This window comes from Mytilus edulis, chromosome 7 (genome assembly GCF_963676685.1).
Source record: "Mytilus edulis chromosome 7, xbMytEdul2.2, whole genome shotgun sequence".
Lineage (NCBI taxonomy): Eukaryota > Metazoa > Mollusca > Bivalvia > Mytilida > Mytilidae > Mytilus > Mytilus edulis.
This window is the reverse complement of record NC_092350.1, coordinates 34,535,279-34,607,367: the sequence shown is the minus strand read 5'-3', so window position 1 is coordinate 34,607,367 and position 72,089 is coordinate 34,535,279. Positions and strand designations below refer to the sequence as shown.

Genomic DNA, 72,089 nt, shown 5'->3' with positions numbered 1-72,089 from the left:
GATTAATCATTAATCAATCGAATTTCCAAAAAAATACCCATGTGTGTTCTGCTCCAGCCTTTAGGACATGGTTTTTAGCATCATGATGCGTCCACTGTGAAATCTTAAAACCTACTGTACTAGGACAGTGGGTGAAAAGCTTTAGATATTTCGACGCTGGTTCGTAAATCACATCTTTAGAGAAGTAAAACTTAACTCATCGCTTAACCGAATTCGGAAATAATCTCTTTTAATTTATTATACCAAAGAACACTTATTGTCTGTACATCTATACCTTGGTAAAATTAGATCCAACAGATAGTTCTTTCTGTCGAATCGTGCGTTGTCGAAGCCTGTTACGGCCTACTTGGACGACGATTCTATGTAAACCTGCTGAGATACCAGCGACAGAGGTTGTATCAGATACTGTTTAATTACGGACATGTAACCACTCAGATATACTGATCTTAGGCTAGAATATTGATTTATGTACCACTTCTAGGCATGAGGGTGTGCCCCAGTGAAATTTAAAATGTCGGGCTACTTCCTTTTGAGAATGTACTGATTAATAAGGCCTATGAAGTTTATACAAAAATGTTCATACATAGATGGCATATGACCCTGTCACGTGATGCAAGATCATTTTGTTTTTGCATGGCGGCTTTTCACAGTAGCAATGATAATGTTAAGGACCAATTACAATCATGTATTATTCAACCAACTATTTGTTCTTAAAAAAACAACCTTTTTTTCTTAAATAAATGTCTTGTACAAGTCAGGAAAATGGCAATTGTTATCGTATAGTTTGTTTCTCTGTGTGTTGCATTGTCGTTTGATTTTGTTCACATCAGTGTTTCTGTAGTTTCGTTGTCGCAATTTACTATATTGTATTGTTTATTTGCAGTGCCCTCTGTCCTGGATGTTCTTGTATTTATTTGTTCTGTATTCTTGTCATGTAATGGTGTCATTTTAGTGTTAATATATTTGACATTGCCATACAAGTGCGATGTTGGGCTAGCCACAAAACCAGATTCAACTTACCATTTTTTAATGTCCTGTACCAAGTTTTGAAAATGGCCACTGCTATATTATAGTTCGTATCTGTTGTTATGATATTGTAATTATTGTATTTATTTATGTTGGCCTAATTTGTGTTGTATGGCCTGATAGTTGTTTACAGAATAATCTTAGAACTGTGCAGTTTAGAAATCACTGGAACAATTACAGAATGATTGGAACTTTCCAGAATGATCCTAATAAAAGATGCGTTATATAGACTTCTACATTTTACTAGAAACTTCCATTGTAACTTTCTAGGATGTTCTAGTATAGATTGTTCTAGAATTTTCCTTGACAATTATATATATGCAGACACTAAAGTTAAACGCTCACTCTTGGATTTGGACTTAGACATCGATAGACATTAATATTCATAGCCTTTGGATTGACACTTTTATTCTACAAACAACATCATACTGGATTGTGACCGTAATATTCAGATTGGATTCCGAAAGATATCCGGATACAGATAAAGATAAAAGCTTGGACTCATATTTTGACAGTTAAGTTGACAGTAATATTTGTGTAATACTTCTTGTAAACTTTTGTATAATAGATATTGTTAAATTTTATTATTGATTTGTGTCTTTTGTTGGCTACAATTTAAAGGCGATTTCTGGCCGTAACAGAAATTGGGGGCTCGTCCGGGATTACGAAAATATCTTATTCAAAATTTATTCAGTATTTTAATTATAACTAGCCAACAAAATTCTACAAAATGGCATTTGATGCCGGTAAATTTTTGAAAACGCCAGACCTGGAGGGTTTTGATAATTTAAAGAAAGAGGAATTAGTGTTGCTTGCTAAACATCTGAAATTAGATTTTAAAGTATCTATGAGAAAACAAATTATAAAAAATTTGGTTATAGACTCTTGAACTTAAGGTCGAAAATGTTGACGCCTTTAAATTAAAACAGCTTGAATTAGAACATGAACTTAAATTAAAAGAACTGGAAATGAAGGAGATGGAGAAAATAAAAGTAAAAGAACTTGAAATGAAGGAAAGATTGGAAATGGATAAAAAGGAAAAAGAAGATGAATTTAAATTAAAAGAACTGGAAATGAAGGAGAGGGGGAAAATAAAAGAACTTGAAATGAGAGAAAGACTAGAGATGGAGAAAATGAAAATTGAAATGGTCAAGGAAGAAAGCAACACTAAAGTCCAGCCGAAATCAGAATATTTTGATGCAGCGAAAAATATACGTTTGGTTCCCAGATTTTGTGAAAAAACAGTCGATAAATATTTTCCACAGTTTGAGAAAATTGCTCATAATTTGAATTGGCCAAAGCCATATTGGACTACAATGCTACAAAGTGTATTTGAGGGTAAGGCTGCTGAAATATACTCCGCACTTCCATCAGAAAAAAGTTCCGATTATGACACGGTAAAACAGGAAGTTTTGAAAGCTTATGAGCTAGTACCAGAAGCATATAGACAGAAATTTAGATCATATAAAAAGTTTGATTCACAAACCTATGTTGAATTTGCTCGGGAAAAAGAAGATCTATTTGATAAATGGCTTACTTCAAAGAAAACAGATAACAATTTTAATAACCTAAGACAATTGATGTTATTAGAAGAGTTCAAACAATGTGTTCATTTAGACTTAAAAACTCATTTAGACGACAAAACTGTTGGGACAATACATGATGCAGCTGTAATTTCAGATAATTATACCCTTTCACATAAAAGAAGTTTCAAGGGTCAAAATGTTAATACTTCAAGTGGAAATTACAAAAATCAAAGCACTGAGCGTACTGATAGTAAGCCTGTTGCACAGAATAAGAGTCAGTCCAGTTATAATATGTCTAGTCCAAAATTTGATACTTTTGAGAAGAAGTCACTGGTTTGTGTTTATTGTAAGAAAAATGGTCACCTGATGGCTGATTGTTTTAGACTCCAGAAGAAGAATGAACGAGATAATAAGCCGAAGTCCAGTGCTTGTACGACACCTTATATTACCAGTACGTTGGAATGTCCTGCGAGTCAGGCTTTTAAGTCCAGTTTTTGTGATTACATGGAGGAATATAAACCCTTTATGTCTGATGGGTTTATTTCTATTGTTGATGATACCACTCTTCAGCCTATTAAGATTTTACGGGACACTGGAGCTTCTCAGTCTTTATTGTTAGAAGGTGTGTTGCCTTTGTCCGAGAAGACTTCTGTTGGTGCCTCCGTTTTGTTACAAGGTGTAGAGTCAGGTTGTATAGATGTTCCTCTCCATCGTATTTATCTGAAGTCAGATTTGATAACTGGACCAGTTATTGTGGGTGTTCGTCCTAACCTCCCTGTTGAGGGTGTTACATTATTGCTAGGAAATGATCTAGCTAGGAACAAAGTGGTTGCAGAACCAATTGTTACCAATGAACCGGTGGTGGATGTTAAATCATCTGAAGATGATGCTGAATTCTATCCAGCTTGTGTTGTCACTAGAGCGATGGCTAGAAAACAAGATGAGAATTTGCAAGAAAAACAGTTTGATTACATGGACCTTTCTGACACTTTCCTAGCCGACATTGAAGGTCCTGGTAGCTCAGAAAAGGCCATAATAAGACCACCTAGTGTTAACAAGAATGTTATTATGCCATGGCCAAACGTAAACAGCCATTCATTAGACCGAAAGAATTTATTCGAAGAACAACATAAAGACCCTGAGGTTCTTCAGCTCAACCAGTGGGCTCAACCACAGCAGGAAGCAGACAAAGTGGCCGAATGCTATTACCATCAGGACGGCATTTTAATGAGGAAGTGGAGGCCTCCTGATGCTACCCCAGAGGAGGAATGGAGAGTGGTATACCAAGTGGTGGTGCCTAAAGTTTATAGGCAAGAAATTATTGGTCTTGCCCATGACACCCCCTTGGCTGGACACTTAGGTATAAGGAAGACTTGCCTTAAGATCTTGCAGCATTTCTACTGGCCCAGACTTCGAAATGATGTCGCAGAATACTGCAAATCATGCCATATATGCCAGGTTGTTGGTAAGCCTAACCAGAAAATACCACCAGCACCACTTCTGCCTATTCCAGCCTTTGACGAACCTTTCAGCAGAGTTCTCATTGACTGCGTTGGACCTTTACCAAAGACCAAAACTGGAAATGCGTATTTATTGACAATCATGTGTACATCCACACGACTTCCTGAGGCTATTCCGCTAAGAAATATCAAGACACCTACTATTGTCAAAGCTCTTATCAAATTTTTCACGTTAGTAGGACTTCCTAAGTCTATACAGTCCGACCAGGGATCAAATTTCATGTCAGGTCTATTTCAGCAAGCTGTGTACCAGTTAGGGATTGCTCAATATAGATCAAGTGCGTACCATCCGGAATCTCAAGGTGCCTTAGAACGTTTTCATCAAACATTGAAGAACATGATTAGAACTTTTTGTCTTCAATTTGACAGAGACTGGGATGATGGAGTTCACTTTCTACTTTTTGCAGTTCGAGAGGCTGTTCAAGAATCCCTTGGATTTAGTCCCTTTGAATTGGTATTTGGCCATACTGTAAGGGGACCGTTAAAACGGAAAAATGGCTAACTGAACATACTGACCTGAATCTTTTAGACTATGTATCTACATTTAAAGAAAAATTGTATTCTGCTTGTCAAATTGCTCAGAAAAACTTAAAAAATGTACAGAACAAGATGAAAATATGGTATGATAAAGATGCCAGGAACAGAGTTTTTGAGCCTGGTGATAGGGTACTTGTATTTTTGCCAGTTCCTGGACATCCATTACAGGCTAAATATTGTGGTCCTTATACAATAGAGAGTAAAATCAATGATTTGAATTATATTGTAAAAACTCCAGGTCGGCGCAAACAAAATAGAGTGTGTCATATTAATATGTTAAAACCATACTTTGAGCGTACTAATGAATGTGAGAGTAAACCAGTTGCCACTTTAGGCATGGTTAAATTTGAGAACAATCATGACAAACCAGATGCAATTGAACTACCTTTTAGTTCTAAAACTATGGAAGAGACGGTTAGATTGAAAAATTCAGAAATTCTGTCAAATTTAGACTCAAAACTTGCACATCTGTCTTTTGATCGTAGAGAAGAAATACAAACTTTGGTATTTTCTTTTAAAAATCTTTTTCCAGATGTGCCAAACAAAACCACTGCTGTTTGTCATGATGTTGATGTAGGAGATGCTTCTCCAATTAAGCAACATCCTTATCGGCTTAATCCACTCAAAATTGAAGCTATGAGAAAAGAAATTAAATATATGCTTGACAATGATATTATTGAGCCGAGTAACAGTGAATGGAGCTCTCCTTGTCTCCTTGTGCCAAAACCAGATAAAACCTTTCGTTTCGTGACTGATTTCAGAAAAGTAAATTCAGTCTCAAAATCCGATTCCTATCCGATTCCAAGGATAGACGATTGTGTTGACAACATTGGTCAAGCAAAATTTGTGAGCAAATTTGATTTGTTGAAAGGTTATTGGCAAGTTCCACTGACACAGAGAGCTCGTGAAATATCAGCTTTTGTTACACCAGATGGCTTATTTCAATATACTGTAATGCCGTTTGGGATGAAAAGTGCACCAGCTACATTTCAAAGAATGATCAACAATGTTATAAAAGATTTAAACTGTTGTTATGCTTATATCGATGATCTAATTGTATGTAGTGATAGCTGGGAACAGCATTTAACACATTTGTATGATACTTTTGATAGATTGTCACAATCAAATTTGACTGTTAATCTTGGTAAAAGTGAATTTTGTCAGGCCACTGTTGATTATTTAGGGCATACAGTTGGCCAAGGTCAAGTGAAACCTATTATGGCTAAAGTGGAAGCTATTTCCAAATTTCCTCCTCCTACAAATAGAAAACAACTTATGAGATATTTAGGCATGATTGGATTTTACAGAAAATTTTGTTCAAATTTTGCTACTGTGGTTCAACCACTGACTCATCTTTTACGAAAAGATTCTAAATTTATCTGGAGTGAAAATTGTCAAAACGCTTTTGAAAATAGCAAATCACTTTTAATTAATAGTCCGGTTCTGATTACTCCAGACTTTGAAAAACAATTTAAACTTGCTGTTGATGCAAGCGATGTAGGAATTGGAGCTGTTTTATATCAAGAGACAGATGATAATGTTGAGAAACCTATATCATATTTTTCTAAGAAATTAGATAAACATCAGAAAAATTATTCAACTATTGAAAAAGAGTGTTTTGCAATGTTGTCAGCACTTTAACATTTTGATGTATATTTGAATCCCACTGTATATCCTATTCTTGTTTGTACTGATCATAATCCTCTTACCTTCATACATAAAATGAGAAACAAGAATCAGAGGTTGACTAGGTGGAGTTTATTGTTACAGGAATATGATGTAATTGTAAAACACATTAAGGGTAAAGATAATGTAATAGCAGATGCTTTATCTAGAGCTTATTAAAACACTTTGTATATACTATGTATTTTTATTCATATTATTCATGATAAGTTTTTGTTACACTAAAACTTCTTTTAAGGGGGGAGGTGTTATGATATTGTAATTATTGTATTTATTTATGTTGGCCTAATTTGTGTTGTATGGCCTGATAGTTGTTTACAGAATAATCTTAGAACTGTGCAGTTTAGAAATCACTGGAACAATTACAGAATGATTGGAACTTTCCAGAATGATCCTAATAAAAGATGCGTTATATAGACTTCTACATTTTACTGGAAACTTCCATTGTAACTTTCTAGGATGTTCTAGTATAGATTGTTTATTCTTTAGTTTTCTATGTTGTGTCATGTGTACTATTGTTTTTCTGTTTGTCTTTTTCATTTTTAGCCATGGCGTTGTCAGTTTGTTTTAGATTTATGAGTTTGACTGTCCCTTTGGTATCTTTCGTCCCTCTTTTGTTCTAGAATTTTCCTTGACAATTATATATATGCAGACACTAAAGTTAAACGCTCACTCTTGGATTTGGACTTAGACATCGATAGACATTAATATTCATAGCCTTTGGATTGACACTTTTATTCTACAAACAACATCATACTGGATTGTGACCGTAATATTCAGATTGGATTCCGAAAGATATCCGGATACAGATAAAGATAAAAGATTGGACTCATATTTTGACAGTTAAGTTGACAGTAATATTTGTGTAATACTTCTTGTAAACTTTTGTATAATAAATATTGTTAAATTTTATTATTGATTTGTGTCTTTTGTTGGCTACAATTTAAAGGCGATTTCTGGCCGTAACACTGTGTGTGGTCATCATAAAGGAATGGTGCTAGTACTACTTCTATTGCATCTTTGAATTAAAATAAAGATTGATTGGGCTCGATGTAGCATTTATACAGTGTATTTGAAAGCAAAATGGCAATTGACTTGTGTTCTATGGAAATACAATTAACATTTTGATCTTTTCTCCTTTGCCAATTTTCTGGCATATTCTGCAATGCAATCCATATCAATTTAAAAATTAAAATTCAAGTTCATGCTTTATAACTTTATATACATGTATTAATTCTTTTATACATGTAGATTCTCACGCTAAATTGGTATCCTGAAATATCATGTGATCATCATTGCACAATAACTATGATAACGTCTGAATAATAGTTCCCGATCATTTATACAAAGGCGTTGGACCAATACAAAAAATAATTTAAAAAAGAATTAAAATATATTTACGCATACAATGGAAGGAAAAATATTTATTTTGCAATAAAGAAAGGCAACTCTTAATGTTTTATCATTTAATTTAAAATGCAATTATGCATTCTGTATTTAACATTGTTTAAGGCGAAGTTTTTCTGAAAGTCCCTTAGTTATACAGATGATATAATAAAAGACAAAAGGTGTTGGACCCTATCATTTGTAACTCCTATTATTTGTCTTGTTAAAACTAATATATGCAATTTTACAGAAGCAAAGCTTTGTTACGTGTAACGCTAGATACTTTTTGTTACTTACAATGATATTTTCGATGGTAATTTTTTCACATTGGATCGAAAAGTTTTATCTAGCCAGTAATATAACAAGGCATTAACTGTATTATTTATGAGATACAAACGATATATCATTGCTATTACTGCTCGAGTTCGTGTGTTTGTTACAGTCTCATCCTTTGAAATTTTAGAAATTAAAGTCATCGCAAGTGACGGCAAATAACAAAACACAAAACAAAGAGTTATAGAAAATGCAATCTTTGTTAACTTTTACGACCCTTGTTTATAACACGAGTTTTTTTTATATTTAGTAGTTGAATTGTTTGTATTCATTGTCAGAACTTTATTTACTTCTCCCGTACTGTTTTCTATTAATTCTATTAATTTTGTTGATGTTACAGAAACGGCTGATCTTGTCAACCGATAGACTGAGTTGCGTTTGCATTATCCCTCTTTCGAAGTATTTGTCCAATAATGATGTTAATGGTTATCAAAGCACATATATATATACTAAAACCCTTAAAAAAACTGCGCTGTGTATAGTGGCGTTTTTTTTGCCCTATGTTCTTAAAGCAAAACTACAATCATAGCCAGTGACATGGGTGTTTAGCTATACACGATGTTACAAGTTATGGTTTTACTTCACAACAAATTGTTCACAACTTATCGATTACATCCTTTTACATAAAGACTAGTAGATTATGATGTGCGAGTAAAGTGAACAATTAATAACGTAAATGATTACTTTCAGTTTCCCAATCTATCGAAGCATTATAGACAAGTGTACGATAGAAATTTAAAAAAAACCCAAATATTTGACTTTTTTGACATTTGACATTCTGACACATACCATTTTTAGACATGGTATAATTTCTCAACGTAAGGAATATGAGTGACCAACACGACGGTTGTCATAATGCAGCGGAAGCACTTATCTCTCCGAGCTTGTGAAGTCACCTGACTTATGTATGTTATGATACAAACAAACAATTTTTAGACATGAAATAATTTCTTCACCTGAGGATTATAAATATGTTATGAATGAGCAACACAACGGTTCCACTAGTGCAGTAGACGCACTTATCCTTCCGAGCTTTGGGTTAGTAGGGTTTTTAATTCTTGAATTTTTCATGTAGTTATATGTGAACTCGTTTGTTTATTCGACGTTTTTCGTCTATTTTGTAATAGCATTGTCAGTTTCTCTTATCTAGGTACATGTAGTTTTGAATATCCCATGGAATTTTTTTGCTAATTTTTTTATCGTTATACACGGTACATGCTTATTAATAGAATCGGATGCTTGTCTGTAGAGACACATGACAATTGAACATGAAGAAATAATGCTAGTACTCATTCTTCAGCATCTTTAAATTTGAATAAGGATTGATTGAGATCGATCTAACGTTTTAGGTAGTAAAATGACAACTGACTTGTCTTCTATAGACAATTCTCTGTTCAGATACAATTAACAGTTTTGTGTTTTCTTCTTTGTCAATATTCTGGCACATTCTGCAGTACAATCCATAATGATTTTAGAATTATAATTCCAGTTCAAGTTTTTCATTAATTCTTAAATAGATTCTCAGGTTAAAATAGGCTCCTCAAAATATCCTATGACTGTTGGACAATTTTAACCATTATAACGTATGAATGATAGTCCCCGATCATTTATACGAAAGTGTTTGATCATTATGAAAAAGAACTAAAATAATAATTAAAATATATTTACACATACAAATATGTATTTTGCAAAAAAGAAAGGCAACTCTTAATGTTTTATCATTTGATTTAAAATGCAGTTATACATTCTGTATATTTAACATTGTTTAAGACAATGTTTTTTTTGAAAGTTTTCGAAACACTGAAGGAACGGCTTGTGTCAGCACCTATACTTGGATATGCCATTAGCAGTCTTCAATACGAGCTACATACAGATGCTACGCCTGCAGAAGTTTTTCAAAGTCTGAGAAAAGATATCCACCACACAATTTGGCATTCCTCGCTTTGAAGTTAGCTGTTTGTGAGAAGTTCAGGGATTACCTCTTAGGAAGCAACTTTACAGTCATGACATACAACAACTCTGTGACATATGTGTTGACCACAGCTAAACTCGATGCCACCGGTCAAAAATGGTTGAGCAGCCTTGCAGACTTTCACTTTCACATCTTGTTTCGACCTGGGAAGAAAAATGGAGACGCAGATGGACTCAGCCGAATCCAGATGCACAAAGTACAGATTCCGATAGTGAAGAAATCATATCGATATCGCACAGGCTGCTAACCCAGATGTAGTGCAATCTGATGACGATGATAAAGAATACAAAGATGAAGATATCATCGATTAGAAACAAGCACAAGTCATGGATTCACAGATAACGCCGTTTGTAAGATATGTTAGAGATGGAAGGAAATTTACAATAGCAGATGTCGGATATCATTTCTTGAGCAACAGTTTAAACACTTTATTCTCAAAGATGGCTTATTATACCAAGACGTAATGATTAGTAATGACAGGAAATCACAGCTTGTAATACCATCTGCACATACATGTATAAAGATCGTCCTGGAGGCACTGCGTGATGATATGGGCCATCCAGGCAAGGATAGAACACTATCACTACTGCGTGACAGGTTCTACTGGCCACTATTGGACAAGGCAGTTGATGATTGGATAGGACAGTGCGGTAGATGTGTGAAAAGGAGGAGAACACCAGTTAGTAGTCACGTTGCACCCTTGTTCAGCATTACTACCCGATTTCCACTAGAGCTAGTTTGCATTGATTTCCAAAAGCTTGAGCGTTGGATACGAAGATGTACTTATCGTCATGGAACACTTCACTAAATACGTCCAGGCTATACCAACGCGGAATCAAACAGTCAAAACTACTGCCCAAGCACTCTTTGACAATTACATCGTTCACTATGGAAATTCCGAAACGTTTCCACTCTGACAGAGGAGCGAATTTTGAAAGCAAAGCGATCAAAGAGTTATATACATTGACTGGGACGAAGAAATTCAGAACAACCCCGTACAATCCTATGGGAAATGGTATGACAGAGAGGTGTAATCGCACCTTGATGGGGATGCTTGGTACACTAGATCGATAGAAGAAGTCTTACTTGATATCTTACGTTGCACTCATGATTCAGGCCTACAAATGCACTCGTCACGAGTAAACAGGAGTTGCACTGTACTTCCCCATGTTTTGACGACAGCCACGTCTACCGATTGACTTAGCTTTTGGACTTCACCAAGATTCCAGCCATAAATTACATCAAAGGTCTTCGTAGTAGACTTGGTTGTGCCTACCAATTGGCAACAGAATCATCCAAGAAAGCACAAGTAACTCAGAAGGAAGCATACGAATGTAGAAAATGATGGATTGTACCTGGTTTTACAGCGCAAAACCTCTCACTTGTACGACAGTCTCGTCAAATTAAAGTTTTCGAAAATATCTATGAGGTAGGTTGTGTTATGTTGAAGCTATGTGCGTTTTGCTCATTGAATTGTCGGACTAGAAGGTACTTTCTGCTTTGTTCACACGTATGTTCTAGCTTTGTATGTATATGTTATTTTTAAATGAGCTTATTCAAAATTCGTTCATTACATTACTGTTATAATATGTTACTAATGCACCGACTTAGCATTATGATTAGATTTGGTATTTAGATGTATTCATGAGACAAAACAATTAAAGATCTCCATTTCCGATTTAATGAAATTATATAGTATTCTTTTATTATTTAAATGGTTATAAAAGTAAATAGTTATTTTGTTCATACATTGTTAACATAATGTTTTAAAGCTTTTATACGGTTACTTAATTTTATTGCATCCATTAATATAATGTATTGTTATTGGAGGGTATTCATCTTGGATTACGATATTTAACTTCGAAATAAAGAATCCGTAACCCTTAAATTGTTTCTTGTGTATTTACTGCCCGAAACAAAACTACAAATGTGAAATCAACGTAACACATACATATTACGTTGCTTTGGTATAGTTATGTTTCTTTAAACCTCTGCTTTGACAAAAGGATTAAAGCGTATGTTTTATTGTCAGGAACCTATGGTAAATTTTGAATTTTTTTCTGTAAATAATAATGCACAAGTTATGAAAATAATCACGTGAGAAATTAGTATATAGCTATATCCAAAAGTCAGAAAACATTACAAGCTAACATCTACCTAAAGTTTGTATATGTAATCATGTCAATTTTTTAACATGCATAATTAAGAAATTTAAAATCCAAATATTTATTTTTTATTTTAGTTACAATTCTTTAACAGTATCACAGGATTTCCCACAAATGCACAATTGGCTCTTGAAAGTCACTGAAGTGCACATACTATAATTAAATGTAAAAATAAAATGTCTATAGATATGTCAACTCTTCATCTGAAATAAACAAATTACAGCTATGAAATTTAATACAATTTCCATTATTGAAGCAAAATAGATAAGACATCTTCTATATTTAATTCGTATTTATACATTCTATAGCTGACCATAGTTGAACATGTATATTTTTGTATCTACTTTTCCACGCGTCCTAAAGTCACGACCGACTTAATAAAGTTTAATTGCGAAACAAATGTGCGTAAGCACTGATATTAGTATCAAAAGTGTTGAAATATATTATAGCTGTTAAAGTTGAATTCATGTATTATTTACAAATATATCAGTGGAGTCAGTGCTTATCATCCACCATGTTACTTGTAAGCAAGTAAGTAAGTAAAATTATTTATTTATTATAGTGACATGTGTAAATTATGTACAGATTATAAACATATAATATATGATAAATATTAATACACCCGGCCCAATGGACCTATAAGTCACCTCAAATGAAATAGAATAATTATAAAACAATTATACAATTATATGACTGTATGTCTAGACTGACAGGTTGAAAATGCTACATTTTTTAAATAAAAGTACAGTTTATAAATATATAGCTGTAAAAACATTCAGATTAAGTTGACCTCTATAAGGTCAAGTTGACCTGAAGAAATTTCGGTTGGTCTACTTATGCCCTTTTTTATATTGATGCTTTTAAAACATTTATGTATTTTTCTTTAATTTTAATTGCTGATTTACTTCAGAATTCAATGTTCAAATACTCCAGAACTTCAATTTGAAACTCCAGTACGGTAATTTTAATATGATGTTGGTTGTAAGACATCGGTTTGCGGTAAGGAAATTATGCATATACTGCCTCAACATTTCAATTTATATACACTAATTTAATAAGTGACTTGCGCACTGGAAGGGATCCAAAAATAGTCGTTCCAAATTTGAAAAACAAACAGATTACAAAGGAATTATACAGAAATTATCTATATCTTTGTAATGAGAATATGATATAGAATTACGGAAAATAAAGAGGTACATGTTTATTATTTGATTCAAGCAAATATGATCACCAACACTTGGATAACGTATTATACATATTACTGAATACTGATAAATACAATACCTGGAAAACTTGACAAACTATCAACATCAGAGATCGCATTATATTTTACTGTCAAACTCAGATCAGTTAATCGCATTTCTTCGTTAATCTTATTATTTGGAATCACATGGTTTCTGTGAAAAGAAAAAAAGTAGATGAAAATATATTTTATTGAACCCATATAATTATAAATTTGTTGCTTTATGTTATGGTATAGCAGGGCTTTTAACTAAAATTCTCTATTATTGATTATGTCCTATTTATCAATTAATTCATATGCAACTTTTAACTGTTAAAATGTGTTCACCACATGTATGTATCAAAAATGCATTGTATTTATATATTTTATGTACACTATATCAGTTTCAAAGAAAAGTATGCGATGAAGGTGACTTTTTTTAAGAAAAAAATTTATTTGCATAGCAATGACACAATTAAGTTAAACCACCTCGGTATTCTCACGATATCTGCTCACTACAGGTGCGGAACACGTGCCAGGTTTTCCTGTGGACTATTACATTGTGGACAAGAGCTGAAAGTCCGGTCAAGTGTGTTTTTTTTCTGTTTAAAGCTAGGGTCACAACCAATCATAGTCACTAAAATGTTCTCGTCCTAAATATGTATTTGATTTGACACTGGACGTTGAACAGTTATTTTTAAATCACTTAAAAGCCATAATCATTAATCACTAGTCAAATATTAAAAGCCAAATATTCATTTATGAGGTACTTTTACAACTGTGTAAAATTTTTCCATGTTTTTGTGCGGATATTTTTTTCATGTCTCATGCCATACCTGCCGTTAGTATTCCCAATACATTTTTGTATTTTATTGCACTCTGGTGGACCAAGGTAAACACCTCCGAATTCCTCTTGTTCGTCGTAAGATGATTGTCTCATATTTGGCATTCGGATATTCTGACCTTTTCTGTGAAATATACATGATTATCATGATTTATATCAAATAAGATACGACATTTCTCAAAGAAAAATACAATCTTATTTGGATATATCTCACATATGTAAAAAAAATAATTATTTGGATAATGTCAAATGAACGGATTACATTTAACATAAAACTTAACAGATATAGTAAATAATTTGAAAACAAAAAAGGGGTAAATATTGCAATTATTAGGCATAACATGCTTTATTTTTTGAAAAGACAGGCGCCAAAGGATAGATATTCAAACGAACCGATGCCATTGCAAAAAACGTCAAAATGACAACAAAATGCAATCTACTAAAAACAATATATAAAAAAACGAAGCAATATGAACGTGTCAGAACTCAGACTACAAACAGAAGTTGATCTCTGGTACTCCGGTAGGTAAACAGATCCTGCTCCACATTTGGCGACAACTGTTGTCCAACTCATTTGTGTACACACGTGGTGATCAAAATGCAAGTACACACCTAGTGATCAAACCTTATTTGGTAGACCACAAAAAGAAACGCAATTGTGGTTACTACAACTGGAATAAAGTATATTACCCTTCTTTATTATTATTAATTTAATAAGTAATTGTATTGATCTCGGAGTAAGGAGATGAGTTACAGAAGGACATGCAAGACATGCATCTCTATGAATCAATTCCCAATGCCAACCACGTTTATCAGTGTGTGAGCTGAGATGTTAAAAAACGAAATCAATGTGCCGTAACTTAAAATCAAATGACAACACATGATTTCCAGACTAATCCAGGAACAAGATGAACAAAGCATAACATAAGGCTAATCACAATGAAACCAGAAACCACCAGAATGACTCTCATGTCTTTTTATAGCTTGCTACGTGGTGAGGTTTTGTTAATTGTTGAAGGTTTCACGGATACCTATAGTTGCTAACATCTTCAAGGATAGTTGTCCAAAAGCTAGGCAAATTATAACATATCTCTTTTTTACAATGATGATTACTTAGAAGGACGATACTAGTCTAATTAATATCAAGTTTGCACACAATTCAATTCTACCCTTTAATTCAATTACAATTCCTGATAGAGGTTAACATTTAATACATAATATCATTTCGGATGCATCATATGTATACAGTGTTGTTTTAAATTTCCTATGAACATGTATTTATAATTTCGATATATGGGTATTTTAAAAAAATGTCAAATTTGTAATGTGCTAAATTTATTTCATTTTTTTAAACCCCTTGTCATAAGCAAATCAAAACAGAAAGTACTTATAGAACAACATATAAAAAGATGCAATCTTGATGATATCATACATATAACAATATACATTGGTGTATATATAAGAATATATTGAAACATTTTTCGATAGGTGGTGCAATATTTTGTCTTTCCTGTTACCATTTTCAAATAAAATTTCGAGTTATTTAGAAAAGGTTTATATATAAAATTTTAAGCTTGTTTTTCGTAGACAATGCGATCGTTTTCAAAAGCTAAAACTTCAATACATATTTATTCTGTGAAAAAAAGATTATTTGCCATTTTTTTTATGTTGTATTGAAAAATGCCATTAAAAATTATTTTTCGAAGGTTATAACAATAACCACCAGTAATGCAAGTCACAGATAGCAATTCATAATGTTTTTCCTCTTTCAAATAACCCAAAGTAAATCTGTCGCATTTGAGTTTAGTTTTGTTTATTGGTACCAGGAACGTACATTAATGATATATCACTATCATATTAAGTTCTACCCTGTAACCTTTTTGTCTATCATGTTACCGATAGCAGTGTTGCGTCTGCAAACGCCAAATTGTTAAGACGTTACGACCTTTAGGTGAGTTCAAACAACAATACATGTCATTATGTGTGCAACTATATGTTATTATAAACCCTTTAAAGAAGTTTTTCTCTACTATTGTCTATCATGTTACTGTAACCGTAGCAGCCATAGTAATTGGATAGACATATTTCTTCAATTTTGTATGCTGTTATGAAATAACTACTCCTTTAGATAAAGTGATAATGTTTTTCTGTTGGGATTTTGGTTTCCAACATGTTATTGGTGTAATTAATCAATATTTTGTTAACATCAAAGACATGACAAAAAATACCCTCTATTTTTTTTCAGTGAATGTCTTGAAATTTCTTTTCTCTACAAAAGAAACGAGCTGTTGTAAATGTCTAGGTTACTTTGGGCTTTTGAAATGTACACTGACAGGTTCAATATTCAACGAGTGGGGGGGGGGGGGGGGCATATAATAATACATAAGTTCCAACTGTTTATTAGAGTTATTATTAACGTTTTAAAAAAGTCCCTTTTGCAAATATCTAAGCGATCAAAAAATACTTATTAGGAAAAAAATAATTTTAAATGTGTTACTCTGACACTGTACGCACATAAAATACGCAAACATCGGACTTACATATATTTTAATCTTATTAGAATATATTATGTTTTGACTCATAAATCCCACAAACTTTCTGTTAAACTCTTACAACTGTATTTTCCATTAGACATTTAAAAAAAATCATTGGTGTACTAAAAATTCGACATATTTTTTCAATGACCCTTACCTTAAATCTGTAAGTTCTATGCTGTCCGTATTTGTTGTTTCGGAACTTGTAACAGACTTTGTTGACATTAGCAACAGTCTTTTGCGTACTTGAGATGTATCAACTGACCACGTGTTAGTGTATTCTGAACACATTGACAAATCTTCTCCCTCCATTGTTGAAGAGACTAAAAAATTAAATATTCTTTCACAGAGCTTGATTGACACTGGTTTTAAATCTGACTTTACAATAGTATTCAACGACTTGAAAAGATGCCTTGACACAAACCTAGTGATTCAGTGGTTGTCGTTTGATGATATTTATCATATTCGTTCATTGTTGTTTTTCCCACCAATCATGCCGTTCTCTAGTTTGAATTGTTTTCCGTTTGTCATTTCGGTGTCTTGTTTCTGATTTCTCGGTATGGGATCTGCTCATTTATGAAGCCTGCATACGGCGACCTACATTTGTTAACTTCTCTATCATTTGAACTTTGGTGGATAATTGTCTCATTGTCAGTTGAACCATCTCTCATAATAACTTTCTATCATTCCCGAACTGAACAAAGAAATAACACGACGGGTGCCGTATACGGTGCAGGAGATGCTTACCATTCAGGAGCTCCTGATTTCACTCCCGGTTTTTAGTGGAGTTCGTGTTGTTTCTTATTTATTATTTATAACTGCTGATGTAAATATCCTTTGGTTTTTTTAGTCTTTGTTTACTCCTTGGTTTTGATTGTTTTTGTCTTTCAAAGACATTATTCTTGTTGAATTTCTATATGATACTCTTCTGTTTAACAAGATTATCTAAAAACATAAATGTTTACCTCTAGAAACTTTAGTTGGTGAATCAGAAATTCTCAATCCAACAACTGTTTTTCGTGGTGTCTCACCCAGTGTATATTTTCCTTTGTAAACGAAGGAGTCGGGATCTTCTCCAAGTTGCTCAAGTAGATTTCTGATTTCTGCACGTTTCTATCAACAAATTGAAATAAAGTTAATAAAGTTGGTTATGCTCCATTTCTAAATTAACTTAGAAATTATTACTACCAGCAATATGACAAAAATATACCTTTCTGCTTAACGTGCAGTTGCAAACATTCATATGTATTCAGAACAAGACCTTTAAAGAAAGGCCAGTCTACAAGCTGCGGACTGGACCCATAAATAGTAAATTAAATGTACACCAGTTTAATTTTAATTTATGAATTAGTGCCTCCGAAGAGACTTTCTAGATTTACCTTCCTGAAACAAGAATTGAAAAAAATAACGCCAGGGATGTATAAATACTTGAGAGTTGTCTCATTGGCACTCATACCACATCTTCCTATATTTATTGAAAAGGACTTACATGATTAAAAAGAAACTAAGAAAAAGGCCAAATAGTTACCCAAAGGTACCAGGCTTAGAATTTGTTACGACGTATAGCTTTTTCGTCTTTATATGACTCATCAGTGACGCTCAGATAAAATAAAATTAGAAAGCCAAACAAAAATAAAGTTGAAGAGCATTGAAGCCCAAAAATTCCCAAAAAGTTGTGCCAAATACGGTTAAGGTAAAATATGCCTGTGATAAGAAAATTCAAAGAATTTCGAATAATGTACACTTAAAATTTGCAAACAGTAAATTTATAAATGACCATATAACTGATATTTATGTCAACACCGAAGTGCTGACTATTAGACTAGTGATACACTCGATGACGTAACGTCCACAAGCAGTGGCATCGACACAGTGGTGTAAATTGCTTTTAAAATAATTCGTTACGCCAGACGCGCGTGTTTTCACACAAGACTCATTAGTGATCGAAAATGATCCAAAGTCAATTTTCCTTGATTGAGTATCATCTTTTGGCTTAGTTTTCTAGCGGGACTACTTACAATCTTAAAGCCGCGAATTAAGAAAAAAAACAAACACATATATTAAATGGATTTATAAACAGTTTTAATACAAAACAAAAGGGACACAGATATACTAAACATTCGTGTTGTTTTTTGTACTAAGTGTGTTTGAACTAGAAGGAAAACAAGAGATGTTTAAATCGCAAAATTGTTTTAGCAACACATTTTAGATTAATTTTTAAAATAGTATATGTGTATGGGCTATTCGTTTGAAATCCTATTGGATGGAATTGTACCTCTTAAATAGTAGACACGTGTTTAATTAAAGTGGTTTTTTTTCGCACAGTTAAAAATCAAACTCCAAAAAAAAAACGTCCATCTAATAAAAAATCTAATAACACTTTCTTTTGCCTAGATAGTAATTTTCCGTTAAATTATCAAGAATCATCTATTTATAATACATCTACGATTTATACAAGGAAACGGACATTACAGTATTCTAATATGAACATGTGTTTTCTTTTTATTATTTTAATTGTTCAGTTTCAAAACTTATGACAAAAGAGGCAATTGCTAGTTCAACATTATTACTTTCCTTTCTTCGACGGTGATCTTCATTGGCCATGTTCTCGTTTACAGGTGTCTGTAGTGACGTTTCAAATTTCAATAAACAGTTTCTTTGTATAGCTGAAAACTATTAAGTCATTGATTTTGTTACTCCTAGGGCATATCAAAGCCTTCTAAATTATAATTTGCTGAGGACCAAACGGTTAACTGTTACATAGTTATAAAAACGACGATGTTTACATGGACTTACGTGTACATTTGTCGTATTAGCAATGATAGCACATCTCCATATTTGTATATATTATACCTGTTTAATAATTTCTTTGTAGTGTTTGTTTAGTTCTTCGACATCTTTAATATCTTTTCTAAACAATGGACCATTTTCTTCTTTTTTCTTTCCATTCCTTTTAAGCGTAGCTCGTATTCTTCTGTCGTCGCCTCTTGGATCAATTTTTAATTCAACTATCTACAAAATAATACACGAATCATGTGTACGAGCGCCATATGATATTCAGTTCTATTGTCACGTCCAGTTTGTAGAAATCTCCAGCAGTTATAATATTATAATTTAATTATATAACATTACATTCTTTCTCTACTGTCGTCAAACTCCTTTTATTCGTACCTGTTAACAATATTTCAAGCTCTAAATTGTCTATATGCCTTTTTGTCTTTCCTTGTTATACAATTTTTGTATTTATAGCGATTAAGATTATTACACAATATTGACTGTTGTATCCATATTCTGACATTTTTACTTCTTATATCTGTTTGTTTTATTCACACATCATTGTCAGTATAATGCAATTTTATGCGACTGTCATACAAGTGAGAAGTTAAGCTAGCTTTCAAGTTAGGTTTAATACCTCATTTTCTACATACGAAATGACACGTACAAAGTCAGGCAAAATTTGTGAGAAAATACAAAGACTTTGTCATCATGTTTAGATTTGCAGTTTGCAAAATGAGATAAAAAAAACTTTTTTAATGTTAACATATATTAAGTAGTTCTTATTCTAACAAAATTAAATTAACCTTCAACTATACCTTTGGTACAAAAACAAGACACAAAGTTATGGTTGTACAGAATATGATCAGCAGACTTATGATGATAAATTCTGGATTAGGTTTGTCATTTATCACAAACGAAATAGCTGCTCCTGACAAGCACATCATGACAACATTGTAGACACTCATTCCAATGTATTTCGAATCATTTAGTGCTGATATGGTAACATGTCTTGTATCCCATGCGAGAAAACAACCAAATACCTGGAAATTTAAGCAAACATAAAACTGAACGATACAAGTTTGACATTTTATAAGAATGTTTCATATTCTCTTTTTATCGATAACAACAATCCGGTTTCGCTTATTACATATCCAGATGTCTGAGTTCAATTTTTCCACAACATTAAAAAGACTATGATAATTTATTGTTGTATAATAATGCTGATTTTTAAAGGCCGTATTGTGACTTATTGATGTTCGTTTTCGAGATAGCTTATATGTTTATGTTTCATAGACTGAAGTGGTATTTACATTTGTACATCTTTGTTTATAGATAATATCATAAGCTTAGTAATTAAAATATTTTTTAATGCTACAATAAAAAGGTAAAACTGAATCAACTCTTCTACATGTGTAGTAATAATATCAACTGAACTAAATTTTACTGGACAAGTTATGCATTTAGACCCACCAATGTCTCTTCAGTGAACATTCAAATCCTAAATATTTAGCTCTCCAGCATTTATGAAACGACGGTTGTTGTCAGAATATGCAGTTTTTGTCATCATCATTGGTTAATAAAGTTTAAGTAAAAAAAAAAAAAAAAAAAAAAAAAAAAAAAAAAAAAAAAAAAAAAAAAACAGTACCTATATTCTGTGTATGCAGTGTAGACACTGTCCCTCGGAATACTTTAATACATAGTGTTTGGTATATGTAGAAAAAAACAAGTTTTCGTAGATCACATTTATCTCTATTCAAAATGGTATATTATGCACAATGTATCTTTTTATACAGAGAAAACAATCGTTAGAGTAAAAGTTTTCAATCAAAATTAAGAGACGCACGAAGTCATTACATCGAAATATCCTTTCTATTTCTATTTCTAACTTATTCATTGATACATGTATACTATAGTCAAATAGTTATATAATCAAAACTGTACAAATAATAATCAATCTTACATGTAATATATAATAGCCTTCAATACTCACCAACAAAAGTCCTTTGTAGGCATATATGATTCCCATCCATATTGGTATATAACTGCTAGTGCAGTATTCCATTATTGGTATAACCTCATAATCACCCATGATCTAATTGGTAAAACAATATCGCTCAAGTGTTAAAAAAGTAAACTTATCATAGAACCTAATATAATAAATCTTCAGAATAATGATAAATATATGCGGTAATACAAAAGAAATCAAGTTTCAACATAACAGGAATTACACTGCACACTTACTTGAGAAATAGTTTTGTTTTCAAATACATGTATACTTTACTTTATTATTAACATCTATTTTATCAGCAATCAAAGACGGGCTTCAAAGTTATTGTGAAACTGCCTATTCTAGAGGTGGCGTGAATCAGATGTGGATACTTAAAAATTCCAAAGATCTTTTAGAGTACATACAATCTAACTCTCTTTCATCTTGTAACAGTATTAAAATATTTGACTTTTCTACTCTTTACACAAGTATTCAACATTCCAAACTAAAAGACAAATTGAAAGAGTTGGTATTAATTTGCTTCATAAAAAAGAATGGCCAACGTAGATACAAGTATCTTGTCTTAGGGAGGGATAAATCATACTTTGTAAAGAATCACTCTGATTCAAACAAAAAATTCTCTGAAACCGATATTATCAAGATGTTTGATTTCTTGATTGACAACATATTTGTAACGTTCGGAGGACGTGTTTTTCAACAGACTGTCGGCATCCCAATGGGAATAAATTGTGCCCCTCTACTTGCCGACTTGTTTCTTTATTATTATGAGGCTGACTTCATGCAGGAACTTCTTAGGAAGAAAGATAAGAAGTAAGCAATATCCTTTAACTTTACTTTCCGCTATATAGATGACATTCTTTCACTAAACAATTCAAAATTTGGTGACTATGTGGAACGCATCTATCCCATCGAATTGGAGATAAAGGATACTATATATACAGTTAAGTCGGCTTCATATCTTGACTTACATCTAAAAATTGACAATGAGGGTCGGTTGAAAACAAAACTTTACGACAAAAGAGATGATTTTAGCTTTCCAATTGTGAACTTTCCATTTCTAAGTAGCAACATTCGAGCAGCATCTGCATACGGGGTATATATCTCCCAATTGATACGATATTCCCGTGCTTGCATTTCCTATCATGATTTTCTTGATAGAGGGTTACTGCTCACAAGGATGCTATTAAACCAAGAGTTCCAAATGGTGAAGTTGAAATCATCCCTTCGTAAATTTTACGGATGCCATCACGAGTTGGTTGACCGTTATGGAATAACCGTTTCACAAATGATATCGGATATGTTCCTTACGTCGTAACTACAATCCCCTTCCATTTCATGAATGTGACCTACCGAATTAGACTATTTACCGGATTTGTAATCACATAAGCAACACGACGGGTGCCACATGTGGAGCAAGATCTGCTTACCCTTCCGGAGCACCTGAGATCACCCCTAGTTTTTGGTGGGGTTCGTGTTGTTTATTCTTTAGTTTTCTATGTTGTGTCATGTGTACTATTGTTTTTCTGTTTGTCTTTTTCATTTTTAGCCATGGCGTTGTCAGTTTGTTTTAGATTTATGAGTTTGACTGTCCCTTTGGTATCTTTCGTCCCTCTTTTACTTCATTCATGGTATAAAATGATAATTATAATACGGCAACGGAACAAATTAGGAATGATTGTACCATACATTAATGTGAAAAGACATTTCAGTTATTACCCAAACATTCGTTATAAAAAGACCAACTTCAAATGTTACCGTACGTCAATATACTGAATGGGTCAAACGGTAAAAGACACATGCTTCAAAAGATACAACTGTGAAGTCGAAACGAAACGAAACTCTATCTTACGAAAACAAAATCAAATTAATAAACTTAATACAAACGTCTAAAAAGAAGTAAACATTGCACATGTACCGACAATCTGGCGAATCATAGAATCAAACGATGATATCAACTATAGTTTGGGTAAGATTTAAAAAATAGTGTCTAATATCTAAAAATCCACACGATTTTAAATTGGCATGTGCCATTCATCTGTAAGACCTCATATCCAATGCAAGATTTAGATACTGTAGAAAATATGTACATGTATATGTGTTGAAAATAGTGTTGTAACCTCTCCATCAAAGTCGACCCTAGACGATTTCGGATAACGAAAATAATGTCATTTTGCTACTAAGTTATAACATGAGATCACCCCCAGCTTTTGGAAGGGATCATGTTGCTCCGTCTTTAGTTTTCTGTGTTGTGTTTTGTGTACTATAGTTTGTCAGTTTTATTCATTTTTAGTCATGTCAGTGTCAGTTTATTTTCAACTTATGCGTTTGAATGTCCGTCTGGTATATTTTGCCTTTTATTAACCACGAGCCCGACAAATGCAACAATATCCTTATAAAATTAACCAACTACTGTAAGCTTTTTAAACGAAAATATCAAATTGACGTTTACACATCAAAATACACTGTGTGATAGTAGCTCTTTTATATACTCTTACATATGAACTGAGATTCCTGGTATCTTTATACAACGGATCCATGATCTGCCACGTGGTCAGTATAATGGCATCTAGCAATACCAGTGTGAATACCATACAAAATAGTTTGTAATCATGAATAATCTGAAAGACAAAATTAAAGAATGTGGTAAGAGCTTATTTGAAAATATTTAACAGATTTCTGAAATCATAAAACAATAGTTACGATGTGGTTCCATATTCAAAGCATTTTAAAAAATATTTTATTGATAACTTTTAATAGTAAAACTGTCCACCCGTCTGTTAAACTATTTTCTACTTGAAGTTCTCTTCCTTGCGTATCATGCTCACTCAAATAGTTTAAGGTTTTGAAATTCGAAAACAAAAGGTGCAAGTTGGCACAAAATAGGAAATGACTCCGAATTATACACAAGAAACTAAAATTAAAAACCATACAAGACTAAACAAAGGCCAATATCAGGGGTTCAAAATTATGTTTCATTTAAACATATAAAAAAAGAGAGATGTGGTATGATTATCAATGAAACAACTGTCCATCAGAGTTTATATGGTGAAGATAAAGACAATTGAAATGTCACAGTACGGTCACTAAATCTGAGGAAACTCGATATCGTAAATTAAACAATTAAGCAATCCGACAAACAACACGTTTAAATTCAAACGAGATTATGGACGGCCTAACTCACACCAAATTTGTATTTTTTGATAAAAAAAAATTGTCCAAACATCATAGTAGCAGATATATATGACAATCTTATTACAAGAAAAATAAAATAGAAATATCCTCTTACCTTTTTGTTTAATTTAATGTTGGTAAAAATTGCGTGAACACGCCATGTTTTGGTAAACATAGCCCCAAATGATAACGAAAAGCCAACTGCCAAGAACCATGAACGAATCTACAATGAAGAAATTCTGTGTAATTATATCAAGGATATATCATTCGTGAAAATACATGGGACAAGTATTATACTGTTTATAGACTTTAAAATTCAAAACTGCAAGTGACTTTGAAAAAAAAAGTTTGAAAATGAACTTGTCATTTTTTAATAATACAAAAACAACTTCACAATGCAGATTTGTCTTTCTAGTGTATGTGAAGTAATTGATATAGTATAACTGTTTTATTTATTACAGACATATTGTCTCATCATTTCTTACTTTATACCAGTTCTAAACATTTGTTTCAAATTCTATTTCCGTTCAGAATTTTCTTTGCAATATTTGTCTTGACAAATATTGATTCCCCCAAAAGATGTCAGTATATGTTTAGTTTAGAATATCATTTGAAAAGTGTGATACTTTTTTGGTCAATTTAGTTAAGCCGATTTGAATTTGCTTACTACACATAATGAAGACGAGTGAATCCTTTTTATAGAATCTCCCTCTGATCCAAGAAGATAAACACTCGCATAAGACACCATGCATCCAATTATTATTATATTGTTCATATTTGGACTTGACATCTTTATGTACCTGTTAAATAAAAAGAATATCATAAGTTAAGATTAAATCGAAGACTGTCATTATAGGTTAAGATTAAATCGACGAATTGCATTATAAGTTAAGATTAAATCTAAGAATGTCATTATCAGTTAAGATTAAATCGCAAAAAAAAGAATTAAAAAAAAATTAAAAAATTGTAAAAAAAAAAAAAAAAGAAGATTAAATCGCCATCTAACTTCTAATAAATCTTACAACTTATATTTTCTTTGACAGAATCTTGCATACAAGGACTCGCGTTACGTGACAACCATGAACTTGTTCCGTGTTAAACAGACACTTCTGGGAGTTATGCCGTTTCCTTCAGAAACGGTAAACTTGTAATTTAGTCTCATAAGGAACATCAATATTATATAATAGTTGTTTTAAATTACTTATAATGTACATTGTATGTATAAATATATTTATCAAAATCACTTATACAAATTTATTTCACGTCTTAATGTACCTGTGGTGTCGGAATATAATGTTGATTACCAGAAACACGACTGCGATAATAATTCCAATGCTAGCTAAGACACTTATCCCAGAGTATATCACTGGTGACACTCTTAACATTTCTGTCCGTACTAGATTTCTGTCCATTGGGGGCCCGTTTCCTGAAAATTTAATTTTTTAAAGTAATTCAAAATAATACACATAATGTTTTTATTTTGAAATCTTGCTTGTAGCTTTATTATGAATGTTTTCTGTTAAATTTTAATTCATTTAATAAAGAAAAGGAATGTGCTAAAATACAGTAGAATACTTTTTACTACATTCCTACAGCTTCTGTTGAAGATGCAAATATTGTAACTCAAATTCTGACTTTATATTTTCTTTCTAGGAGAAGTAGTGAATCATTGATAAATTGTGATGTTTGCAATTATCTATAATAATAGTTACAACTCCTTATATATATGTTAAAAACGTGCTAATTTGAATAAAGCTTTGATTGATTCATTGAGTCTATATGCACGTTACTTAAAGTTCATGCATATGTAAATAAAGAGGTGGAATGAAACAAATAGTAAAAGAAATGTTCTACTAAAACGCCAGTGCAACAAGGTTGTTGCATAAGGAAGTTGTTGCAATACTTATCATTTGCTCGGTAAATCTTTCTGTCTTCCAAAATTACGCAGCTTCCATATTTTTTCCCTCCAAATTATGCAAATACATTAGAAACACTATCGTGAATGAAAAACAAACGTTTGTATTGTTTATAGAAAATATCATATGATTTTTGCAGTATCACATCTGTATCAACAAAAGACACATATATTATCACAAGAGCTCTGCTTGAGAGATTACATTAGTTGAGGATTGATACGGTATTTGATTTTGAAAAAAGCCATATAATTTACACTTTGTTATAAACCTCACGTAAAAGTTTTTTATTTGACATGACGGCAGATTAGGGGTTTGATAAAGCCCTTTTCTCTAATTCTATTGAAATATACCCCTTTCCAAACCAATTGTATAAAAAAAAAATTAATCAACGTGTGGTTGCCGGTAATCTCAGAAGATGATTGGCTGAGTCAAAGAGTCATAACCTTTCTTAACTCCTTGAACTGATCAAAATGTTCTAACAGGTGTTAATGAAATTGATAACTGCGTGGAAAGTAGAAGGTTTTGGTTTAGAAAAGACGAACAATTTATATTTTAATCAATAGAGAAACAGATTATCTAATACATAGTAACGCGTGGATTATCGGATTTATCCAATCTCGATAGTTAAATTATAAATTTTTCTATCTCGATTGAATAAATCCGATAATCCACTTGTATCAATGTAATAATCTATATGTAACCGTGACTGATATTATCACGCATAGTTGATACTGCACGTACGAATGCCGTTGGTCGTATTTCACATACAATTTATTGTAACGAATGTAACGGATTTCGTCCTCGTTGTTCAATAGTTTGTGTCCCCTCCCCCTTTTTACTTTTTAATAACAGTTAAATCTCCGTTAAACCGTATAAAATACTCATAAATTTTTGAATATGTTTCTTTTTATTAGAATTTATTATCACATTGTGTTATGAACAGTAACTTGAGCAAAGATAAAAATAACGTCAAGTTCCACCTGAAGCTGAGTCGCCTTTCTATTTATTTTTGTATAGTGTAGATACAGAATTTCCTTATACTAGACCTACCTTTATATCTTTGTTGATGATTGTATTATGTTGTTTTAATCTCTATATATAATGATATTGAGTGAATTAGTTAACCTGGTCAAGTTTCTACAGACTCAGAGTCTCTCATTTTCCTTGTAATGTCCGCCATGTTTACTGGAGTCGCTTTACCGTAAACCGTCAAAGTGCACTGTCGTGAACGGCAATATTACGTTGAAATAGAGTCTTTTGAGTCGCTTTTGACGTCAATATGAAGTCTTTTAAGTCTTTTTATTGTATATATATTGAACTACCATTGATCGCGTTAGTCGTGATCGGACTACCGTGGCAAAAGGTTGCTTACAATCACAAGCCTAAATAATAAATCCTTTCTTCACTGTAACTTAGAATTTGATTCTTGCACTTTTAAAAGGTTAGGAAATATTTAGTCAGAGTTTTACTTTATGTAAAACATAGATTTATAATTGTATATTATAAGAGACTCAAAGATTAGAGATCATTAGACGTACAAAAAATTATATACTGAAAAGTACAGAAAAGTCAGAAGCATAAAATATTCCATATTTTATCCAGAGACTCAACGACGCAGTCTCGAATCTTAAAGTCGCTATTCAAATAAGACGTCAATATAGTTTTTTCTTCAGAGAAAGTAACAGTTAAAGTTATTCTTGTATTATTTACTTGATATACCAATAGTATAGAAACTGTAATTATTAACGATTCTTTACATATATATTACGAAGTCGAATATTCACAAAAAGTACATTAAAACCCGGAGTCGCAACTTATATAATTATAGAGATTTCTATAATTACTTGTTAATAAGATTGTTTATTTAAGGTAGCACAATACAAAGATTGTTTTACTTCCAATCACTAACCTTTGAAATACTGTAACTTTCTTATGAATGCATAGAAAATAATAAAAGAGGTATATATAGATAGATAAAAGATTAATCTTTTAAATGAATGTAATATTTTTAATATGCAATCATTATGTAACCAATTATTATGTAATTAGTGGCAAAATCTGGGTAAGTTCACTTCAATGAATTTAGCTCTATCATCTCTTTAACTATACAGAAAATTTTAACGGAATCTTAATCAACACATCATGGGCTTCAAAAGGGTGTCTCAGATTGTCTCTATGGTGTTCCATTCTCTCATAAATCTCTAATTGGTGTAAACATCCTAACCACATAAAAGAAGATAATGTTCAATTAGGTGTAAAATTTGTTCTATACATTCTATCTGAAATCTGAGACACCCTTTTGTAGATAATGGCGCTAGAAACAACATATAATAAAAACAACCCTCTAGGGATACCTATGCAGAAGCTAATTTCATTTGAAAGTGGAAATTTGGTGAAAAATATTTTAGACACAGTTAACATTATAATTGGTTACATAATTGTTGCATAATACTAGCATTGCATTTATTTGAAAGAGTAATCTGTTAGCTATCCAAAACTACCACTTTTATAAAAGTTCAAGCATTATTAAGAAAGTTACAGCATTTTAAAACTTGGGAGTTGGAGTTATAAAATCTTTGTATTGTGCTACCTTAATACACGTGTATATAGAACTTTACCAGAGTACTCACTAGCTTGCATACTATTTAAGTGTTATTTATTGTGTTGATCTGATGTAAAAAGAGATACAATATTGAAATTGTCTGAATAACATATCTATAACTGATCATAGTAACACTTCATTAAATCATTAACTTTAAACAAATTATTTATTTCTATTTATATATTGGATTACAGGGTTCAGTTAACCCAAGGGAGCAGTCATTTGAAACAGTATTTATTGCCGAGTATTAGTTTGTCTGGCGGATTGTCTAGCTTTGTCAGTGGGTCAGAGTTTCACTTCAGGGTAACGAAAACGCTATAGCAACACCGAGCGAAAACGTTACATTATCTTTATTTACTACTAAGTATAAGATAATTGCAAATAACTTTATGGAATATTTCTGCATGACGTTCAGTACAAATTCGAATTTCGATATCATACATTTTTGAGTTACAATTGCAGATACCACTTGTATTACAAATACTAGTAACTTATACAATTTATTACCTGTCCACTGTATTTTATCTGTTATTACAAGTTCATCAGTTGATCTGTCATATGTACCAATTTCTTTTAATTTCTTATCTAAAAAGACAAGTTTATGGATTTAAGAACTACCAACTGTATAAAACAAGTAAGAGAATGTGTGTTTTATAATGAATAATACAAGAAGCCGGGTCCATCTTAAAACGACAGCAGGGTAAAGTGAAACGTTTTTTTAGGAGCATCATATATCATATGAAAACAAGGCTGGATTTGTCTTTTAAAGACTATAAAGATGCTATTAAGAGGGGCGTAAAGGGGGTATCTGCATGGAAGAACGCGAAATAAAATTGACATTTTAAAATGAACGAACAATTACAAATTTCCTGCACGTTGATCTGTTTACCGATTTCACGAAACACGGGGAATACCGAACCTTTGTCACGATTGCAGGTGAAAAAAAATGGCAAAAAAAAAAGTCGCACGAAAATAACCCTTTACCACCCTCTATTTAGGTTTAATATTTTTTCTTGTTCTAAAGAATGAAATATCTTGTTATTACCATTCCTATTTTCTAGACGAAATGCCTCAGTTTTGTTACTGGCAATAAATACAAATGTTTTTTTGTGACAGGTCATAAAACTGCTCTATAGGATTTATAATCGCTCAATTTACCATCGTGTCAAAGTGGATACAATATCCATTCTAATGATTAGAGAATTCCTACGAGTCATTAGGTAACTGCTTAATGCATTTAGCATTATTGAACAATTTGATGTAATGTGCCTTCACGTCTGATTATATATTGATAACCTTGGCATAATCTAGTGGTTTTAGTAATTTTCTAGATTAAAAATATATACAACCCATTGCTTCCTAAATAAATACATTTAGTTAACAAATTGTATTGTTTATGTTTATATATACCGTTTGACCACATTTGCAGAATGTTTGTTAAGTTTTCTTTGGATAGTATATTGTACGGCGTGTAGAAATTTGATAGGAATTTGAACTGAGACAAGAGCACAAGATAAGAAGTTGAGAAATTCGATGTAGGTTTTTTGCTAACTATAACTGATATAGATTTCCAGGACGCTTACATGATAATGTAATATGAATATTAAACATGTCGAATGTCCAAACATCAGTTCTGAAGTCGGTTTGACTCGATGGTTGTAAAACCTGCGATTGTTTCCTATCACTGATGACGAGTACACTATTACAATATCATCAAATGAGGGTACACATTGTGATGCAAGTATGCATTTTACCATTTGAAATTAAACAACGGGAAACGCGACGCACAACATACCCGCAAACAGGACAACTATTTGACGTGGGACATCAAAGCACATTACAGCACATTGTGTATACCTTTGGCCAACAGTAATACTTCTTTTATCATTATTCGTTAATAAAAATCATTTACTCTGCAATTAGTTACTATGAGTTGACCCCGTTATATAAAAACAAATATGTAAACGCGAAAACTACGAAAAAAGTCATATTTTAATTGACCTGACACAGTCCTTATTGTAAATCGCTAAGGTTCATTTAATTTAAAAATCAATCTGCAGTATACGTACCACTGAAACTGTATTATATAAGTTGCTCTGCACTGTGTTGGTGTGCTAGTACTACCAAACATTATGTTTTGTTCCATTGAAGAATATTTTAAAGCTGAATTATGTTGACAGTTATCAAGATAAATTAGTGGTGATGATATGTGTTTGGTTCATATATATACTTTGAAAAGTAAACCCTGTTTTGAATTTTGAGACGGACAACACTCTCTGTTCGAAGTGACTTTTTTTCAATACAACTTGGTTGTATTGATCTAGACTAACATTTCCGAAGTGGTTCTCTCGGTTTTTCGTTTGTAACCCGAATTTGGTTTCTTTCAATTGATTTTTAACTTTTGAACCGCGGTATACTACTGTTGTCTCTATCCATACCTTGCAGCTGCTTGATTGATACCAAACCAATTCTGTCTGGTCCGTCGAAGTGTACTCGTCCCTAATAAATAATTATTAAAAATATATTTTATCTGACACAAGTATATGTTGGTTGAAAATATATACTAGCAAAATTTTTATGTTTTAAAATGTTATTTTTGACATACCGGTACCCCGATTTAATTATTTTTTATGACATTATTTTAATTTTATAAAAAGAATTGAGTTGCAATGTTATAAGACATAATTTTACATTAGTATTACAAATTTGGTTTGGACAAGTACGTTAGAGTCATATGTATCTAAGTCAAACGTTTCTACAAAAAAGTATGATTTGATATAATAACTTACTGTAACTCCAATAAAGTCTGTTTCGTTTAACGCCAGTGCCATTGAATCACCCCTGAAAAAATGTTCTTCAACATTGGTAGGATATCTCCTGTTTCTAAGGATTGTATCAATGGCTTTAGCTATCACCCATATTCCATCAAATGCATAACCATGAAAAACACTAAACTCTCTGTCACGGACATCATTATAGTGTTTCTTGTATTCTTTAGGTGTCTAAAAATTAAATTAAAGCCTTATAACTTTTAAGCATCGGAAAAGCTTTACCCAAATCAGGAATGCTGAAAGCACAATTTTTCATCGATGAATGTGCCACTTGCATACTGATACAATGATCACCCTGGTTGATATTTAAAATTTATTTTCTATAAACTTTCTGTTAATAAAATGGTGAATATTCAAATCGCTAAGGGTTTTGTTTGCCTCGGAATGTACAAATTTATTTGGCTGCGAAACTGGTTTGATTTTAATTCGAGTGTTACGTGTATGTAGACGAAATACGGGGATGGCCAAATTGTGAGCCTGGTGTCTGAGTTTTTAACAGATAAAACATACCAAACCTGATGCCGTACGTTCATTGCTGTGTGTAAGGATTAAAGATTCCATCATAAGATATCCTTCAGCAGCTTGTAAAACTTCATGTTTTCTACACGGGACAGAAATATCTTTCGTACTAAACCATTTTTTCGAATAACCTCCAACTAAAATCCACTGATATTTTTTACCGTACATATTTTGCTGGAATGCCTGCAAGTAAAATGAAATTGTAGTATATGACTTGATTAAAGGACAGTGATACACTAACACAGTTTCTGCTGAAATTAAAAGTCTCATGATAATAATTGGTAAGATATAAACCAATGACAATTTTAAGCATTGAAAAAGGCCTTTGACATTTCAAACATCTTAGTTTATTTTTTCTTGCACGTTTTGTGTTGATGGAAAAGAAATAATTTATTTGGTTAAAATAAAACCGATAACCTCTTTAATGAATAGAATATTGTTCTTTTTATATATATATAAATTATAACACGCCCTTTTCCATATTGGCGCTGGTATCATCCCGAGACTCCCATATGGGTCGAAGGATGATACCAGGGCCAATATTGAAAAAAAAGTTATAATCTATTTATCACATATTAAAGTTCTGCAGAAAAGAGAAAAACAAATTCAATTATAACAATTAATGAAACATAACAGGTAAAAGTCTTAAACATTTTATCACAAAAGTGTCGTTAAGGATGCAATGACGTCACGTCATTTGGAATCAGGGCACAATATCAATATAATCTTTTTTTGCCCCGGGTAATTTTGAGGTTATTGCATATGCAAAACCTAAGGTATTCATAACAAATATGTGATAAATATTTATAAAGTTTCATTCCAGAAGATAGACTTAGGTTTTCTAAGATAATCAAGACAACATACTTTACTGATGACATGCATGGATGATCAGATCGCGTCAATTGAAAAAGACACACATCAAGGTAGTAAACTAAAACTTCGGGAATCGTACGTATGAACCGATACAGAAGCGCTATCTATGCGTCGAAATAATTAGCGTCTCTTGTTATGCATGCTTCACCCAAAATGATGATTTGTACCGAGTCAGCATTTCTCAATCAGAAATATGACAAAATTGGTAAAACAAAACCAGATCAACCGACTTTACTGATTTGAAAGACCAAAACATGTCGCTACTGAGTCGAAATACCGACACATTGTAATGAGCAACCAAATTGTAAATGTGATTTCAAAACTTATGTAGAGTTCATTTCAGTCCGTTCTCAATTATAATCCAATGTGAGCAGTTTTTTTTAGTATTAGAAGCACACGCCTGTTAATGAAGTCCGATTAATTTAAACATGCACGAGAGTAAGAATAAAAGTATACGTTACTCAACAACATTCATTTCAGAGCTAAGTGTGTGTTATGATTTCAACTTTCCAATTTTCTGTTTTCCAATTCTCAGCAGTAACATATAACAAAGATGTGGTATCATTGCCAATGCGACAACTCTCGACAAGAGACCAAAATGACACAGAAATTAACAACTATAGGTTACCGCACGGCGTTCAACAATGACCAAGGCCCATACTGCAAAGTCAGCTATAAAAGGCCCCGAAATGACAATGTAAAACAATTCAAATGAGAAAACTAACGGCCTTATTTTATATAAAAGAAATAAACGAAAAACAAATATGTAACACATAAACAAACGACAACAACTGAATGGTCAATTCAGAAGAACCCAAGAAAATTTGATGTCATAATTAATTTCCGACTTAATCATTTGCCGGGAACAGCTATTTCACCTGAGAGGAGAACATTTTTTTCACAATCGGTTGGGAAATGTGAAAATATATAGTGGAAAAAGTAGATAAACTGTAAAATAAAGGTGTGAACGATTGTTTGTGGAGGACTTGAATAATTCTAATGGAAGACATTTTATGATAAAGGGGTGATCAAATTATTGTGGAGCGAATGTTCTGATAAAAGAGGGATTTCAAAAAATCAACTTATTCCTATTCTTACTTACACTACAAAATATTTTCCTTGCCATCGTTTCGTTAAAGAAACCAACAATGATTCTGGCATCTAGTTTCTGTTAAAATAAAATACAAAATAAAATAGTTGAGAACGTCAACCTTATACATATATTAGTCGATAATTCTACACTTTCCGTCAGGATTTGCTGTTTACATCAAACAGCAAATCCTGACGGAAAGTGTAGAATTATTAATAATATTATTATTGCTCTATATTTTGAAGTTAGTTTTGCAATACAACCAGAATATATTTTTTTAATATTCGACAAACTGTCTACTGTGTTTTATATCCTGTGTTTTATAACCTGTGTTTTTTCCGTTATCTCAAATATTTTTCTATGGTGTTGTATTTTGTCTTTTTATAAATTGATATCCATTTGGTATGTATCCCTTTTGCGTAATATGTATTTATTTTTTTATTTGGTTTAAATTGCTACGTTACCTGTTCCTACTAAAGTTTTTGTCTAGAATCATTTGTTTATTTTTTACTTTCAGTAAATAGAAAATTTATGAAACCTTTAAATAATCAAATTACTATGGGAAATATATCCCGGGCATAGATTGACTTAGCTGCATTTAACTGGTTTTTTTTCGGAATTTACCATTCAAATGTTTTTTTACTAAGTATTTTATTTTACTTTTCAACTGTTTTCTTCGAGTGACACTGCCGAGTCTTATGTAGACGATTCACGTCTGACGTACCAAAATATAAGCCTTGTATCTTTGATGAAAATTTTACTCAATCGAAAATGCGGAATATTTTAGATTAACTTGAACGATAATGACCTAGTGTTGTCATTCGGGCATAATTCTGATTGGTAAAACATATTGGATACCTTTATATTTTCGACAGCTGAGCTTGGATCATCGAGAAAACTCTCCACCTTTAAAACTTCTATATTGGCATCATCGATGACTTGTATAAACTTATTGTGTGCCTATTTAAAAAAATGACATGTTATGAGTAAAAAAAAATCATCAAAGTAAAAGTGTGATTTAGCAGTATTGTCTTGTTTCTTCTCACTTCAAGAAAACAAATCAAGCCGTCGTTACACAAAAAACAAAAAAGGTTCTGAATATTGTATTTTCCATCGGACGTTAAGTAGCAGTGATCATTCAAACAAAAACATGATTATCTTGAGTCTTAAAATAAAATTAAACAATATCTAAAATGTCAAAAAACTATTTTCTGGCTAAATGTATGACATATTGTTACTTGAATTATAGGAAACTTAATTAATTTAAATTCGCCTCAGTCTTTGTTTGTCAATGCAATATTCAGTCTCTACGAGTTCCTAGCCAAAATGATGGTCATAAATCTAGTTAATGATGTTTAAATGCATATCATAGATAAGCTTGATTATTAATAGCAACTTTCCACTTACATCTTTCATGGATATATTAACAGTGGTTATAATAAAATGTTAATCCCACTCCATGTAAATGCTTTCTTGTGTGTGTGACTCAAAAGAGCAAAATTTAATTTGTAAATGCACATGAATCATCAAATTGATTACATGTTCAATATTCATTAAAGTTGATGAGACAATTAAGCAATCATCAAATACAGTGTCAATGAATTAGGGTTCTGTTCTGTTTGTCATTGTTTGCTGTCAGAAAAAACAGGAGACAATTAATACGAAATTGTTTTGGTATAATAAATTCGTTTGGTGTAAAAGGTCAGGAAACTATTAAACAAATTAAATTTAAAGTCACATACTAAAACTCTTCTCCCAGCTTTGCATTAAAACTGCTCTGTATTAATCCTGTAGCTGCCGATTGAGAAACCTTTAAGATTGTACATCGTTCAGTAAGAATATAAATTCTATAAATTTAAGAACATAAAGAGCTAGTAAAACAGAAGTCATGTCGATGTGCGAGATTTTGTAAAGAAAAGTCAACATATCAAAGGTGACATTATAACTGCATAGGGAAATTAAATCAATGGACTTCTGATTAAACCAGGATTACATTATATCACAAGTTCTACAAGTAAATACAATTTATAACGGATCAAACTGATACAGAGAAACTTAATAATTCTGACTCAATGTTATGAAAGTATTTGTATTGAACATTTTACTGAATATTTTTGTAGAAAAAAAAATATTTATCCGTTTTGTCAATTCAGTTTGTATTAATCATAACTCCTACAGCTAACATTGAGCTTTTAATGTCTGTAGGTCATCATATTTTTTGGAAACGTTGAGGGAACAGATAAATCCAGAGATAAATAAGACTGATCCCCCCCATTTTTTTTTTTTACAAAAATGTACATGTATACTAGGATATAGATCTGATATATCATTGAAAAGGATTTAATTTGGCAAATAACTCATTGATATGATTGTATAACCTGAGTTTTATATAAAATTTTAGGGTCAGGACATGAGCAGAACAAAAAGAAGGAAGTGGATGGAAATATTTATTCTTAACAAACTGGATCTAAAAGATGCACAAAACTACGGAAGCGTATTATAGCCACACATTTGTTTTTAAATTTTTCTTCCTATGTTTGCGTTATAACGCAAATATCTTGATTTCAATTATTCATTAAGTTTTGTATATATGTCCGTCTGCCATTCATTTCGGATGTGATTTACTAGTAGATAAAAAAAAAAGAAACATACATACAAGGCCAAATCATTATAATAAATATGCATAGTAATAATGGAATACTTGAAGTGCAATTATACATAAATTAAGACTGATTTGTGCATCAGAAAAGTATATAATTTAACAAGAAAATAGATGTAGTTTAGTATATAGTCATATTTAAATTGAAAGATCAAAAATAATGTCATACAATTGTGAAACCTCCAAGTCAAATAGACAAAATGATCTTTCTGCTTTAAAATGAATTATTTATAAGGAAACTTTTTTTAAATATCAGAATATGATCAAGATTCTTTGATAGAAAATCATTGAATTTTCATTTCAATATCATGAAGTATTTTTAAGATGCTTGGGTAGCAATTTGAATAGAGAGAACATAATTTTATTAATAAAACAGCTTCATTCTATACATTTATTGCCAAAGGGTAGCTTGTTTGAATCTAACCTACTTTACACAGTTCTCAAACGAGAGCTTACTTTGGAAGTATATTTATATTCGGTTATAGCTATATTAGCAGGGTTGATTTTTTTCTTAGGTATAACCTCAATTTACTGAATTTTGTTTTGTAATATATATACTAGTAGTAACATGGATATCGTTTTGGGGACCTTTATAGTTTGTTGTTCAGTGTGAGCCAATGCTCCGTGTTGAAGACCGTACTTTGGCCTATGATGGTTTACTTATACGAATAGTGACTTAGATGGAGAGTTTTCTTATTATTGGCACTCATACCACATCTTCTTATATTATTCTGCTCATTATTAGTCAATGATAGGATCTAATTATTCAAGCATTTTACCACATATTTTGCAATGACTACAAAGGTGATAAATTTTAATATATACAGCCTCCTCCTTTAATAACTACTGTTTCCTTTGAATCTTAAATAAGAAATAAGATAAAACAAATGTTTGCGTTATAACATAGGAAGAAAAACAACAAAAAAAATAAAAATGTGTGGCGCTAATACGCTTCCGTACAAAACACACATATTTTTGATGTAAAATACTCCTCAATGTCTGCAACGGTTATCGTTATTTAGTATTTTTCACCAATTATTTAACATTATTCCAGCAAATGACTTTGACTGCGTAAATAAGTTACGTTCAAAAAGTTGTTCGATTTAGACAGTTTTCGATGCAAATTATATTTGGTTTTCAGAGGGCTTTCGATACATAAGTGCATATACAGAAGTTGAAAATTCATAAAAAGGATAACAGTTGTTTTTTTTTTAAATTTGGACAGTACACTGACCTCACAAACGAAATACCAGGACCTACGAAAGAATATAGATGTTTAAACAAAGACAAACACCAATGAACTGTTCATAGTTCAGAAAGCATACACAATGTGGTAGAAAAACCGGTTGTACTTGCGAAAACCCTCCCACCCCTTTTTAACTTTGTAGAAAGTGTGTCGAAAAACAAACACACTGAAAGTTGTGCACATGCAGTGTAGATACATTACGAATTTTGCTAAATTATACAATCATCTTGCATAATAAACTTTACAATGCACAGTTACAGATTATATAAAATGTTTGTATTATTTGAGTCTTGTGTCGCGCATCTATTCATGTGGTCACATATGGTCAGTTTGAAATTATAAAAATAAATCGAAACTACTTGACAGTCTATACGTTTGAAATATAAGTAACCATTTAATATAACCATAGAGCTGCCTATTGTTTAAGGAATTAACTAAGTCTGTTTTAATTCAATAATAACGGTCAAATGTAACTAGCTTTCATTTTAATATAACGTACAATACCGTATCTGTCAGATTCTATCGATGCATCTTGAAATAAGGTCGCCACTCTTGTCCAATTATATCGCTTTAGAAATGCCACTTTGGCGGGGTTAAAATCTCTATCGCTTGGAACTGTCCGAAAGAAATTAGAATATGTTGATCTGTCTGACAGCTTTGGATCAGTGTCGGCATATGACAACTGTAAATGATGAAATATCAATATTAACGTCTGTTCTCTAACTTCCCTGAATATGTAATTTCATAGATAATAAACATAGTTGGAAAAAAGAAAAAACCCATAAACTTGACAGTTTGATATTAAAATACCGGTTTCTTTCAAAAGGTAATATGTTTTGAGAATGCAATTTTCTGTAATTTAACAAAAAGTAATTCAGGTATTTTGAATTATGTAGTTCCAAACATAACCAAAATTATCAACGCATTCAACACGTGCCAAAACATAAATCTTTCTACTTACTTGAGACATATTCCACCACTTTGATATTTGTGCTAAAGGACCAGTAACGTTAGGACATGCATCTCCAAATAACATTACTTTTGTTGTATTTTCATGCATCATGTCGAAAAATATCTTTGTTGCTTTAGCCATGTCACACTGAAAAAAAACATTGCATCGCTCATTTAATGCAGCATACAATTTGTTCAATCTGATTAAAATTCTGATCCATATAAGTCGCGAGCTTGAGTATAAGGACAATAAATTAGAATTCTGTATTCTAATTATTTTGTCATTCATTTATATTTCTAAAATGTTTTGAATCATTTGATTTTGTTTTAAATATGTTGAAGAATTAAGTCGATGTTTGCCCTCAATAGCACGTAATTACATAATTTTTATATCAATGCTTACTTAACCGGTGATATAGTGATTCTTGTGTCCGCCATCCTCCTAGATTTCAAAGTATCTTGCAGTTTTTCCAGTTTATTTTATCGTCGTATGATATGATTGGTAGAGCTTACATGTACCAATATATGTATTTTACCATATCTTGGCAAGAGAAGAGGGAGAGTTTTGGTACACTTTTTTTATCTACTAAAAAATGATTGTTTTATACATTTCTTCAATTTATATATTTTTCAAAAGAGTGGAAGTCGTTCCAACCAATTACTATAATTCTACATTTTCTCCCTATATTTGTTCTTGAAAAATAATGACGGTAGTCCATCAATCTTGTTCAGATATTAGTTATCTTATAGATACATTAACCTTATAAATCTAGTTCTATGCTAATGTTACACTTCTGATGTAATACTGTATGAACATCTGCCAGACGTGTTTCTATTTCTATTTCAATTCTTGTTGATTCAATAAACCAGAAAGTGAATTTGCCGAGTAACACAATTACTGCTACATTATTTGAAATACAATATAAATGAGGAATTATAATAGTACCAACGGGATTCGCACGTTTTTAATTCGAGCGTCACTGACGATTCTGATGTAGACGAAACGCTCGTCCGGCGTACAAAATGTTTATCCTGATATCAATAATGAGTATTTTTACAGATATCAGACACGAAAACTAAGACATATTCTCGAACCCTGAAATAAGTATTCTCGTTTTTATATTTTTTGTATCTCTCTCATGCATATCAGTTCAAAATGAAACATTAAAGAGCGGTCCATCAAAGACATATAACGTAATTACTTTGAATAAATTGACTTTATCGACGTATATATTCATTATTTCGATATCATAACTAGGACTTACAAAGCTAAAAAAAAAGGCAACAGTAGTATACCGCTGTTCAAAAATCGTAAATAGATTGTTTAAATATTTACACGTAATACTATTACCGATAGTAATGTTAATGATATGTGCTTCTGAAACACATCTTTATCAAGTCTTCAGTAAACCACAGTAACGAAAACGTCACTCGTTTAAGTTAAAAATTGTTTAGGAATTGGTTAAAAACTTACGATAACGTTTTATAAAAAATAAACCAAAAGTTTTCAGTGTAACAAGTCGTGATTGTGCAGACTCAAGGAATACACGAATTGCGGATCTTAGGTACAATGTACAAGCAAAATGAACACAGTTTGATAAAATGGTCATTATATTCTATGGCTTGTTAGATATGAATAAAAACAGATGTGAGATATACGTCAATAAGACAAACACCAACAGACATCCAGATAGTAATACACAATTGTAAAACAACCCTTATACAATATATGTCAATGTCTCAATCTCCAATAGATGAGAAATATCGTGAACTAATTCAATAAAGATTCTAAAGACCTGACATTTATCAAAAATTAAAATAACAAAAATACAAAACTCCGAGGATATTCAAAGCGGAACGTACTTAATCAAATTGCAAAATCAAAAGCCCAAACACATCAAACGAATGGATAACAATTGTCATATTCCTGACTTAGAACAGTCATTTTCATATGTAGAAATGGAGGATGAAAGCCGGTTTTATAGCTAGCTAGTCCTCGTACTTGTATGCCGGTGTATTAAATTCCAAATATATGTATAATAAAACATGTTACGATAAACCCAGTTATAAGTCTAATTCGGTAGATCACATTCGGGGAAATTTGACAGAGGATAATGGGAATATATCTGCTATCATCTGTAAAACGGATATTCCATAACCGTAAAATTTACGATGGAATGATTTGATCTTTGATTTTGATTTTAATTTTTGTTTACTAATGATTGACTTAATTAGCTATAGTAACAGTAAACATAACTTTTATCAATAATATTAGATCCTGAATGAGGGATTCTGCACTATATACTTTGATGCTTCTTTGTTATTAGGAAAAGAAAGTTGATACAACAGAAGGTACATGTTGTTACAATTTCAAAGCAAGAGTGTTCATTATCCGTGATACTGAAATCACTGTATCATTTTAAAAACAGAATTGCATTAACTGTTTGAATACGCTCTGTGTCGTAACATTTGATGTCTTATGTGAAATTAATCCAATTTGATTTCAACACAGAAACTGCAAACACAATTAGCTTTGCTTCTGTTATCTGCGTGACTGCATTAAAAGATTTAATATAACTAAAATACAATGTGTCGTCAGAGTTTATGTAAATGAAATTTGCCACCAGTGCACTGTTCGATTGTAAAAACGGTCAACTTTCCTTTTAAACGAGAGTAACCTTAGCACTAGACAGTGTAAAAGGGTTTTCCCACTTCGTTGGTAGGTTGATACATTGTATGTACCATTTGATAGTGAAAAAGGGTCTTCCAACTTTATTTGTCGATTAATATATATTATACAGTGTAAACAGGTCCTCAAACTTCGTTTGTCGGTTTATATATAATTGTATCATTAGACCGTGTAAATTATCTTTCAACTTCGTTTGTCAGTTTAAAGGGTCTTCCAACTTCATCTGTTTGTTTACATATAAAATTAAATGGTGTTAAGGGTCTACCAACTTTATTTGGCGATTTATATATATCATTAGACTGTGTAAAAGGGTCTTCTAACTTCGTTTGTCGGTTTATAGATATTGGTAGCATAAGACAGTGAAAATGGGTCTTTCAACTTCGTTTGGCGGTTTATATTTAGCATTAGACAGTATAAAAGGGTCGTTCAACATCGTTTGGCAGTTTAATTAATGCACTAGACAGTGTAAAATGGTCCTCCAACTTTCAACTTCATTTGGCGGATTGCAAAATTGGAACAATAACTGAAAAGTTCTTGAAAAGTGGTCTAGTGATATATATTATATATACAAACCGCCTAAAAGGGACTTTACTTGTACTTCAATGAAGTTTTATTGTTTTTTACCGATCATTTGGTATGCAAAATTTTGCGATTCCTTATCATTTATTTTATAAAGTTTAAACATTGCAGAGAATACTCAATCTATCCAGCAATCTTGATAGACAGATACTGTAACTTAGTGCACAAGTTAGACTTTAATAAAAACAGATTTTACCTTATTTCTATTTATTAAGCCTATTGATTACATTTCATAACTTTAATGAAAATTTCAATGACAAGAATGGCCAAACAATTTTACGCTAAAAGTCGCTTCGATTAATTTTGAGGTGTCCACAATGATGTTTGAATAAAACTGATATGAAAGAGTATAATTGTTTGAAATTTTAACTATCAAGTCAGGAATATGACAGCTATTATCATTTCGTTTGATTTGTTTGAGCTTTTAGTTTTGACATCTGATTACGGACTTTCTAGTTTGAATTAAATTTAAATGTTAACTGGTGTGAAGAACCGTTTTGATGCAACTCAGTTAACTTGCCCTATGATTGAAAGTGACAAACTACGTGTAGAACTATGAAAATTAAAGTGGTGTCCTGAAAGATCATAACGAACCCTTATTGACCCCCATATAAGTATAACATTTCAAGATCAAAAGTTGAAGAAAATTGACGCATAACTATATGAGAAATTTAAACGAAATCAGATTAACAAGTTTTTAAAATAAAGCGTTGCAATACATGTTCCAACATAGGCCAACTGAAAAGATTTTTTTGACGGACTGAGTCTACAAAATTTCCGGATTTTGGTAAATATTAAAATATCAAGTCATGATCAGTAGCTTATTTTTTATTATAATAAATATAATGTTTAAAGAAATGTTTTGCGACACAATTGCTTAATGTTTCCAGTTCAAGACACTAATGGACGATGAATTCTTGAAATATAAATATAGTAGGGTTAACAAATAAACTGTTTTGAAATCATATATCTCGTTCCTAGTGAAATTGGAATAACATAAAATTTTGTGGCATTTTGTTTAAATTAAATTAATTTCTGCAGCTCTAATTGAAGTAATTTCTTATAAGTACCTGTGTATCATTCCAGGTCATCTGCAGATCATATCCTGGAAGTATTTCGGTATTATTATTAACCATGTCCAGTGCCAACTTCACAGCAGGTCTAACACCACGGCCAATTTCTCCGGCCTCTATGTCATATGACGTCGGAAATAATCCTGCGATAACAATTTCAGTAAGCCGATTTTCGGGTTCAGCATAAATCCTTTCAAAATACAGGGTAACAACAATCCATATGGAATAAGAAAATCTACGATCCATTCCGCTACTTGAAATTCAGAATAAAAGAATCTAAAAATAAAAACTTTGAATTAGAACTCTGAAGTCATGTACAAAAATCTTTAAATTATTGTGGTATATCCTGTTTGAAAGTAATAACGTATGTTTTAAATGTTCTCACATAGACTCAGGAAACATAGTCAAATTACGATACCAGATATACCATTTCCTGATAAACATGAAATAATCGATTCAAATTATACCTATTTTCATTTTATTTAAGAACACATTTGTTGGCAAAATAAAACTAGTAACTCCCAATGGATTATTCAATAAATCGGATACAAGATCGCTATGACAGAAACATATTTCCAAAGAGATTGTCAATTATAGAATGATGCAGTGTTTCCTATCAGATCGGATTAAATCTTCGACAATATACCACTGACACGTACAAATCAGAATATATTATAAGGTATTGACAAAAAACTTGCTATAAAAGATGATTGAGACGTCTAACGGAGCGGATGGTGACTTTCAAATTGGTTCTGATAATTTACAGCTCTGATGTGTCAAAACCCTGCATGAATAACCTTACGAGCTTTGCCAAACTCAAAAAAAGCTGAATGTCCTTAACTAATAAAACAGTTTGTGAAATCGAGAGTAAAATGTATTGAAATTGCAATTTACATACTGAAATTTATTTTCATTGTTATATTGCTTTTAATCCATACACTTTTCTATGTCAATTTTGGTATTATTGTTCTTATCTAGTATTGTAATTCATCTGGCATTAATAAAGGTTTTGTCGTGATATATTTATTGGACACACTCTACTGAATACATTCATGTTTATGCATATATTTCTGCTCTTTGGTCGGGTAGTTGTCTCTTTGACACATTCCCCATTTCCAATTTCAATATTATTGCAGGTAAAGAGTATCTGTCGATTTCCCTGGTTCCCTGAATTGAGTGATTTAGATTCTGTACTATATATGTTGTTTTAAAATGAAGTGGCCGTATGGAACACACTTCACACTTCTACACTGCAATTGATATAGACTTTTTGATTTAAAACAAATCAAATACATATCTTTGAAATGAGAGCCCGACATATTCCTGATGAAAAATCAAATTGTAGCTTTTAAATATAGTCAAAATTAAATCTAGTTTTCAAAGGAAAGAGTTAACAGAACAACTAATACAACTGAAAAAAATACTTATTACTAAGATAATTATGTTAATATAATTCTATTTTAGATCTATATTAGAAAATATTGTACAATTACGTTAATACTTTAGACCTATTATCAATATATTAACAAATATACTTGAACAGAGTAACATGAGTAAGGACATGCCAGAAGTACGAAATTTGGATAACATACTTAAAAATTAAGCAATGACAACTTCGGATATATTGTAATTTTCTGATATCTTTATCATCTGTTAGAAATAAATATTGCAAATTATTTTCATAAATTAGACAAAAGCCTTGACATGCACTTAAAAATTACAAATGAAAAGATTTATCATTGTCTTTTAATTCCTCTACAGATAAAGCTTTGACTGACAAAACAAGTTCACGATATAGATAATTTTGTTGTAAATGTATAGTACAAACATCGAAAACTTACAAGAAAGGTTAATAATCCGAAATTTCATATACTATTTTAGCACATTTTGTCCGATGACGTAACATATCAGACTAATTCCGTTACAATAGACTGCTGACATTCGATATCACGTTCACACCAGAATATATTCTATTATCTATTGACATTAATCTGAGCATAAAGTATTTTAATAATTAATTCTTAGAGCACAGACGATGGCAATTATTATACTTGGAACGCAATATGTGCCACTGGTCTGTCATCACTCATTTAGAAAATATACTAACTGATCAGACTGTCAAATGTTCAATAAAGGAATAAGTAACCGGCGGTCAAGCTCTGAAATATTACTAAAAGTACAATCCATCAATGCAAATTACATTTTGTTTTATACATTGTATATTGCTTAATGAAATATCCATATATGAATGAAGCTTTTTAGCAAAGAATATCTTATTAAATTATTATTCCGTTCATAACAGAGTTTAGAAAATGTAAATTCTTTAGAAAACATTACAATTTATGCACAGAACGGTACATGAGCACGCTGCAATTTAAGAAAAAATATATTTATCAAGTAACTGAAGTCATGACATTATACTTGTACATTACCACGTCCTAACGTCGTATACCGTACATTCATGTATACATGTATAAATGTGGTTTTGCTGGAATGTACAAAAGAACGTTGTTGTTTTTCTGATATTAATTTCAATAATTTTTAGATTACAACAAAATGACGAATTCAAAAAGACGGGATATAGCTATAGTGTCAGTCAATTTTTTTAAATTTTATTTCACTATTCACCGCTTCAACTTGAATAATGGAATATAAACTATTTCATCATTCATTATTCAGAACTTTACATTGAATAGTGAACAGTTAACTATTTCATTAATCATTATTGAATTTTGAATAATGAAAAATGAATAATGGACGTACTTCAGCGGGGTTACAAAAGACCGGTAGAGGAAATTCTCATTTGAAACTTGTGATTTTCAAGTCCCAACTGTAATTAATTTCTACTTGGAACTGAGATATTGAACATAACCGCACCGGTCTTCCATTCATTACAGCAATACCAATACGTTTAAATGAAAATATACAAATATACCACTGATGCAGCTAACTCGGCGGGATTCATTTATCAAGTATACTTCATGATATAATCGGTAATACAAATAATAAGTTATCAATGATTTAGAATGTAAAAATGTGGGTCTGAATTTTACCTTATTTAAGGACGAAGTATGTACAAATTGATAGATATTTTTTCCAGACAATCGTTGGAAAATCATGAGCAAATGGAAAGTATGTTATACCGCCCGAATACAAAGCTGAAAAGTCCACACCCAATTGAGTAGCGGGCACTTTGTTTTTGACCACAAATGACGGTTAAGAAGATTTTTGATGATTATTGATTAGTATTTAGGGAAATTCTAGTAGAATATATTAATCGTATTCCACATACGAAGAAGATGAATTGACTTTTGATGGCGACAAAAATATCGCGTTTCTTCAGAGGTAATAGGTTTGAATAAATCTGTTATCAATTTCTATTTCTTGGTATTAGCAGTAATATAAGAAGCAATGAATATTTACATAATTCGTCTCTCTTCGTAATTAAAATTTTCAAATTGTTCTCCATTTTCTACTGTAGTGTGCATTTATGCTTTGGAAATTTACACTGGGCAACAGTTACAAATAAGTTTTGAATATAAGGTTACCTCAGTGTTGAATGTTGTTGGAATGCTATTGGCACTTCAAACGTATATTTGCATGCAGTATCATTTGGCAGTTGATATTTAAAAAAATACATTCAACTTGAGACCTTATAAATTTGTCATACACCTTTTTGTAGAGTGTTAAAGTAGAGTAGACTATAGTAAATATGAAAAAGGAAGATGTGGTGTCAAGTGACATAGAACCTTACAGATAGATGTCCTTTATTCAAGAGATCAGCTCATAAGTATTAAAACATTTTTGTTCTTCTTAAAACTAAATTTTATTAACATATTTACATTTGTTGATAGGTACATCAAATACCTGTACCTTATACCTTGAATATTAAAGATACCATCATCGCCTTGTCACTGTCACAAATATGAAAAGATTATTACGGTATCTTGACCCCTATATGCATGCCTTTTTATTACTTGCCTCGTTGTTTTGCTGTCTTTTTGAGTTTTTTATGATTGATTTTCTCACTTTTACGTAGAATTTGAATTTGATTTAAAGACTTGCATACGCAGTCAATTATTTATAAGGGAAGATAAGCGTGTGGAAACTGCTTCTGAACATCACAAAAAACAGTATGATTTGTTTTTTGAATTTAATAGCCGATTGAAAAATCAAAAGGGGAAGTGTCATTTAACTGGTGCCGTTAAGGCTTGTGAATTAGTTTCCTTTCCGCGATTTTTTTTCATATGTTTGATATAGCTATCTGTTTTAACGAAATATAGAAATAAGACAAAGGTTTGAAGTTGTCTTACTGGCAATCCTATAAGTTATCAAACCACGTAGAAGTTAGCCTCTCATCGTACGGCCTTTAACAATGATTAAAAATCCATATTACATATCAAGATAATATATACAAATCCATGCGCATATTTCATTATACACCTTGTTTTCATTGACGATTAGTTTTAACTGCAGTTTATCCTTTCAACAATTTATTATTTTAAGAAAACACTGAAGGCATATAACATATATATCAAGGATTTTATTTTCACATGCTTTCGTGTTCGATTAAAGCTTTTTGTTTAATGAGGAAGACGAAATAATTGAATAATTGATATTCCGGTATCATGATTTTTAATTAATCTATCTTCTTCTTTGGAAAACATAACAGGACACATTTTGATACAGCATCAGCAAAAATCGATCGATCGTCATTTGCCTTCGTCCAGCACTTTGATCAATTAAAACAATTATCTCTTCGTCTGTGTTATCAAATCGGTCATTTCTCTCGCGAAGAAATAAATTGAGCTTTGGTAGTGTTGACAATAGAATTCGTCAGCTGTAATCTGTTTCAATACAGCTAGAGATTAATTTCTGTGGATGTGTATCAAAACGCAATTTAGAAGCCAAGAATTGAATTAATCAACAAATAACAAGAATTCGAATCGACATAGATTGATATGCGAGTGTCAGTTTACATTAACGTTGTCACTTATTGACTAGGAAATAATTTTAACATAGTCCAAGAACCGGGATACGAACAGACGTGTTGGATCATACACACAAATGAACATCTAACTGGTTAAACTAAAGATACGCCACAACTTAATATGCCTAGACAGAGATTTGAAGCTTGTTTTTTTTACTTGCATAACATCTAGTGGCATTGAATTTGATTGGATTTAGTTGTCCAGTGGCTCCACTTTGTTTGAGATGAAGAGTTCAACGTATTGTACATGTTTTGAGGTGCTTATACTAGTTTGTTCTAATGTTGTTCTGTTGCGTCAGTGGCAAAGGAAGAGTGTAAGTAGCCCGTAAACATGTTTAATTCCGTCACATAAATGTATGTAAGAGAGTTGTTCCAATGGCACATCTTCTTAATTATATACCAGATCTTCTTAATTTTATATACCAATATATAGCTATAGGAAGTAAAAAGGCCCCTGGTAGCGTTGACGTTGCTTTCGAAGTGGTTGTCCTTTTTTGGTACGAAAACCTTTCTTTTATCAAATCCGATCATCTGTTGAAAAGGATCTCACATTTAATACATTTTCTACTTTTATACCGCAGTGAAGCAGTCTTGATAAAACTAAATAAATGAAAATTAGAACTTACAAGCAAATCGGTATTAGTTATTAGTTTAATGCCACTTTTTAATTCAACAGTGTCATCTTATGATTATCTTTGAAACAGGGGAAGTCATATTAACCATAGAGTTCTCACCATCATATTTAGTTCATCAAAATATAAGAATCATTTATATAAACGACAGTGACATGGAATCGTGCAATTATATCATTGAGACGGAAACACAACCTGTTAGTATACCAAATTAGCTTTTTTTATTATTGAGCCAATCAATACATTAACTGAATAACAGAAAAACAATAAATGATGTCTAGATTATTCACATACTATATGCCTCTACCTGTACCGTCTGTACTTAAAGACATACAAGTTGTACCACATGAAATTTAAAAGAAAGAACTATCATTTTATTAAAATTTGCTGTTACAAAATATTAGAAATTATTATAAATTAAGGAATGTATCTCCCTCATGCAAAGCTCTGATTCCTTTCACGAATTTGTCTATACTTTTTGGACCTTTTGGATTATAGCTCTTCATCTTTTATATATGCTTTGGATTTCAAATATTTTGGCCACGAGCATCACTGAAGAGACATGTATTGTCGAAATGCGCATCTGGTGCAACAAAATTGGTACCGTTGATTTTATTATTTACTTTTCATCGTACATGTGAAAAAGAAAAATAACTCCGATCCATGTTTATCATTTTATGATTCTAAAAGAAATTGTCAACATCATGAAGAAGACCAAATAACGTTTAGATAAAGACTGTTAATTACCCTACTCCCTTAATCATTTTTTGCAAGCGAAATCAATTGCAATTCCTACATATATTTATCAAAAGTATAATACAAACCATTTTGTGCTGTTTAATAAAATATATTTACGAAAGTTTGAATTTTTCATAATATCATAATTCATAATGAACATTCAACAAAATATTTAGAATTTATTGACATAATTCACATTGATTTACATGATGGCTGAAACACAAGATTTGTACTTTAGACTCCACTTAGAATCAAATATGTCTTCTCAAAAGCAAAGTAATTGGATCTCATGGAAAATAAAACAACTGTCAAAAAAAGATTTCCCAATTTTGGCATTGAATTTGAATTTTTGACTATTTTGTTATTTCCTATTAGGTAAATGACAATGACTATTTTTGGACAACTATAATTGCACAGTTTGAATGAGGAATTCTAGTTCTACAGATAATGCATGTCTTGATTGTATGGTATTCCATGTTTCAATCTTGGTCTAAATTATTTTTTTGCGTGACAAGATAATTTAGTTTAGCTTTTATGTTTGCTGTGACCAATTATTACTTGCGAAACAATAATTAACTCCGACTGTGCGATCATTTAAGACCATTTAACTTGACTGCGTTGTTCGTTTTATCACATAATGATCCGATTGCGTTCATTGTATACATGGGAACTGGTAATTTGTTAACATATGTATATTTATCATCACATAATAATACATATAAGAAAAGACGATTTGTATATCTGATTATAAACATTTTAGACAAGGTGATATTTGGAGGTTGAACTATGGAATAGACATATTGTGTGATTTATAACTTTAGTTCATTTATATATTTCGGCGTTTGGTATGATGTCAATTTTCCCTGAACTAATTTGTATACACAGTTTATTTAGGGGCCAGCTATGACCCACCTCCGAGTGCGGGATTTTCTCGCTGCATTGAAAACCCATCTGTTATTTGTTCTTTGGTCGGGTTGTTGTCTCTTTGACATTGATACAATGAAAATCGGTGACCTTTCCAATCAAATTGAATGTTACAAACGGTGTTGCATTATAATCTAAATTGTAGGTATATACAATATTACATTTCCAGGAACATTAGAAAATCGAGCATACATGCAGTTGTTTAAATACAACCTTCCGTTTTGGGACATTTAGAAATCCCCTAATACTGTCATAAATGCGTACAACTGAAATAAGCTTTGATTTTATGATCTTTTATAGATAAAATAATATTTTACAAGATGTATTTGTGTTGTTGTTACCCATGTAAGGTCTTTTAGCCTAAATTTGTGTTACCAATTGTCTTCTTGACGTCAGGAAACGTCGATGTTCTTAAAAAATCTGTGTTACAGTTGAGCTTGCATTATTATAGAACATCAAAGTTAATTTTCAGTTCTTCAGACACCAGTACCACGTGATAGTGCACTGCCACTTACAGCCGTTGCATTGGTATTGTAATAAATAAAATATACATTTTAGATTTATAAATTTATTTGTTATCATTTTATAAACTATTCAATTGCAAATCTGAACTGTGTAGTATTTTAATTGTATGATTTTGTTTCATTTTTTTGTGTGCAGAAAACATATTTTATGTAAAAAGGCAAAAGTTGATCCAGTATGTGCACACGTAAAATTTGTTAAATCTAATCATATTGTGTGCTGATACAAAAAGAGGGACGAAAGATACCAATGGGACAGTCAAACTCATAAATCTAAAAAAAACCTGACAACGCCATGGCTAAAAATGAAAAAGACAAACAGAAAAACAATAGTACACATGACACAACATAGAAAACTAAAGAATAAACAACACGAATCCCACCAAAAACTAGGGGTGATCTCAGGTGCTCCGGAAGGGTAAGCAGATCCTGCTCCACATGTGGCACCCGTCGTGATGCTTATGTGATTACAAATCCGGTAAATAGTCTAATTCGGTAGGTCACATTCATGAAAGGGAAGGGGATTGTAGTTACGACGTAAGGAACATACAAGTTTGGGCTATCTGAATCATTCGTTGTTTGTATGTGATATCAGTAATCGTTAATTTTATAAGTGATTGTCTTTTTTCAAATTTTTGGTCTCAGTCTTATTTGACGAAGGTTTATATCAGAAATAGGAGACATAGGCGTTTAAATTGACATTTTATTGTTTCGTATGATTTTGATGGCTATTTTCTTCTTACAATTGTCGATTCAATATTTAAAGTCGGCTTAATCTGTACGCTGAATCATTGTGTTTACGTTATTACAAGTACATGTTTAAAAGATATGCTAAAGAAGTCATTCACATGAAAGTTATTTACCTATCAGTTTCTCCAAACTGTCTTAGGATTTTAGTCTGTTATGCATTACAAATATATCTGCACGTTAAAGTGCCAAAACAGCTAAATTAAATGGTAAGTATTTTCAGAAAAAAGTTGTTTTGAAGTGTTTACAAAGTTTTGTAATTTAGAAGACGCATATAACTTTAATCAGTTAATTTATACCAACTGCATTTATATACGTTGATGTTTAGCACAACACTTAAAGAAAAGTTGAAAATAGCGGATGATAGTTAATTTTAGAACAATTTGTACAATGAAGTGTATAATCCTCGTTTTGATTTGTATTATGGGACATGTAACTTTTTGTAAGTCTATTCAGAATGTAACCTATATCAACGAAGGAACGCTAGAAAGTCGAATTGAGAGGATAGAAAGATTTATTGAAGCTCTAGAGGTTAAACGTGAGTAGTTAATTTTAATTTATTTCTTTGATTAAGTTAAGCTCTACAGCATAACAGCATCTGTAATCCTTAAAACATTCAATTTTCAATTTAACTGATTAAACAATTCATTAAGCACCATAAAATGCGAAACTGCACAAGGAAACGATTTTCAATTATTTGCATTGTTCAAACGTACTTGACATGTATTTGCTTAATTCAACTTGAAATTAAAAACAAGTTTGCTGATCTACATGTATTTAGCAATACAGATTATCAATATGCTAAGAAAATATATCATATATGCATCGGTGTCTTTTGTTGTTGGGTTATGTTTTATTGACACATCACATCTTTATCTAGTATAATGCATCATGTTCTTGCCTATGTAGGTTAACATAATGCTAAAATTATCGTTTTGTGACAGCTTACATCTGTATTGTATTTAATTAGAAAATAGGAAAGTATTGGGATATTGTAGTACTACAGTACTGTTCAACTGAATTTTTGTTCTTTATTCACTTGTTTGCTTTGATACATTTAAAATGTTTAAGTGTATTCCATAAACCTATGCTGGTTTTACTTTTTTTTCATTTTTTTTTTTATTAATGTCAGGTTTGAGTTTAAATGATTTTATAAGATTTTGCATACGACTTCAATGTGGTGGTTAAAGTGTATGAGATCAGATTCTAATAAGATATGCACATATCGGTGCTTATTTTTTTTTTTTTTTTTTTATTAATGTCAAGTTTCAGTTTTAATGATTTTATCAGATTTGGAATACGACTTCAATGTGCTGTTTAAAGTGCGTGAGGTCAGATTTCTGGCAATTTGTGGAACACATTTAATTGCAAATTTACAAATTGTGGAAAAAGGCTAGAGTGTCGACTCTTTTGGTTTTCTGAATCAGGACTGTGCTTTAAACACTTTCAAGATAAAGTATTATGTTAGATATTTAAATTTGACGCATTGGGATTAACAATATAATATCCGTTTGTCCTACTGTGGTGTCGGGTAAGCATTTTTGCCACACTTCTGTCAACAGTTGCCCACCTAGTGAATTCCAGCTCTGCAATGTACTTGTATGATATATACTAATAAGTAAAAAATAATAAGATAAGCTCTTGATTGCTTCGGAATTTGTACATTTTGAAGATACATGTCAGGATAAACATTTTTCAATGATAATTTACTTGATTTATGTTTTAGGGAAGAAACCACCAGTTTTATTTTATGCAGTTATTGTAAAGAGAGCTTTCACTCTGAATAAACATTCTACAATTGTATTCGAGACTGTAATCATTAACGAAGGAGATCATTACAACAAAAACGATGGAGTATTTGTTGCTCCCCAGAATGGAATTTACATGTTTTCATGGACAGTAGCTACTGTAAACGTCCATTATATTGTAACAGAGTTAGTAGTTGAAGACGAAGTCGTAACAACCACCGGGGAAAAAGAGATAGATTCAGGCTCGTTGACGTCTGCTTCAATGACAGTTTTCTATCGGATGAAGAGAGATGAGCACGCTTGGATTAGAACAAATAATTGGGGTACTGAAAATTTTGTACACAGTACCGGTAACTACCCTCAATCTTCATTTCTTGGAATACTCATTCATGCTGAATGACTGTTAGACTACCTACTGGAACACACTGCATTTAATGTGTTGTATATATTTTTCAAATAACCTTACAGTTAAAATAAAATGCTTGACGTCAATACTTGTTTTATATGATCTGAAAGCAATATATATATATATACGGAGAAAGGCCGTTAGTTTTCTCGTTTGAATTGTTTTACATTGTCATATCGGGGCATCTTATAGCTGACTATGCGGTATGGGTTTTGCTCATTGTTGAATGCCGTACAGTGACATATAGTTGTTAATGTCTGTGTCATTTTGGTCTCTTGTGGACAGTTGTCTCATTGGCAATTATACCACATCTTCTTTTTTATATTAACTCATCAGATGAACAAAAATACAAGTAGACGTGGCCGGGTACTTGTAAATCCCAAACAACAAAAAGACACTAGGAACAGCTCTGAGAGTACTCGCAGTTATCTGACAGGTAGTTCTAAGCCACTTACAGCTAAAAAACAAATCATGCATCTAAGACTAAATTATCAATCCAGTTTATTTTCAATCTATGAGTTAGACTATCCCTCTGGTATCTTTCGTCCCTCTTTTGTGTAATAAACAAAAAAACGTAAACCCAAGATAAAAGATAGAGACCACTGGATTTCTGGCTCCTGACTTGAGACAGACACATATAGAATGTAAAGAATATATGTACCATTTATTCAATCATTTTATAAAAATATTATCGAGGTATGTGTTGTGAGAGTGATTTTTTAGACAGTTTTACCCTAAATGGAGTACGGTTAATTAAAAAAAAAATCATCAAAGAAACCAGCCTTATCAGGTTAAGTCCACAATTTTACAATTTCACAAAATTAACAAAATCTTTCTGATGCTATTGTTATATATTTCAATTATATAAATTACATGTTTACTTGTAAATTTATTTATTATTTAAAAATGATGATTTTCCGTGTACGATTTCTTACATCTTTAGCCTACCACCTAAATGTAGGTACATGGTTATACGTTACTGATTGTAAAACGAGGTTGCCGACTCTCTTAAAAGAAAAATGAACAATTGTATCCCACAATTTAGATGTGTATTAAAGTCATATAACATTGTACCTATTTTTTCCTCTATTTGTTTCTGAAATGATCGGACACGCTGCTTCTCGTCTTACAAAATAATCAGGATATCATTTTTTTTCCTTCATTAAATTATGTTTTAGATCTATAAAGTTTACTTCATTCATATATATTGTAATGTTTAGATAGTCACTTTTATCGACCGATATAGCAAGATAGCAAAACAATAATCCTTCATCAAGTACATACGATGCTTTTTGTACGATTAAGATACACTTTGTGTGTTTTCACTACCTATCTTTATAACCTTAAATGTTTTCTTTATTTTTCAATGACGATCGTTCAAGCTTAAAATACTTTTTTATACGATTAAGAATGTATGCATCAAGTGGTTGATGTTCGATCTGACAGACTCTACTTGATAAGAGCAAATAATGATCATCACCAAAGCCTTTCGCTTAATTGATAACATATAAATGTCCGTTTTCTGTAAGGTAATTTTCAGGATCGATCGTCTAATTGAGACATATGACCGAAGTTATCTAGTATAAGTGAACTGAGAATTCTATAGAAGACAACCAAATCGTGAACTGATTTTCTGTTATTAGCTCCTGAAATCTGAAATTACAAAAGGGTAAATGAAATTATTTAGATGGAAATACCACTTCATCGTTTTAAGATACATTTACTGGCTTCTTTTTGTGTGTCTTTTCTATGGTTTTTTTTATAATTTGACCGCCAAATAGATTAGCAATTCTTTCGGTAAAACTACTGATAACACGGAGTCATCAAATTTCCCTAATATTTTACCCAATATGTAAGCCGTATGTTTGTAATATATTACAAAAACGAATTAAATACATGAATGTTATAGCAATTTTAAGAAGAAAAGAATTGATCAAAAAACGAACTCCAAGGTTAATCAAAGGGGGAAGTCCATTTGATTTACTACATTGTATCTTCAGTTTGTACATCATTGGTGCATGGCGTTACCTCAATATTCGGAAAGCCATGATACTTTTCCCTCTTCTTCAAACTTTTTGTTTGAAGCCATTGTTCAAGCTAAAAGTAAACATAAATAATTCTATCAAAAATTCAACCTATACACTGAAAAACATTTTGTTTTACATTACAAGTACTGATGATTAGTCCATACTATGCAAACAGATGACATGAAAGGTATGGATGGATGCTACTCAAGCACTCAAGTATTACTATATCATGTTTGGGTTTTTTGTGTATGAACCAAATACTAGGTATAGTAAAGTATTTTTTCTGCATATTTGATTTCTATTGTACAAATGAAACAAAACTGTATCCATCATACTAATATTGAATAAAAACATCTTTAAAAACAATTTTCTAAAGATTTTTTTCATTATTTAAAGGACGCTTTCAGTTGAGCCCAGATGCAATGCTGCTTTATTGAAATTAATGTTTCAGCCCTCTTTCTTTTATGATTTTACCAGGCTTTGCAAAACGACACAGCAAATATTCTATGGTAATGTTTAAAAGAGTAATTACTTATTTTATATCGTATTTGAAGGAGAAAATTGTTATATTTAAAAAAAGATGTGGTATAACGTAAACATAAGGTTACTTTTATAAGAAGTGCAGAGTAAAATGTATTGCATGTTTTGTGTTCGCTGGTATTACTTTTTTTGTATATATGCATTAGAAGAAAATGTGATTTCCAATGGAGGGGGTAACAGCCCCAATAAATAGGCTCAATAAAAAAAATCCAATAATATGTTTTTTTTATTCATTTCAGCTAGAAAGGGACAATGTCAAACAATATAGGAAATGAAAAATGTTAAGGAATATTGAAACAATATCATTTTCCATATACGTCTTGCTATTTCAAAAAAAGTCTCCAAATAAACATCATAGAAATATTTTGCGAGTGTCTTTCAATCGTACAGAAAAAGCAAGCTCGAATGAAATTGAGGGTATATGTGAACCATGTTTAACGTCAAAGTTGATCTTTTTCATGCTTTCATTGAAAAGGAGGAACAAAAGATACCAGAGGGACATTCAAACTCATAGAAAGAAAATAATCTGGAAACGCTACGCTCAAAAGAAAAAGACAACCAGACAAATAATAGTACACAAGAAACAACATAGAAAACTAAAGACTAAGCAACACGAGTATAAAACGAATATAAATATTTTCCATTCTGTGTTAAAAGATATAGTTACTTAATCTGTAACAGTTATATGTCTTGCATTGTTATTGATTCCTTTTCTAATGATTAACGATACTTATAAATCACCAAGGAAGTTCCGTTGACATGTCCGCTTATTTCCTGGAGTAAATTGACAACTTAAATAATGCCTTGTCCAAAATGAACAATGTGCAAATTGCTCAATACTGATCGTCGTTTTTAGGCGATCGTACATAGTTTATTATTATTGAATTTACATGACATCTGTTTTTTTCATAGTAGCAAAACGTTTTCTCTTAAAATGTAAAAACTATGTATCTGCAATTATTGAAAAAGAGCTGAAGCTTCTGACTATATTCTACTTCAACTCAGGGTGGTATGCAATTAAACAGATATACACCGTTTGATGCAAAATTTGAAAAGTAAAAAATTGTACAAAAGTAAAAAAAAAAAAATTCCTTTATTTAATCATATTTTTCTTACACATTATTTTATATCAATTCTGTGAAAATAAATGATAACTTTAAAATTGATAGGTTTTTATTCTTATTTGTCTTGTTATTTTTCCATGTTAGAAGATGTTGTAAATTGAAAATGGGAGGCTGAAAAATGAAAAAAAAGAAAGGCTTAATAATATACAAAAGTATGTGAACAATATGTACAGATGTTATATGCATGAACTAGCAACCAAAAGGGGAACAGTTTAAACGGAAAATGGCAGGTACAATCTGCAATGGTCAAGGCAGCAATTACACAATTCAAATTTATGCACAACACAACCATTTATTTTTGTTGATGTGTGTTTGTAATTTGGTTTTAACCTTTTGTTATTATATAAAAAAAAATGTATCATATTCTTCATTGCGGTGTGTGATCTTAAATATATCGAACCAAAATGTACAGAATAATTGGTTTATTATAGTTGTTTTTCACGCATTGACTTTTTTCTTTGAAGAAATATTGTCAACAGTTTTGTTGTCTTGCTCATACTCACAGTAATTTGGCAGAATTGAAATTCCATGGTTTATGCACATTGTGTCATAAATGGTAATCTCACACCTTTTTCCAACTCCGTTCGGAAGTGTTCCAGTACTTTTGTCTTTGCATTTGAATCTAGTCTTCGACAATACAAAGCTCATTTCGACAAATTATCTTGCCCTCACATATCCCATATTGTAGCGTTTCTCGGATTCGGTTCGTGCATTTAGAACTTAAGCCATAACCCATGGCCGTAACGGATAGTCAATATTCCCTTAAAGTCAGCTAATGTACCTTTCTTGAGTTGAATAATTTGTAACGATTTGGATAAGTCAGATTTAAAGGAATTATTAATTGCACCAGGGTATTTTGCTACAATGGTCATAATCTTAATGGTTGAATATTAATGCAATGATTACGGTATTATTCTTCTAGGTACATAGAGGTGTTCATCATCTATTCAAGCTTTTATGCGAATGTGTGCACCGTCAATGACACTGACTCTGTTTGGAAAAAAAACTCACATGATATGATGTGAAGTCAAGCCTGGTCAGTTGGCATCTATATATAGTTATTGCAAACCCTCTTTGGATATGAGGTTTCTTCACCGGTTATTTCGGATACATTTGGCCTGAATATGTTATGAACATCGGGTTGAATACACTTGGCCTGGAAATGTTATAAACATCGACATTTACCCTCTGAAAGCTTTCATTGTCATAAAATTTGACATATCTGAGTGCTAGCATGATTTGAAATGATACTGAAAAAGCAAGAGATCTTACTTGACATTTCGAAGTCATTTTAAAACATTCAGCATATTTCAATTGTCAGTGGGTGTTAAAGTTAATACCTACATACTTTTTTTATCATCAACCATATAATCAAGTTGGTTATTGCTGTTTCTGTAGACCCTGTTACAGCGTACACTTTAATCATCTCGTCGTCGAATTGCATGTCAAAAGCAGTCATATTATTTTTTTCTCTTGATGTTGCTTTAAAGACAAGACCTTCATAAGTCATTTCCTCAAGTCTCTGAAGGTTACGATAAAGGTATGACGTATCGTAATTCTGGACCCTTTCGAAAATCCATATTACGATTGTAATGCATGTTTTATTCAGTAAGGGATAGGGTATATTAAATGAGTTTTTTATTTTTATTTCATTCAAACAAAAACTGTGTTCAATGCTGAGTGAACACCATCAACTGGATGAGATTTTACCTGTCTATGTGTTTGTTGAAACAAATGGAAAAGATAGAGATACTTGTCGAACAAGCTTAAGACTGAACAGGACATATCATATTGTTACATGTAAGCTATTTAAGGTCGTTTGATGTTTTCAGATAAAATTAGTTTTACTTGCAATTGTATATAATTTAATATCAAATCTTGAAATAATAGTCGTTTCATGGTTTCGTTTTTTCAATGACCTATTCTTGTCACTCAGTCACGTCTGACGAGTTTGTAGTTCTCCTATATATAGGCTATTGGTAAAACGTAAGATACTTCTTAGCATACAAGATATCGCTTTCCGGTCTGTAGGAAGCATTTTCAGTTTTTGTTTTGTTGAGACAACTTCACTGTTCACATCAATAACTTTTTTTTGGCATTGATGTTGACAACTCCGGAGAACCCGAGATCATCCATGTAATTGTTATGAAATTCATGATTATTCCGTTCCTTATTGTTAGGTCCGTCTTTGTTTGATTGACAGTTTCTCCACATCAAGCCCTGGAGTAGAATAAACCGGTAATAATAAATCACCTAATCATTCTACAGTTATTGATGAATCTTTTATATACATAACGCCTTTTTAGGTGGGATAAAGTGATGATAACACCAATAATCCGTTTTTCTGCCATTGTTGATTCCATTTTTTGAAATTTAAAATGCAGCATTCCGTCGAATAAAGCATTAAATACGTAAGTTGTAGCCACCTCGTGTACACGTTTTTGGACAGAATGATCAAGTTTGGTATTTGGTGAGATGCAATTTTTGCCTGCTTTTGCGATCTTTAATCATGTTCTATATGAATAATAATGACTAAAACTTCATACCATATTAGTTTTTTATACATGAAACGATTACTTTTAGAACATCATTTTACCATATGATAATCAACCGACACTGATGATGTCAAGTTATTGTGATATGAGCTTTCTGATATATAATACCAATAACAAACCATATTAATGTTTGAAGGTGGTGTAAACTTATTTCACTGATAAAAAAAGATATATAGTATAATGGAATTTTATGCGACTGTCATACAAGTGAGAGGTTTAGCTACAAAATCAGGTTTAATACGCCATTTCCTACTTAAGAACATGCCTGTATCAAGTCAGGAATAATACAGTTGTTATCGATTCGTATGCTGTGTTTAGGCTTTTAATTTTGCCATTTGATTATGGGCTTTTCCGTTTGGAATTTTCCTCGGAGTTTAGTATTTTTTGTGATTTTACTTTTTATATATGATCGCAGTCATAACATTATCAACCTGGCGGAATTACTACAAACTAACTTGTTCAGTCAACTTCATATTTTTTTTATTTGATTTTTTATTGGAGATATTTTAATTTGATTAATTAATTGATGTATTTTATTTTTGCAGTTATTTCATTCATAATGATTAATATCCGTCTAACTTGTGTGTTTTTCACCGTTCCTCAAAAACGATACATTTTAAACAATACCGTAGTGGTAGAAATAGTAAGCTATACACAGGTTTGTGTACGTGTTTTGTCGGTTTGTTTTTAATAAAAAAAAAATGTATAGTCTATTGTAGCTATTTTACGAAATTTTCCTTTGATCTTACTGACTGATAGTATCCTTTCTCAAAACAGTTAGGTGATATGAAAAATAATCGGTAGAAACTACATTTAAGGGCGCACGTGCCAGATGTCAATAAAATTAATAACGTCTTCGAAGGTAAAATAGCGATAAACATATTATTATTGGTCATCTCAACTCGATTGCTTTTTTCATTTTCGCAGTACCGGTTCAAGTGAGAAAAAACAATTTCGTTGAAATGAACTATAACTAGATCAATTTAAGGATTGGTTTGGAATTTTTTTGAATATGATACGTAACCCTCTACATATAACCACACTAAAACGTTACTCATTACCAAACACACACGAAGTAGTCATTACCAATATATTATTGGCGTTTTTATTTTATGGGTTATTTTTTAATATTTATTTAGTTTTTTTAAACCCGCCTAGTCAGTTCGATTTAAAGTTTGGTTTGAATGTTTTTAATTAGACTTCCCAACCTCCCCTCCCCACCTAAAGCAACTGATTTTTTTTTTCAAATAACGGAAAGCATGTCGAAAATTATACCGTATATCTAGAAAATAATACTAAAATCCTTAAAATCTACCAAAACTAAATTCAAAAACAGACCACCTCCATTTAAGAAACAAACATAAACTTCTGTTTATAAAGAATACGTTTTCAGAAATTAACTTGAATTGTAAATGGAAAAGTATAAAAAAGGTTTTTTTTCCATTAAAGTCAAGGATTTCCCCATAACATCTATTGCTTCCATTTAAAATATCCATGTAAAAGATTTCGAAGGTCAGTGATGACTATTTTAGACTTGCTGTGTACAAAGCACTGAAAACTTGAATATAGATATCAGTTAAAAGATATAAGTTTCTTCTTTAATTCATTTTTTTAATCATTTTCGCAGTAAGCAGTAATTTCAACATCATTTAAATATAAAGTTTTATTGATTCCAAAGTCATGTAAACAAGTAAAGATCGATGTTCATTTCATGTTTAATTGAATGGTTGAACAAGCTTTCATTGTGGAAAATCCAGCACAGAGCTCGCATATTGGATAAACTACACTTCCCGAATCATCGAAGGTTTCTATAAATGTCATTTCAAAGTGTTAAAACAGTTTTTAAAGGGTGTATACATGATATAAACAAAACGAACTTTTAAGTCTTTCAGTTCATGAATACATTCCAATTAAATGTTCAACAGCTTTTCTATTCTATAAACAAAATTGATAATATAATCGCATGTAAAGTAACATGTCTTTTACTTATTGGTTGCAAATAAACACCATTTGAAAAGTATTAAAATAGCTATAAAGCCAATAACCTTTCCTCTGCCTCTTTAGCTAAGGAATTATGAATTATATCAAGTATCGGAATATTGGCTACAGGGCAAAGAATACAGCGTGCAGTCCATTGCTTAAACGTTATTTTTGTAAAATTCAAAATGTATGGTGTCTATACCCACTGATATTATTCATGTAGCTCCTTTTTTTTTTTATCGTACGTAGTAATTGAGAATATTATTACTTTTCGTGAATTAACATTTAGCAGGCATAGATAAAAACACGCATATTTTTAACATTTTTTTTTCTTTTGTTGAATAATAGGCATATAGAATACACATGGAGCCCAAGAAACATTTCATATTATGGGAAATATGGTAGTTTAGAGAATGCATCTTCTTTAAAAATAATTCTATAGTTGTTCATTAATATTGATGTTTTCGTCCTCGTCACTTAAAGAAGGTATATTATGATCAATAATCAGACATTATATTGTGCATCATATCATCTCCTCTTGTATGAACTATGATCTGTGCAATGAAGATGTTATTTACGAATCCTCATATTATTTGGCCGAAAAGGGTTGTAAAACTCAATGATATGCAATTTAGACCACCTTAACAATTATTGCACCTATAAGGTGGTTTATTGTTATAAATATTAAGCAAATAACAGTAGATGTGAAGAACAAAAGCAAAAGCGTATTTTTGATATATTTTGGTTCATGTGATGGTTTGTCTCGTTTGAATCCATTACCTTCTTATGATCAATGAAATAGTTTCAGTATTTTTTTTGTTTGAGACAGTAAAATTCTATACACTCAAAGTTCTTATCAAAGTATCTTTCCCCCGGAAGCACGAATTCTTACGAATTCATTAATCCCTTCTTCTGTCTGTCAATTATTGCTGTTATTTTAGTATTTGTAGTACAAATTTAATGGTGTGTTCAGAATATCTGTCAAAGAAACTGAGATTAGATGACATATTTTTTAATTTCTTTTAAGTGCATGTATGTCTACATAACTTTCTCAGTGATGTATGTCTCGTAAATTATTAAACCAAAATCAATAGTTAAGCTAGAAATATAACTACTACACATGAAGAAAATAATTGTGTTCTTTGACAGGTTGGTTTATGTCTTTCTTTATTATTGTGGTTTCTGTAAAGAAAACTTAGATACTCTAATTGTTTCTTTCTGTTAACTTTTTGACAAATTATATTTCAAAAGTTTATTTTAGTAGGTAATAAAAACGTCTTTATTTTCCTTTAGTTCATAATGAGGGAAACATTGCAAATTTAGAATCCTCTGTCTGAGCTTTAAATGTAATATACTTAACATCTCTTTCTGTTATACCTTTAAAAAAAAGCACGCCCATAGTCAATACATGTACCTCAATATAATATACAAAAGACCTCAAGAGAACGATGCTAAAATATAATTTAAAAAGAACAAATGAAATAGATCATATTCATACAAAATGTATTAATGTTTATTCAGACTTACATGTATAATCTGAATGTATGCAATTTTTGATGTTTTTATATAGTTACATTAAGTTCATTATAAATTATTCATTATTAATCCGATGACAATATGCACAACAAAAAATATTTGTAACAAATATTAAATTCGTAACCAGAATAAATATAATATAAATACCCTGCCACTTTCAGTCTGTTTGATATTTTGTCTGCTTTGTATCGATCTGTGGGTTAAGCCTGTTTCAACTGATTTTTATAGTTTGTTCCCATGTTGTGCTGTTACACCACTGTCCCGGGTTAGGAAGTGTTGATCGTTTAAATAAATAACCATTTGTAACGCCACAGAAGCCTATGACAGTAGAGGAACCATTACTCTCACAGACAAGACCCAATTACGAGTAGTAGTATGAATACATTATTAGCTATGTACTTTTATTTGGAGTAATCTACATGTCAGTATGTTGCCCTGTCGCTGTTGTCTGCTCTATGGTCGGGTTGTTGTCTCTTTGACACATTCCCCATTTCCATTCCCAATTTTATCAGATAATTAAGTACTATAATCAACTGTCACAGCTTTCAAATGATCGTTATGTAACTGACCTACATGGTAAAACATAACCTCAAAATTAATAATTATTTATTTACAGTTGCAGTTGTCATTTTTCATAGTGACGTCAATCATGTATCACGGTGTTGATGGGTAGAACAACATAGAGAATAATGGGTCAAATCTACAGAAAAAGTAGACCCAAAAAAATTAAGAAAAAAAATAATGGGGTGCTATAAATTATAAAGAGAATGAAGAGCAAAATATTTAGAGAATGGGGATAAATGAACTTAAAAATAAAGAATACAGGACGTAATCAACCTTTATTCATAATCTCGCGTAAACCAGGTCTTAATATAATATGTGTAATATGAAACAACAACCCAATTTCACATCCATGTAATTTAATACATAAAATGAGCCCTTGCAAAATTGATAGAAGTTGCAAATAATCTTAAGTATTATAATCTGCTTTACAAATACCTGCTCGTGAATATATATATGTAACGGTCATTTTTATATAGGTATGAAAAGCACACAAAGAAGTCTATGTATTTTGATCCAGTTGTTTGCCACCTAATTATTTATCTGACGGGGTCTGTTTTAAAACACACAGACATGAGTTTTATACAATTTCAACTCGAATCATGTTGCATTCTAGTTTAGAAAATTTATGCTCCCGGTCACATAGCTTCGAGGGCATGACTTTTTTTCCTTTATTTCCTTCCAACTTTGTCTTAATTGAAACAGTTTCAGCTCAATTTGTATTTTCTTTATAAGGTGTTTGTGATTGATTGATTATTGGTTGCATAACGTTCAGTGGCAAATATTTAATGCCTGTTTAGAACGATAAGAGGTTTGTGTAAAATATGACTCACTACTCATCAGTTGAACATTCCCGCAGAGTTTCAAAAGCATTACATAATGACTTTGCATTCACACCTTAACACCACCTTATGCAGATATTTTATATATTACAAATTCCTGGAAAGTTTGGTTGAAATTCGCCAACCGTTTCATAAGAAAATGACAATAGGAAAATTAAAACCGATGGCCGATGGGTCTTTCCTCTATATAAGCTAACAATGCTAGGGGTTTCCTAAAATAATTATTATGGCGTTTTTATAGATGTGTACTAACCAGTTGGTCTTTTAGGGAGAGCTAGGGAGGGGCTAGGATTAGATTTGAAAAAGGCATCAACTAAGAGCTAAACGACGAGCAGAAAGAAGAAAATGTAAAAAAAAAAATGAATTTGCGTATATCAGAGTGGCGGGTATATGTGGAACACGATATAAGGCGCTTCAAAACTTTCAGAGTCAATGGAAGCTTATGGAGACACCCGAGAGAAGAAATCAATCAGACAATAGAGCGTTGTGTGGGATTAATAAAGCCATACATTAAATTTTTTCAGGAACTGTAATACAACAGTAAAATTATTATCTAACTGGCTTACTATGTATATATAATCAATTTAGAATCGAATGAACTTGTATAACTCTCAGCCCCCTTTTTCTATTCCACCCACTATTGCACGCGTACAACTTTCAAGTCGTATGATAGTCAACAATATCACAAAAGCAATTGTCATAATATTAGGATGTTATGTAAATGTGATTTGAATTCACCAAGACGCACATGATTTAATTTTTATCTGTAATCAATGTTTTGACACCGTCCCCAAATTTAAAGTGTAATTAGTCAACCTCAGCGACGAGAATATATCTTTTCGTAACATGTCTATTAAATCTATTAACATCTTGTATTTAGTATGTCGATCAGTAATACATTAATTGAATTATGATCATAGAAATTTACGATATCGGAAGTTAACATGATGTGGGACGACAATTTTAGAATATTAGAAACTTTACAAAAAAATGCAAATGCAAAGGAACATGAATGAAATGCAAACTTGTAAATGTAAAAAATATATCATTAATTGTGGTAGTAAGTGTCACCTTGGGCGAGAGTACCAAAATAGTATTCAGATATACAATTAAACAAATATTTAATGTCAATTGTTCAATTGTTCATTTTATCCATCTAAAAGTAATTGTAATGATAACAATTTATAAAACTAAAAATAAATATTGTGATAAATGGTTATCTCGTACTGGACCATACGCGTATACTCATACGGTCCGACCGTACTCGTATGGTCGAACCGTACGAGTATACGTATACGGTCCGGACCGTACGTGTACGGTCCAAATACTCATATGGTCTGGAACAGATATACTAGTATATCTTAACAATTAATTGAATTAGTCTAAGAGATAAAACAAAAAAACATTTTTGATTTTATAAGTTTAATTTTTTGGATTTGTATATCAATAAGGAGATGTGGTATCAGTGCTAATGAGACAACTTCTCACTCAAGTCACAGTGTATGAAAAGTTAAAAACTATAGATCTTATGACGTAAAAATCAAGCTTAATACAATTGAGCACAGTGGGTTCCCATAGAAATGCCGATTGACTATGGAGAAAACATGTCCCACAAACCGTAGCAAATATGTTGTCTATACACATTAATAAACAATGATAAAGCGTCTTGGTTTTGTGAGTTTCATTAAGTTATTTGCTTAAATCGAAGTAATTTTAATTTTGATTAATAATGATTAATCTACCAAAATTTAGATATTTGTAACTACGTACTAGTAAGTTCTTGTTTAATGAAAAACAGTTGATCTAATTCGACCTGTCTAATATATTTTGTATTCATGTTTCAACTCGATCCTCTGTAGGTTTTATGAGAAATAAATTATCTATTTATCTACGATTAAAAATTAGGAATATTTATGGATAGGATAATGACGTCAGATGAAGATTTAGATTTTTTTCAGTATCTATATCTCAGACTGATTCAAAACGCACCAAGAGTATGTAGTTACCCACACAGTATGTGTACTTTGCAATGCAGTTTTTATTTGTTACAATATAGATGCTGATTATCTGGAAAGTGGTTTCGTGGGGCATTTAGCAAGTTTAGTAAAATAACATTGTTTGTAATATACTTATTGACTAGGTTTCAAAATTACTAGATCTGTAAATTTCTTTATACTTTTAAACAGTACTTTAATAAAAATATTTGTGTATAATAATTATTGACATTATTAATAGAAATTGACCTTCCTTTTTTTGGATAACCTTCTCTGAATTTTGCTTTGAATTTTGCGTTTATTGCAATCCTTTTGGGATTCTGCCAAATCCTATATTGATGTTGCATTGATGTAAAATTGCACACTATTATTCAATTAAAAAATATTCACTGCAATTTTCTTTTTTAACACATTTGAATGTCTTCCTGCAGCTTGGAATTGTAATTAAACGTCAAATTATCTTTGACATCGCGTGAAAGCTAAAAGCCATTCCATTCAAAATCTCTCCAAATGATTAGAAATTTTTTCAGATAAATTGCGCATTGAAAGATTGCTGTTTTGCACAATAATACCGAACACAGTTTGTACTTTTGAATTAGTAAACAATATTAGATAAAATTATCCAGTGATTAAATTCCCTGCTTTCATACACACAAGTGATTTTTATCAGATTTCTTTCATTACTTTGAAGACAATAACAATCAAAACAAAGGAGTATCAAAGACTCATAAAACCAAAAGACATGTACATCAACAGTTACAAATAATAAATAAGAAACAACACGAACTCCACTAAAACCCGGGAGTGAAATCAGGTGCTCCGGAAGGGTAAGCATTTCCTGCACCGTATACTGCACCCGTCGTGTTATTTATTTTTTCATCTCGTAAATGATGGAAGGTTATTATGACTGAAAAAGAATATCAGATATGATTTCTGACACACTTTTGTCATAATGGCCAATTAGCTCATGATAGCGACCGTAAAAATTCTTGAGTGATGACCTTAATTTGATTGATTCATAGCTCTGTCTGAACAGTTTTTGAGAAAGCAGTATTCCTCGTTCAACAAAATCAACTTACTTTGAGCTAGCCCTAGAGTAACGTATCAATTGAAACACATATACTCCATATGTTGGTGCTGCTGGGATGTTGAAATTGAAATCTATTTGTACTCTTTAGTACAAATAGAATGTTGAAAATTGACAATGCTAGTATTTCATATGTACCAATTTGGTTGGTTAAATATACCACCTTTTAATAGAAAAAAAACCAGTCAAATGTATATCACCCTTACTTTCAATGGACACGCCTCATAGTCATGTTTCCGGAAATTTCTCCATATGGAACGATCGGGAGCCAAAGTTTTGAAAGATAGATACATTGTACACAAATATATTTCAGTTCATCAAATACCCGAAAAACAGTACGAAATACGAAAATGTTACGAAAGAAAATCTAGCTAGCTACCTGTCAGCATACAAGAAAAAATGATACTACAATTTTAGCAGACATATTCATTACTTAAATTGTGGTATGCTAGTCCACCTTAATCTAATGTGCTATTTTTGTTTTTAAACTTTATGTCCATGTTAAACAGATTGTCTTCCTAGTTTTAACACTCTCACATAACTACTGAGAACCGACTTCGGACTAAGCTTGTGATATGTAGTGGATCTTTCTGACTTTACTTCTTCTTGAGATATTTTTTTAATTTCTTTTTTTATTGTGTGTACTTTCTGCGTTATTTTAAAAAGCATATGACTTTCAAACAGAGAGAAATGCCAAGGGCCAATCTAAACATAATTTATGTTTGATAAAGACAGACAAAACCATTAATAAATAAACAGGCACTAGTAAACGACGAAAACAAATACAACAAATAGCTGGTGCTCAGGGTTCTTTGGGATATTTTTACGAGATTTATTCGAGATCACCCGGTTATTTTGTGTTAGTGTTGCTCAGTCTTCTTTTAAGGATGTTTGCTTGTCATGTTTTGGAAATTTTGTCAGATTTTTGAATTCCTCTGGTTTTATCCATTTGAATGCCTTAAAAAATTTTGCCCATGAACCCCCATTTTTCTTTTTATAAATCTTTTACATGTATAATTATACGCCATTTGTAAAAGTCTTACAAAATCTTATTTATTTTTTGATAGTTTTTGAGAACTTTACCTGGTCAATGATAAAGCTACGAAAAATCAAGAGAGAACATTTTCCCGCCAAAATTCCGATGGTTAATATCTCAAAAACAAGCACATTGACCACTATATTTTTTTTTGCTTTTTTGATTCCTCAATTAATCCCCTATCAATATATACTAGTATTATGGAAAGCTATTCATTTTGAAACTGAGCAGCAACCTTCCTTAATAGTTTTCCATGTCGTGTATTATCTTCTGTTGCTTTTTTTTTTTTTATCTCTTTTTGTTTTGCAGCGGCCTTGTTAGTTTATATTCGACTTTATAAGATTGACTGTCTCTTTGATATCTTTCCCCATCACTTTTGCTAAATACGTAGCCAGAGCATATGGAGAAAAGAGTATTATAATTACAATACTCAATAGAACTTAAACACAAGGGCATTTACTTCCTAAATGATGGTTAAACTTGTTACACAAAATTTGCGTCTCACTGAGCAAAATATTTTCGATTATGTGAGGTTACCTTGAGCATAGTCATAATTGAAATGCAATTTAGTGGTTCAAGAAGGATAACTTAGTAATAGCTTCTGTCTTTTAATCATGAATGAAACATAGCGGAAGTAATTGTCGCAAATGTTATCTAATGTACTGTAGTATAATGAAATTTTAAGCAAGATTATTTTGTTTTTCCTACAAATGTTCAGAACGTTTAATCTTAGTTCTTCTAAATAAGTTATAGAAAAAAATTAGATTACAAGTCATGATTGTAAGATTGCTTTGAAATATGACAAAATATGACAAAAATTAATGTTTTGTGATTAATTGCAAAATATTTCATTTACATTTTGAATAAAACATCAAAAATATTACATGATAGTCTTATATTCGTTTTGCATTGCAAAGTCTAAACCAAATTCAAAGCATAGTGGATGGTTCCTACTTATTCTATTTAAATAACAGTAAAAATGCAAATATCAAAATTAGGAAATACAGTTGTATATAATTATAGTATATTTGCCAAGTGAATATTGTATCTGCCAAAAACCAAAAGACCACAACAGACGCAGGAACCAATTTCTTATTCCGAACATGATATTAGTAAAAAAAAACAAAAAACATTCATGTTTGCAATGTGTTTACTGAAACATTATAATATAATAAAAGTAAGCATGCAGTCACATTTAAATAGAGAGAAGGTTAATTTTGTGATTTTTTTTATGACGGAATTCTTGTGTTTTAATAACCAGGGATCAAAGTCTTGACCCGTTCTACTGTGAATATGTCTGCAATGCGATTCTACATTTTTTATTAGACCCAGTGTATATACACGAAGCCGTTCATCAAAATAAATCATAGATTATTATAAAACAGGGACGAAAGATACCAAAGGGACAGTCAAACTCATAAATCTAAAACAAACTGACAACGCCATGGCTAAAAATGAAAAAAGACAAACAGAAAAACAATAGTACACATGACACAACATAGAAAACTAAAGAATAAACCAACACGAACCCCACCAAAAACTAGGGGTGATCTCAGGTGCTCCGGAAGGGTAAGCAGATCCTGCTTCACATGTGGCACCCGTCGTGTTGCTTATGTGATTACAAATCCGGTAAATAGTCTAATTCGGTAGGTCATATTCATGAAAGGGAAGGGGAATGTAGTTACGACGTACGGAACATATCCGATATCATTTGTGAAACGGTTATTCCATAACGGTCAACCAACTCGCGATAGCGTCCGTAAAATTTACGAAGGGATGATTTCAACTTCACCATTTGGAACTCTTGGTTTAATAGCTTCCTTGTGAGCAGCAAACCTCTATCAAGAAAATCATGATAGGAAATGCAAGCACGGGAATATCGTATCAATTGGGAGATATATACTCCGTATGCAGGTGCTGCTGGAATGTTGCTACTTAGAAATGGAAAGTTTACAATTGGAAAGCTGAAATCATCTCTTTTGTCGTAAAGTTTTGTTTTCAACCGACCCTCATTGTCAATTTCTAGATGTAAGTCAAGATATGAAGCCGACTTAACTGTATCTGTAGTATCCTTTATCTCTAGTTCGATTAGATAGATGCGTTCCACATAGTCACCAAATTTTGAATTGTTTAGTGAAAGAACATCATCTATATAGCGGAAAGTAGAGTTAAAGGATATTGCTAACTTCTTATCTTTCTTCCTAAGAAGTTCCTGCATGAAGTCAGCCTCATAATAATAAAGAAACAAGTCGGCGGGTAGAGGGGCACAGTTTGTTCCCATTGGAATGCGGACAGTCTGTTGAAAAACACGTCCTCCGAACGTAACAAATATGTTGTCAATCAAGAAATCAAGCATCTTGATAATATC

At 31.6% G+C, this 72,089-nt stretch overlaps 1 protein-coding gene across 1 annotated transcript; it reads right to left on the bottom strand.

Moving 5' to 3' along the window:
• Positions 1–12,200: 12,200 nt before the first annotated feature.
• LOC139481324 (gamma-aminobutyric acid type B receptor subunit 2-like) lies at positions 12,201–45,832 on the bottom strand. Its single transcript, XM_071264563.1, has 22 exons — positions 45,575–45,832; positions 43,731–44,009; positions 39,403–39,540; positions 38,941–39,123; positions 35,395–35,496; positions 34,549–34,614; positions 32,565–32,756; positions 32,013–32,225; positions 31,662–31,722; positions 29,731–29,808; positions 25,981–26,131; positions 25,373–25,505; positions 24,821–24,928; positions 24,030–24,152; positions 21,517–21,618; positions 20,342–20,566; positions 19,602–19,760; positions 17,714–17,861; positions 16,906–17,071; positions 14,207–14,338; positions 13,433–13,545; positions 12,201–12,351 (listed from the first exon to the last, which is right to left on the bottom strand). Exons 2-22 carry the CDS (start codon positions 43,977–43,979, stop codon positions 12,329–12,331), a joined length of 2,865 nt encoding a protein of 954 aa, XP_071120664.1. The 5' UTR covers positions 43,980–44,009; positions 45,575–45,832; the 3' UTR covers positions 12,201–12,328.
• Positions 45,833–72,089: the final 26,257 nt, after the last annotated feature.

Coding starts and splice junctions, on each gene's coding strand:
- LOC139481324 (XM_071264563.1), bottom strand. CDS start 43,979: ATGGATCGTAGATTTTCTTATTCCATATGGATTGTTGTTACCCTGTAT. Junction 34,615..35,394: donor CAGCTGTCGAAAATATAAAG/GTATCCAATATG, acceptor TTATTTTAACAG/AAACTAGATGCCAGAATCAT. Junction 19,761..20,341: donor GTCTTGTTTTTGTACCAAAG/GTATAGTTGAAG, acceptor ATTATTTTGTAG/ATAGTTGAATTAAAAATTGA.